Source organism: Mesoplodon densirostris, chromosome 6, assembly GCF_025265405.1.
Source record: "Mesoplodon densirostris isolate mMesDen1 chromosome 6, mMesDen1 primary haplotype, whole genome shotgun sequence".
Lineage (NCBI taxonomy): Eukaryota > Metazoa > Chordata > Mammalia > Artiodactyla > Ziphiidae > Mesoplodon > Mesoplodon densirostris.
In genome coordinates this window covers 51,921,318-51,993,406 of record NC_082666.1, presented here as the reverse complement: position 1 = coordinate 51,993,406, position 72,089 = coordinate 51,921,318, and the positions used below count along the sequence as shown (strand labels likewise).

Here is a 72,089-nt window from a genome sequence, read left to right as displayed (position 1 = left end):
GATCCCGTCAGAATACTGCAAATCACTGCAAAGAACAAGCAATTATAGCATCACAAAGTTTTAGGTAAATGAATAACCAAATATAGACTTAATTATTGCATTTAAATATTTTAATGTGCAACTATTATAGAAGACAATGAGCTTCTATCGCAGGTCTAGAAACAGGATTGTTATACTATCAAATATTTTTCCTATAAGCTGATAAAAAGAAACTGTCTCTTAGCCTGATGGCAATAAAAGACAGAAGATGAATCATTGCTTGTGCAAACCAATTTATTTAGTCACTTCGGACTGCTGTTATTTATTACTTTTCAGCACATGCTATTAGTTCAATTAAATACAAAAATTTTAAGTTCTCCTTTTTTCCCCACTTCCATCTTTAAAAAAAAATAAGACACAAATATAAAACATTAAAAGAACATTGTAAATTTATTGCATTTCAGGGGGGCACCTTCAAGATGGTGGAGGAATAAGACATGGAGATCACTTTCTTCCCCACAAATACATCAAAACTACATCTACATGTGGAACAACTCCTAAAGAACACCTACTGAATGCTGGCAGAAGACCTCAGACTTCCCAAAAGCTGACAGAGTCTTGGTGCTCTGGCCGGCTGCCAAGCCTGAGCCTCTAAGATGGGAGAGCTGAGTTCAGGACGTTGGTCCACCAGAGGCCTCCTGGCCCCACGTAATATCAAACGGCGAAAGTCCTCCCAGAGATCTCCATCTCAACACTAAAACCCGCCTCCACTCAACGACCAGCAAGCTACAGTGCTGGACACCCTATGCCAAACAAATAGCAAGACAGGAACACAACCCCACCCATTAGCAGAGAGGTTGCTGAAAATCATAATAAGGTCACAGACACCCCAAAACACACCATCGGATGTGGTCCTGCCTACCAGAAAGACAAGATCTAGCCTCATACACCAAAACACAGGCACCAGTCCCCTACACCAGGAAGCCTACATAACCCACTGAACCAACATTAGCCACTGGGAGCAGACACCAAAAACAACTGGAACTACGAACCCACAGACTGCTAAATGGAGACCCCAAACACAGTAAGTTAAGCAAAAAGAGAAGACAGAGAAATGCACAGCAGATGAAGGAGCAAGGTAAAAACCCACCAGACCAAACAAAGGAAGAGGAAATAGGCAGTTTACCTGTAAAAGAATTCAGAATAATGATAGTAAACATGATCCAAATTCTTGGAAATAGAAAAGAGAAAATACAAGACATGTTTAACAAGGACCTAGAAGAACTAAAGAGCAAACAAACAATGATGAACAACACAATAAATGAAATTGGAATCAATAGCAGAATAACTGAGGCAGAAGAATGGATAAGTGACCTGGAAGATAAAATAGAGGAAAAAACTACTGCAGAGCAGAATAAAGAAAAAAGAATGAAAAGAATTGAGGACAGTCTCAGAGACCTCTGGGACAACGTTAAACACACCAACATTCGAATCATAGGGGTCCCAGAAGAAGAAGAGAAAAAGAAAGGGACTGAGAAAATATTTGAAAAGATTATAGTTGAAAACTTCCCTAATATGGGAAAGGAAATACTACTCAAGTCCAGGAAGCACAGAGAGTCCCATACAGGATAAATCCAAGGAAAAACACACCAAGACACATATTAATCAAACTATCAAAAATTAAATACAAAGAAAAAATATTGAAAGCAGCAAGGGAAAAAGAATAATATACAAGGGAATCCCCATAAGGTTAACAGCTGATCTTTCAGCAGAAACTCTGCAAGCCAGAAGGGACTGGCAGGACATATTTAAAGTGATGAAAGGGAAAAACCTACAACCAAGATTACTCTACCCAGCAAGGATCTCATTCAGATTCAACAGAGAAATTAAAACCTTTACAGACAAGCAAAAGCTAAGAGAATTCAGCACCACAAAACCAGCTTGAAAGCAAATGCTAAAGGAATTTCTCTAGGCAGGAAACACAAAAGAAGGAAAAGACCTACAGTAACAAACCCAAAATAATTAAGAAAATGGTAATAGGAACATACATATTGATAACTACCTTAAATGTAAATGGATTAAATGCTCCAACCAAAAGACACAGAGTGGCTGAATGGATACAAAAAGAAGACCAGTACATATGCTGCCTACAGGAGACTCACTTCAGACCTAGGGACACATACCGACTGAAAGTGAGGGGATGGAAAAAGATGTTCCACACAAAAGGAAATCAAAAGAAAGCTGGAGTAGCAATTCTCATATCAGACAAAACAGACTTTAAACTAAAGACTATTACAAGAGACAAAGAAGGACACTACACAATGATCAAGGGATCAATCCAAGAAGAAGATATAACAATTGTAAATATTTGTGCACCCAACATAGGAGCACCTCAATACATAAGGCAAACGCTAACAGCCATAAAAGGGGAAATCAACAGTAACACAATAATAGTAGGGGACTTTAACATCCCATTTTCACCAATGAACAGATCATCCAAAATGAAAATAAATAAGGAAACACAAGTTTTAAATGATACACTAAATGAGATGGATTTAATTGGTATTTATAGGACATTCCATCCAAAAGCAGCAGATTACACTTTCTTCACAAGTGCTCATGGAACATTCTGCAGGATAGGTTGTATCTTGGGTCACAAATCAAACCTTGGTAAACTTAAGAAAATTGAAATTGTATCAAGTATCTTTTCCAACCACAACACAATGAGACCAGATATCAATTACAGGAAAAGATCTGTAAAAAATACAAACACATGGAGGCTAAACAATACACAACTAAATAACCAAGAGATCACTGAAGAAATCAAAGAGGAAATCAAAACATACCTAGAGGGCTTCCCTGGTGGCGCAGTGGTTAAGAGTCCACCTGCTGATGCAGGGGACACGGGTTCGTGCCCCGGTCCGGGAAGATCGCACATGCCACGGAGCGGCTGAGCCCGTGAGCCATGGCCGCTGAGCCTGTGTGTCCAGAGCCTCTTCTCCACAATGAGAGAGGCCACAACAGTGAGAGGCCCGTGTACCGCAAAAAAAAAAAAAAAAAATACCTAGAAACAAATGAGAATGAAAACACGATGACCCAAAGCGTATGGGATGCAGCAAAAGCAGTTCTAAGAGGGAAGTTTATAGCAATACAATCCTACCTCAAGAGACACAAAAAATCTCAAATAAATAACCTAACCCTATACCTAAAGCAACTAGAGAAAGAAGAACAAAAAACCCCACAGTTAGCAGAAGGAAAGAAATCATAAAGATCAGATCAGAAATAAATGAAAAAGAAATGACGGAAAAAATAGCAAAGATCAATAAAACTAAAAGTTGCTTCTTTGAGAAAATAAACAAAATTGATAAACCATTAGACAGACCCATCATGAAAAAAAGGGACAGAACTCAAATCAATAGCCTTAGAAATGAAAAAGGAGAAGTAACAACTGACACTGCAGAAATACAAAGGATCATGAGAGATTACACGCAACTATATGCCAATAAAATGGACAACCTGGCAGAAATGGAAAAATTCTTAGAAAAGCACAACCTTCAGAGGTTGAACCAGGAAGAAATAGAAAATATAAACAGACTAACCACAAGCACTGAAATTGAAACTGTGATTAAAAATCTTCCAACAAACAAAAGCCCAGGACCAGATGGCTTCAAAGGCGAATTCTATCAAACATTTAGAGAAGACCTAACACCTATCCTTCTCAAACTCTTCCAAAATATAGCAGAGGGAGGAACACTACCAAACACATTTTATGAGGCACCATCACCCTGATACCAAAACCAGACAAGGAAGCCACAGAAAAAGAAAACTACAGGCCAATATCACTGATGAACATAGATGCAAAAATCCTCAACAGAATACTAGCAAACAGAATCCAACAGCACATTAAAAGGCCATACACCATGATCAAGTGGGGTTTATCCCAGGAATGCAAGGATATGTCAGTATACGCAAATCAATCAATGTGATACACCATATTAACAAATGGAAGGAGAAAAACCATATGATCAGCTCAATAGATGCAGAGAAAGCTTCTGACAAAATTCAACACCCATTTATCATAAAAACCCTGCAGAAAGTAGGCATAGAGGGAACTTTCCTCAACATAATAAAGGCCATATATGACAAACTCACAGCCAACATCGTCCAGAATGGTGAAAAATGGAAACTATTTCCACTAAGACAAGGAACAAGACAAGGTTGCCCACTCTCAGCACTCTTATTCAACATGGTTTTGCAAGTTCTAGCCACAGCAATCAGAGAAGAAAAAGAAATAAAAGGAATCCAGTTCGGAAAAGAAGAAGTAAAGCTATTACTGTTTGCAGATGACATGACAGTATACATAGAGAATCCTAAAGATGCTACCAGAAAACTACTAGAGCTAATCAATGAATTTGGTAAAGTAGCAGGATATAAAATTAATGCACAGAAATCTCTGGCATTCTTATACACTAATGAAGAAAAATCTGAAAGTGAAATTAAGAAAACACTCCCATTTACCATTGCAACAAAAATAATAAATTATCTAGGAATAAACCTACCAAAGAAGACAAAAGACCTGTATGCAACAAATTATAAGGCACTGATGAAAGAAATTAAAGATGATACAAATAGATGGAGATATACCATGTTCTTGGATTGGAAGAATCAACATTGTGAAAATGACTCAACTACCCAAAGCAATCTACACATTCAATGCAATCCCTATCAAACTACCAATGGCATTTTTCACAGAACTAGAACAAAAAATTTCACAATTTGTATGGAAACACAAAAGACCCCGAATAGCCAAAGCAATCTTGAGAACAAAAAACAGATCTGGAGGAATCAGGCTCCCAGACTTCAGACTATACTACAAAGCTACAGTAATCAAGACAGGATGGTACTGGCACAAAAACAGAAATACAGATCAATGGAATAGGATAGAAAGCCCAGAGATAAACCCATGCACATATGGTCACCTTATCTTTGATAAAGGAGGCAAGAATATACAGTGGAGAAAAGACAGCCTCTTCAATAAGTGGCACTGGGAAAACTGGACAGGTACATGTAAAAGTATGAAATTAGAACACTCCCTAACACCATACACAAAAATAAACTCAAAATGGATTAAAGACCTAAATGTAAGGCCAGACACTATCAAACTCTTAGAGGAAAACATAGGCAGAACACTCTATGACATAAATCACAGCAAGATCCTTTTGGACCCACCTCCTAGAGAAATGGAAATTAAAACAAAAATAAACAAATGGGACCTAATGAAACTTCAAAGCTTTTGCACATCAAAGGAAACCATAAACAAGACCAAAGGACAACCCTCAGAATGGGAGAAAATATTTGCAAATGAAGCAACTGACAAAGGATTAATCTCCAAAATTTACAAGCAGCTCATGCAGCTCAATATCAAAAAGACAAACAACCCAATCCAAAAATGGGCAGAAGACCTAAATAGACATTTCTCCAAAGAAGATATACAGATTGCCAACAAACACATGAAAGGATGCTCAACATCACTAATCATTACAGTAATGCAAATCAAAACTAAAATATGGCAGCACCTCACACCGGTCAGAATAGCCATCATCAAAAAATCTACAAAGAATATGCTGGAGAGGGTGTGGAGAAAAGGGAACCCTCTTGCACTGTTGGTGGGAATGTAAATTGATACAGCCACTATGGAGAACAGTATGGAGGTTTCTTAAAAAACTAAAAATAGAACTACCATATGACCCAGCAATCCCACTACTGGGCATATACTGTGAGAAAACCATAATTCAAAAAGAGTCGTGTACCAAAATGTTCATTGCTGCTCTATTTACAATAGCCAAGACATGGAAGCAACCTAAGTGTCCACTGACAGATGGATAAAGAAGATGTGGCACATATATACAATGGAATATTACTCAGCCATAAAAAGAAACAAAATTGAGTTATTTGTAGTGAGGTGGATGGACCTTGAGACTGTCATAGAGTGAAGTTAGTCAGAAAGAGAAAAACAAATACTGTATGCTAACACATATATATGGACTCTAAATTTAAAAAAAAATGGTTCTGAAGAACCTAGGGGCAGGACAGGAATAAAGACGCAGATGTATAGAATGGACTTGAGGACAAGGGGGGGGAAGGGTAAGCTGGGACGAAGTGAGAGAGTGGCATGGACACATATACACTACCATATCTAAAATAGATAGCTAGTGGGAAGCAGCTGCATAGCACAGGGAGATCAACTTGGTGCTTTGTGTCCACCTAGAGGGGTGGGATACGGAGGGGGGGAGGGAGCCGTAAGAGGGGGTAGATATGGGGATGTATGTATATGTATAGCTGATTCACTATGTTATACATCAGAAACTAACACACCATTGTAAAGCAATTATACAACAATAAAGATGTTTAAAAAATAAAAATAAAAAAATAAATTTATTGTGTTTCTATTATTTTACTTAGGCATTGTTTATTAAACATTCTGCAACAAAGCAAAGACTTTGTCATTGCTTTGACTAGTTAAATTAAATGTTTACAGGGACTGGATATGGAAACATAATTTGGAAGCTCTCCTTTCAGGATAATACAAACACAAAAATTTAAAACAAAGCATCAGAGAGTGTTCACTGCAATACTACACTGAATTGCAAGAAAGCTAGAGACAGCAAACTCATAGCTATTGAAAAGTTGGAATTCTTGGGCTTCCCTGGTGGTGCAGTGGTTGAGAATCTGCCTGCCAATGCAGGGGACACGGATTCGAGCCCTGGTCTGGGAAGATCCCACATGCCGTGGAGCAAATAGGCCCATGAGCCACACTACTGAGTCTGCATGTCTGGAGCCTGTGCTCCACAACAAGAGAGGCCACGACAGTGAGAGGCCCACGCACCACGATGAAGAGTGGCCCCCACTCACCACAAGTAGAGAAAGCCCTCACATAGAAATGAAGACCTAGCGCAGCCAAAAATAAATAAATAAATAAATAAAAATGCAATTTTCTAAAAAAAAAAAGTAGAGGAATTAAAAAAAAAGTTGGATTTCTTGACTTGATTTCTTAACTTTCAGGTAAGTTATAATATTCATACTTGTTACATACAAAGTATATGATACTTCACTTTGACCATACCACAGGGTTCTCATCATTTAACTGCAATCAACCATTTGTTAAAAATCTTGTTCATATCAAGTATCAGACACATGGGGGAACATGTTGCTATGGAAAAAAATGATATTTGGAGAATCTGTCAAGAGAGTAATATTAAGCACTGTATGTTAAGTAAATGTGCCACCTACTCCTGCCATGCATTAAAGCCTGTTATCCCTAATTATGTTCCTCACTGAGTTTATACCTTTAAAGTGTCAAACACAGCCCACTAGCTCTGGGGCTAATTTCAGTTTTCAGTGATAAACATGTTTTTTTTTTTTTTTTTTTTCTTTTTGCGGTATGCGGGCCTCTCACTGTTGTGGCCCCTCCCGCTGCGGAGCACAGGCTCCGGACGCGCAGGCTCAGCGGCCATGGCTCACGGGCCCAGCCGCTCCGCGGCATATGGGATCCTCCCAGACCGGGGCACGAACCCGTATCCCCTGCATCGGCAGGCGGACTCCCAACCACTGCGCCACCAGGGAGGCCCGATAAACATGTTTTATGCTTCAAACGACATTATGTGGCCATCTACCAAGGAATACTCAAGTCCATTTTCTCTATTCTATTGTTTCAGTGAACAGAAATTACATATATTCTAACTGCAGCTAGGACTCAAAGCAGAGATAAGAGAATATAACAGGATATTTTCAAATAATTACCTAAAGATGATGTCTCATTTATCCAGTAAATCAAGAAAAGAAGCTGCCCATATATACAGTCTTCTTATACCCAAACATCTGCTTTTTACACTTTACAACAAAACTTAAATTTGCAAGCAACTCCACACGAACTCCATTTCTTACAGACTCGGATTCATCATTAGACACATCAGTTATCACACTGTAGTGTGATACTTAGAGCAAACAAAACCTCCTGAGTGTGAAACTATTTGCCCCTGCACTAAATGGTCTCCAAGGACCACAGAACCAGAGCTCTTTCACTTCTTTCATTGTGAGCTGTCATTTCTCCTACTGGATGTGCTTACTCCACACATCTCCCAGTGCTGTCTCCTACCCCTCCAATATTCTCTGAGCTTGAAGAATCAGCCACCACAGTAAACACACAATTCTACAGTATTAACACTTTGTAATTTCTCAATTATATGTATTAAATCTTAATATCTTAATAATATCAACCCTATGGCTTTCATTTGTACACATGCTCTTTTTCCTCCAGATTGTTTGCCTTTTATGTTTTTACTCCTTATACAGATGGTCCCCAACTTATGATGGTTCGACTTAGGATTTTTCCACTTTATGATGGTGTGAAAGCAATATACATGTTCACTAGAGATCGTACTTTGAATTTTGATCTTTTCCCAGGCTAGCGACATGCAGTATGATACTCATGATGCTGGGCAGTGGTGGGGAGCTGTAGCTCTCATCAGTTACATGATCACGAGGGTAAACAACTGATACCTTTACAACCATTCTGTACCCAGACAGCCATTCTGTTTTTTACTTTCAGTACAGTATTCAGTAAATCACATAAGATATTCAACACTTGGTTATAAAATAGGCTTTGTGTGAGATGATTTTGTCCAACTGTAGGCTAATATAAGTGTTCTGAGCATGTTTAAGGTGGGCTAGGCTAACCTCTGGTGTTCAGGAGGTTAGGTGTATTAAATGCACTTTCAGCTTACAGTATTTTCAGCTTATAATGGGTTTATCAGGCCATAACACCATTGTAAGTCAAGGAAGCTCTGTATTCTTGACAACACTGAGTATCTTGACAACACACTGTGTGTGTGTGTGTGTGTGTGTGTTGTACTGCTAATTTGATCAACAGACAATGATTTTAAACATTGGAGAACAAGGCAAAATACCCAACAGATTACGTCTAGACATTGAGGTTCCTCTCTATATTTTTCTCTTTTGTCCAAGTTATCTGCAATAAAGCTCTAATGCTGCAAATGAGAAATTAGGAAACAGAGCTTTAAAAAAAAAGAAAGAAAACTTTGAACTCAAAATCACCTAATGTTCATGTACTTTTGATAATTTAAACTGAAGCTGTGGAGAAAACAGGAGGAAGAGAATTAATATTGGGGTGACATATGCACTGAAATGATTGTGGGGAATGGGGGAAGGAAGTGGCATGACCAAAAGCTTTAATCTTTTCTTGTAATGGTAAAACACTAATTCAAAAATGAAGTTTTTTGAAGATCATATACAAAAATAGACATTCAATTTGTTGGTATTTTGAACTAGATCTTTAATATCTCATCCAATCAAAAATTCTGTTTCTCTGATTCTCTATGATTATAAAATTCTCAATTATATACTTTAAAGAAAAATAGGTTTCTAAACATAAAGTTTTTGACATTTTTTAAATATATAGGCTGAGAACACAACAAAGAATTTAAAAAATTTTCTCAAATAATGATCAGTTAAGGAAGAAAATGCAGAGCAGGAAAATGAAAAAAGAGCAAAGGAAAGAGTTAATATTTATAGTGAGGTGGAAGAAAAAAGGGAAGAAAAGCAAACAAAGAAGATTTACTAAAAATTTTGGTCAGTAGGGCTGTTTCAACACAGACACACCAACCAAGCTAATGTGGGTAGCTGCACCCCATGGTCTCCTATGCATTTGTTAGATCCATAAGCTCTAAATATAAAGTTCCTTCTCTTACCAATCAAAACTCTATTTTCTGATAATATCTAGCTAATAAAGACAAATAATTTCAAACTAGTTCACAGTAAAGTGTGCTTAAGATTGACAACTCACAATGTTTAAATACTTTGAGCTACAATTTAAAAGTTTCTGAATTCCAAATCAATGCACTAATAAAGGTTCATTTTGGAGATTCAGGAAAAAAATAAAACTGCCAATAAAATGTCTCTCCTCCACTAAAGACTAGCAGGCTTTTCTAAAAAAAAAAAAAAAAAATCAATTAACATTTAATTAACATATAAGTGGAAATATAAAAACCAAGTTCTTATAGTTGTCACATGTCGATATAAACATGTTCCATAACTGGGAGGGATTGATTTCATTTACTCAACACAGAAAACAATAAGCATTTATATAAGACTGCTTTTTACCATAGGTTAAAATTCACATTAAGTTCTGACAAAAGAGTCTAAAGATTAAGTGGAAAAAGATGATATTCATATTAAGTTTTGACAAAAGTGTCTAAAGAGTAAATGGAAAAAGATGATATCTGAAGGTATATTGAAAATAGAATAGTCAATTGTATGAACATATATATATATATTTATTTATTATTATTATTTTTTTCCGGTATGCGGGCCTCTCCCCGCTGTGGCCTCTCCCATTGCGGAGCACAGGCTCTGGACGTGCAGGCTCACCGGCCATGGCTCACGGGCCCAGCCGCTCCATGGCATGTGGGATCCTCCCGGACCAGGGCACGAACCCGTGTCCCCTGCATCGGCAGGCAGACTCTCAACCACTGGGCCACCAGGGAAGCCCTGAACATATATTTTTTTAAAAAAGAGGGATGATTACTTGTCCTCCACAGTTTCATAAACATACAGTATTTACAGTTATCGTCTTTGGTTCTTTCTCATGTGACTACAGCAGCAGTGTGATCAACTAGTGTGCGGCAAAAATCTTTTTGCAGACCTCAGGATGCATAAGAATTCCATTTATGCATTTAAATGTTAATAGCAAGGACTATAAAACATGAAACCTGATTGAAAAATGCAGTATTTTAACCTTCAAATATGGCTGTAAATAAAATATACATAATAAACGTTTTTTCTCTTTTTACATATCGCATATTTGACACAGATGTAAACAAAGAAAATTTATATAATCGTGAATAAGCCAAAGGCATAATCAGAGTTTAATCTGATATCTTAAGTGTTCCTAATATAGTCTCCATGTTTACTAATAGAAAAATTCCACAAATAAGCTATTCCACAGATATTTAATACCAAAACAATTGTGTTACAGTAATCAACCACACCAAGCTATCTTTTAAACTAAAAGACAGAGAAAAACTTTATGTAATAATGGTACTGACACTTTCTGAATCTCTTTTCAGGCAGAGTTTTTTTGGTTTTTGTGACCATGTTATAATAGATTGATAAACATGGCATACGATAATACCAATTTTTCATTAATATGGTGATTTTAAATATCACACTAAAGATAGAATCTTATTTAAAATCCTACACCAAATGTATTTAGAGGGAAAAAAATCAGTTACTAAAACTCGTAGCTCTCTTTTGGCCTCAGGAAATACGTTCCAGGCAGAGAAGATATACTAAAACAGAAGACTAATGAATAAATATAAGTTATTCAAAGAATAAGAAACAATTTATCTTTTAAAAGTGACACAGTAAATTCTATTCTCTTCCCCCCAAATTTTAAAACATTAAGATATTGGTTCCCTGAATCTATAATGTCATATCTTTTTATTTTTGTACAAATGACTTTTAATCTTAAGAGAATAAAAAAGATCTTACAACTGACAATAACTATTATAAGAATACCTAATAAAGCTAATTCCCTTGCTATTAAGGAGCAGTACTAGCATGTTTTACATTCAGGGTAACAACTGCTTCTACCAGATAACAATCAAGCTTTGGTTTTAAAATTAAAAAATAACTTTGTTAAAATTAACATAATAATTTTAAGAATTATTTGAAATAATTCAGTAAGATATCTCATATATATGTCAGCTCTCCTTTATATAAAGTACATTCTTATTTGTATACAATGAAGACTGACTACGTATCTTTTTTTTTTTTTTTTTTTTTGTGGTATGCGGGCCTCTCGCTGTTGTGGCCTCTCCAGTTGGGGAGCACAGGCTCTGGACGCACAGGCTCAGCAGCCATGGCTCACGGGCCCAGCCGCTCCACGGCATGTGGGATCTTCCCGGACCGGGGCACGAACCCGTGTCCCCTGCAGCGGCAGGCGGACTCTCAACCACTGCACCACCAGGGAAGCCCTGACTACGTATCTTAAAATGAAAACACAGGAGTACCCTGGGAAGATAATGGTAGCAAAAGCAAGAGTTTTTGAATCTCTCCATAAACCCAGGGAGAGCAATGGAAAGAAAACCCGAAAACCATGGACAACATTTAAAACAAGACTAAGTACAGGTATGCAACAACCTCAAAATATAAGTAGGTAGAACAAACCACTAACAAGTCCTATGACCTTCATAATATCAGCACTTCTTAGGAGAAAACAAAGGGAAGCCAACTGGGCATCTAACAGACCTGATAATAGGAGACGCTCAAAATAAGTAGAAATCAGGTGAGGTAATTTGAGACAGCAACTGAAGGCGGGATGCGTTTTGCCTCTCATAATAGCAGGTGAATGTGAGGAAAATAATGTCTCAAAGGAGCAGGAGCACTCTAGACCCTAAGCACTTCTGAAACAGACCAGCCAGGGCTCCCTTCTAGGAGAGAGTCCTACTAAGAAGAATCACTTGGTGGTAGAATCAAAACTCATCAGGATAGAGGAAATCAACAGATGGAAAGAGAAGTTCAAGGAAAGGTGGGAAAGGGGAACAGAGCTCTGAAAGCAAGGCAGCATAATTTTGAACACCAGAGAACAAAAAACACAGGAGGGGCTTCCCTGGTGGTGCAGTGGTTAAGAATCCACCTGCCAATGCAGGGGACACGGGTTCAATCTCTGGTCCAGGAAGATCCTACATGCCGTGGAGCAACTAACCCCATGTGCCACAACTACTGAGCCTGCGCTCTAGAGCCCGCAAGTCACAACTACTGAGCCTGCATGCCACAACTACTGCATGCCACAACTACTGAAGCCCACGTGCCTAGAGCCCATGCTCTGCAACAAGAGAAGCCACCACGATGAGAAGCCCATGCACTGCAACAAAGAGGAGCCCTCACTCACCGCAACTAGAGAAAGCCCAAATGCAGCAATGAAGACCCAATGCAGCCAAAAATAAATAAATATTTTAAAAAACAAAGAAAACCAAAAGGAGTATGAAGATAGAAAACCTTATCTGAACCAGGTTCCTTTTAAAAGTTCAGAAAAATGAGCTTCACTAAAAATGAGAAACAAAAATATCAAGATCAAATCCTATGCTATATTGTTATAAATATAACAGAATAAGGAACAGAATAACATCCCTCCAGACAATAAAAGTACACCAGAAAGACCCACAGAACATATCAAAACTATTACCTTGTATTTTAAAATGAGATTAAAGTCATTAAGAAAATGATACAAGCCATAAAAAAATGAAATATCAGAATTAGAAATGAGGGGACAGAATTTAGGGAGAAATTGGAAATGAAAGAAAAATATCACTCCAGAAATGAAAACAAAACTAGAAGAAACATAGGAGTGAATAAACATAACAGATAGTGCCTTAAGAGAAATAGGTGAAAAGGGAAAAAAAAATTTAACTCAAAGTGAGTATAAAAAAGGTTCACAAGAAAGTGACATACATTGAAGATAAGCAAAGACACATGGCAAATAACAGGAAATCCAGAAGAAAACCAAAGCAAGGGCAAAAGAACAAATACTACAATAAGAATTCAAGTAAATATTTGTAAAATTAAAAAGAATGTGTAATTACATAATGAAAGAGCACATGGCATATTTGAAAATATCAGCACAATAACTAACGCCAACACATATTCTCCTAAAAATTACCAGAGCAAAAGAAGAAAAACACATGGTGACCTATATAAGCCAGCCTCAGGTATCACAGATTCTAGTCTACCATCATCCTTGTCTACTCTCTTTCACACCTTTCCACTTGAAACCAATTAATCTAAGCTTGGATGTAAGAAAAACAAAAACTCAGAATTGACCAAAGCAAAAACAAGTTAAAAGTTCAAGTAACATCTGCTTAAACGTATACTAAACACCACATTTGCCACTGCTCTCTCATGAAAATCCACCGAAATGATAAGAAAAATTTGGAAGCTGAAGCACAAATGAGTGAAATTGACTTAGCAGGTGAAGAAGTTTGCAACCTGAAGGGCTGTAGGAAACTAAGAAGCAACTTGCTTCTAAACACATACCCAAGTAATGAAGATCCTAGGTTCCTCCAAAGACAGTGCAGAGGGGAAACCACGAAAGTTGGTTTCACAAACAGGCAACCCTTCATTCACCAACTCCACAGAAAACTCTGGCAAAGTTGAAGCATGAGATTCTAAACTCAGGCATACCAAGCAGAGCTAAGGGCATTCAGGAAAAAGCCTTCAGAGCAAACCGTGGATATCCTCAGGCAGCCCCAAAGAAAAGCGAATTGTACCAATTAACGAGCCTCATCCACAAACAGGGCTTCCAATCAGCTTTTTAGGGTCTTACTAATGAAAGCAGCTAAACATCACCACAGATTTAAGGAAATTTGAGAAAACCTTAGATAGAGAGGAAAACAAACAAGAAAAAAATTAAATTGAAGGAACTAGAAGGCAAAAAAGCAGAAGAAAACTTGAAAACAAGCACTAAAATTAACATCCTCAGACAGGTAAAAATGTTTCATCTATGAAACTATCAAGCACAAGTCCAAGGCAAGGGTCAAGCAAGACCCAACAGACTTAGCCATTAACGAAAAACAACAAGCTCTTTTTAGATGCAGGCAGCTTATTACTTACAGTGAAAAAACAGTAGTCAAATGTGCCAAGTCCCCATGGCCTCTGGGTAGGGTGACACCAAAGTAAAAGGAACCAGATGCAACAGGATTAACGGGACACTGCTGCTGAGGCGCTAACGCCAGGCTGCAGCTAAGAAATTTTATAGCCTACAGCTGTGCCCTAAGTGGGGCAAGATAGAAAGTCTCAAGTCTCCAAGGAACCAGGGAGGCAGATGGGAAAATTGCCTCAAGACATCCTTCTGCAAAATAGGGAGCTTCCCTCAAGAAGAAAAGGCCGATGAGAAAATGGTCTTGTGACGGCTCCTCACAAGACTTGACTGTCTGAACACGTTCCTAGGAAGATAACAGGGCATTGCACCAAGACTTAGGCCAGGAGGTTCAAGCTCTGACTGCATGGCCTACGGGGATATGTGCAAGGTCACCAGAACACCATGGAGTGGAGCCATGGCCCTACAGCACAACATACTGCTACTTTTTTTTTTCATTTTATTTTATTTTATTATTATTTTTTTTACAACTTTATTGGAGTATAATTGCTTCCCAATGGTGTATTAGTTTCTGCTTTATAACAAAGTGAATCAGTTATACATACACACCTGTTCCCATATCCCTTCCCTCTTGCGTCTCCCTCCCTCCCACCCTCCCTATCCCACCCCTCCAGGCGGTCACAAAGCACCGAGCTGATCTCCCTGTGCTATGCTGCTGCTTCCCACTAGCTATCCATACTGCTACTTTTAAAAGGGAATCTTCAGAGAATTAAAAAATCTTTTGGATATTAAAAATATGACAGGAGAAAAGAATCATTGGAAGAACTGGAAGAGAATATTAATATATAAGAAAGCAAGAAGAAAAAGATGGAAAAGAGACAGTGAGAAATAAGAAATTTAAAAATTAGGCCTGGATATCCACATCTTAATAAAAGGAGTTTTAGAAATAGAGATTAGAAAAAATTAGAGGGAAGGAACTTATCCAAGAAGTAATTTTAAAAATCTTCCCAGAACTCAATGATGTGAATTTCTCTTTTAAAGAGTCCATCAATGATTAACTCAAGGATGAAAAAAAAGATCCATCCTTTAACACATCATCAAGAAATTTCAGAATATTAGGAATAAAGATAAGACACTAACAGCTTCCAAAGAGAAACAAACAGGACACACATAAGTATCAAGAATCAAAATGACAAATGACTTCTCAATAGCTTCAGTGGAAAAGACACTGGTGCAAGGCTGTAAAATTGAAAAGGACAATGATTTCCAGCCTAATGTCAACACTCATGTTTCAATTGAACATATGGATAGAATTGAGCCATGTTGAGTCACACCAATGAATCAAAACTATTTATTCTTTATGCAGTTTTTCACAGGAAGCTGTTGGAAGAGGTACACCACCAAAATGAGGGAATAAATGAAAAGAGGAAGATAGGATTCAGGAAATGGGATATCCAGCATGAAAGAGGTGAAGAGCAGCCAACCCAGATTAGCATAGGACAGAGAGCCCCAGGAGAAATGTCTTTAAAGAAAGAAAAAAAAAAGCTAGATTACATGATGTGTTTGAACCTACTAAGAGACTGAAACTCCTGGAAGGTAGTTAGGGTACAATTTAACTGCTACTACAGAGAACACTGAGTAAATGAAAGAATAAGGTCATTATAAATTAATTCCAAACAGCTTAAAACAAAAATTGGAACAAAAAAGGAAATCTAATTACAGATACCACACAACCCAGTTGTGAATAACATTTACACAGTCAAAATAGTATAAATATTGAATGCTAATTGAACCAAAACTGTGATGTAACTGCACTAAATTGGGAGGATGAGAGAGGAAGCTACATTTTTAGGGAACAGGGAGAAGGAATAGAGCTTAATTTTCATATTCCAAAATAGATCAATAAATAAAATCTAAGACTGAAATATCAAGGAATAGCAAAAAATCATGTTACTTAGAAATACAAAGGTAAAGTTTTAAGAAGGCAAAAATATTTGAAAGTGGTTACCTCTCAGTAGCAAGAGCTGGTGTAAAAAGAGGGAAGGGAGTACTGTTTTTCATTATAATAAGCCTTGGAGAAAAATCTTTTGACTTAAAACTATCTACATATTTTGAAATAAATAAATAAAGCAATAAGTTAAAGATTGCAACCTACGTTTATAGGCCAAAGTGAATAATTCTAGACAATACTTACCAAGTGACCCTGACAATAAAGACTAATAGGTAGGACTTCCCTGGTGGCACAGTGGTTAAGAATCCGCCTGCCAATGCAGGGGACATGGGTTCGATCCCTGGTCCAGGAAGATCCCACATGCCATGGAGCAACTAAGCCTGTGTGCTACAACTACTGAGCCCATGCACCACAACTACTGAAGCCCCAACACCTAGAGAGAGCCCATGCTCCACAACAAGAGGAGCCACCGCAATAAGAAGCCCACGCACCACAATGAAAAGTAGCCCCCGCTCGCCACAACTAGAGAAAGCCTGCGGGCAGCAACGATAAATAAATAAATAAATAAATAAATAAATAAATAGTGAAAAAAATAGGTAAAAGAAAAAAAACTGGATTATTGTTCATATCTAGCAGCCCTATGGGACAAAGAAAGATTAGACTGTTTCATTTTGAATAGGGGGAAGAGGAGGGGAAGCCATAAGAAATACTTGAACTCAAAAGAGTTCCCTAAGTTTTGCAAATTTTATGGTATTTTCTACTGGAATCACAGGATGTTACAGCAGAAAGAAACCTTATATATTGGCTAATGATTCATCTCTCCCATTTTATAGTTACTTGTCCAAAGTTACACAGCTGGTTTGGGCTGAATCAGAACCCTCTGCTCTTAACTCTCACACTCTTGTCATTCTATCACAATGCATTTTAAAATAATAATTAAATATCAAGGAAATTGAGTTCCTACTGATATATTCATTAGCACTTTTCTTTTTATTTAAAAAGGGAGACTACTTGAAAATAAAAAATGTAAAAATATCTATTAGTTTTAAGTTAAAGCATATTGGTCTTTTACTTTTAAATAATTAGATATTATACAATAAAGGAAAAGTATCTATAACCAAACTCTCTTTTCCTACTTTTTATGATGAAATGGAACTGAGAATTTTTAAAACTTTCAGGCTGCCATCTATATTTTGCTTAAATTGTGGGTTCACTCCTGCTTTATCTACCTTGAAAATGGCATTGAAAATATGTATTTTATTGCAATTTGTATTACTATTCAAATGACTCAGAACACCTTTATTCAGATAGCTAATCATGCCCTAGGATCTAACGATTTGCTGAAAGTAGGTTTTGGCAACAAGATTTACAAGGAAAAGATATACTGCCCTATAGTTTTAAGGAACTGATGGTGTTCAACAAAAGGACTTGAGAGCGTTAGGTGATTTTCATAATTATTATGCTACACACAAGTAACCTAGTGATAGGTTTTTAGGATATACCTTGAGTCTCTGGCTTAATAGGAACATCAAAAAGTGGGCCAAGGCCTAATGCAGAGGACCCATTATTACCAGTCACCACCTATCATTCAAGTCTTAGGTCAAGTTCCTAGTCTAATATCAGAATTACCTGACTTTGGATGGAAAGCTAGGCTGCCATTTTTTTTTCCTCTTAATCACTAATTAAACATTGCCTAAAATTTTTCTTTACCTTGGCAAAAGGGAAGAATTTGGCATAAAACGAAGCAGCACTCACATGTTTATTAATCAGTCTATTCCATGCTAAAATCTACACCACAACATTCCTACACCATAACAGTTTAAGATTCTGAACAAGACTAAACACCTTTGAGGTAGTCAATAAATACCTGTGAGCTGATGATTTAAATGACAGCATCAGATCAATATATGATATTTTCCCATATATTGATCTAGGCATTTCTAAGATAACCTTATTCCTGTTCTCTAAAGCCATTCATTTGCAAAAACCTCTTGTCTTTCAACATTACAAAAAAAAAAAAAGTGAGAAAGTTGATTTTCCAAGGTAAGAATCCAAGCAGCCCCTGATTTGTTCAGTTCATTCTACCTCAAACACACCCACTCTAGTCAAATGTCCTCTAAACAATTCTGCAGTGAATACAGCAGACACAGGATGCTTCATGAAGGTGGTGACTTTAATCAGCTACAAAGCACTCAGACCTTTTTCTACTCCTGTTTGATCACACAAAAGTCATCTACTGCATCTTATAATTAATAAGCAGCAATAAAGTTTATTCTGCACTACTTTATTTTAACTTTTAATTTAAGTTGAAATAGAAACTGATTTTTTCATTTTGAAGCAGTAACTATGAGAACTATTTAAATCATATCCATGTTTATCAGTCTAAGAGAAGCATTTCAAATGATATAGGCCTCTGTCCTTCATTAGAAAGATTCCACAAGAAAAAAAAATGACAGGATTATTTAAAGGCATGTTCAGGAACAACAAAAATGAATTTGTTAACTGCAACTCCAGTGTTTCATAAATACTATTTTCATAAGAAACCCTCTAAAATTTACATATAATTAAGCCAGCTAATAAGACACAATCCCTGTAAGTTTTGTGTATAAGGAAAATCCTCATACAACATTAGCAGAACATGGCTTATAAATGAAATATACTGTTTTTGTTAGCAAATATAAAAACAACAGTTCCAGATTTATCTTTTAGAAAAAAAATTAATTTATTTTAAGAGTCTCCGCCTAAATTTATTTTGGTATCAAACAACTACAATTAGTGATGGGGCAAGCATCCATAATTGTGGCAGGATATTAATTTATTTACAAAAACTATACAAAATTAGATTAATTATTACATCAACTTATCAAAGCTTCCTGAAATTAATTTCATTTTTGGAAATGTATCAAAAGTCCTCAGATCCAGAATGATAGTCTTTATTATTTTTAATTCATTAATTTAAAATTAATTATTTTAATTATAGCATATCAGATCTTCAAGCAAAAGCATCAGATGAAAGCCTGTACAATAAAATAGTCTCCTTTTCCTAACAGCTTGGAATGTAAATTAAAATGTGTTCCCTTTTTATTGAAGGAAAAAAATTGAACTAAGCGTCCAGTAATATCAAATACCTGTTAGAATAACGTGTCTGCTGGAATTAAAGTTGGGCAATTACTTCTACATTGTTAAAAAATGCTTTAAATTAAGTCCTTTTTTTCTTTTATAAAGAAAGCTTTCCTCAGCCATTTTGGATCTCTAAGTCTTGTAACAAAAATGTCACTCAGTTTTTACTAACAAGTCCACACCCATAGAAGGCATCTTCAATGCAGTACATATTTTAAAAGTGCATATAAGCATAACTAAATTTCTTAAATTGTTAACAAACCTAGGAGCAATAATTTAATATTCTATCACAAAATACAGGTAGCCTAAAGGCAACATGCTTGGTCAATCTTTCATAAACTTTTTGGTTTGATGCCAAAACATTTCAAAATAAAAAAAATACCATTATTCTTTTTGCTAATGGCTTTTCAGATATTAATTTGCAGATATAGCTAAATACTCATCTAACAAAGTATCCAGGTTACCCAATGATATTTGCCATGAATTCAGAAAACAATAACATATATAATACAAAAGTAACAACAACAAAAACATGTATTTTAGGCCTAAAATGAGTTTATCTAATAAGAGTTACATGAGAAATATCATGTAAGACCCCAAATAAACTTTAGATACAAAATTATATGATGTGGCTTTGTTCAAATACATCTAATATTCAGATACAATTTAAATAAACTAGGCTGGCTTTTTTACATCACCAGCTTTCATTAGGGCTTTAATAGCTCTTGCCCTCATCTCAAGTTCTAGCAGCTCCAGCTGCTGTGCAGAAGGCTGAACATCTTCTGGTGGAGGAACAGTCAGGGTGGCGGCTTTCGGTTCCTTTGGGCTAGACTCTGCCAGTCCCAGAATCTCATTCACACTTTTCTCAATGTCTTTCTCCAGGTCATCTATCTGACCAGCTTCACTTTGGACTGTATTTTCTGAGACCTCAGGAGCAGCTGCTTCTTCATTGCATGGGCCTTCTATGTCGCTGTCATAAGCATCTGCATTTATACTGAGTACATCACTATCTTCCCCTTTGCCTGTAACAAACAAAAAAAGGCGAAGAACCATGTAACCTAAATGCCCTGATCAAAATTTCCTTTCTGTTTATGATGAAAGGGCTGCTGTGACCCCCACCTCCCACCATGGAGTCCCAAATACATTCCATAAACCCCATCCCAACCCTTTTTCCCTGACTCAACTTCCTTCCTCCCTTCTTCCCTTCCTCCCTCTCTCCCTTCCTCCCGCTCTTTCTTTCCTTCTTTGCTTGCTTGCTTCCTTCCTCCCTCTCTTCCTCCCTTTCTTTTTTTTCCCACCCCCGCATAGATTGTGGGACCTCAGTTCCCTGACCAGGGATTGAACACGGGCCCCAGCAGTGAAGGCACCGAGTCCTAACCACTGGACCGCCAGGGTTCCCCCCTTCAACTTTGAAAACAGATCTAATTTAATGTAAATTTTAATGTATTTTTCATTCTAATTTAGAAGAATATGGAAGCACTGGGAAATGTATACCATCATATGGATGTCCCTGATCAATTTTCCTAATTAAAATATCGTAACACTTTAGATCACAGTGAAGCCTCTACATTACAAAATTTTGACACCCTTTGGATAGAGTACTGCTTATTACTGAAGAAGCAAAATTCCATTAGAGAAGGAATTTAAAATACTTTGCCTTATAAACTACAAAAAAGGAAAAATATCACTGACAAGCTGGACACCATGTGCATTGCAATTATTTCAAAGCTTTTCATATACTTTTTCAAACACTTTGTTCTAAATCAATAAATTAAAGGAGAATGCCTAAGGCCACTTTCTAAGGTAAAATAACTTTTCACCAAGAGGATTTTAATTAATAAAGTTAGTATGCCATAAATTTTTAAAATACATTTGTTATAAAACTTCTATAACTGATGCTAAGAACTTGCATATAAACACAGATTGGCCTGGACCATTACTGAAGTCCATGAGTTATTTACAACTTTGAGTGCTCCCTTATACCTCCAATTTATTTATCTTTTAAATTCCTAATATGTCTTTTAAAAAGAAAGTAATGATCCCCCAATTGTTAGCTTTGTTAGTTTTCTTGTAGTTGGAAGAACTTATTTACAAAACATAGATTGACAGATAGAAAATTCTGATAATAGAATGTATAAACAATTCTACTCCATGGATTTTAAAATAAATGATTTACTGACCTTGATTCTGCTACACACCCTCTCAATGTTTCAAAGGAGAAAACTCTTTATGAAAAAACTTTTTTTGATTATATTTTCTACGGGTTCGTTTCAAACATTTTTAGAGGGCAGACGTGGGGTTTGCTTTATTTTTTAAATCAGAAACAGCTATACATGTTATTCACTGAAGAAATGGGGCTCTATAAATTTGGTGTTCTCTGTTTTTAAAAATTATCCAAATCCAAGTGATTGAGTTCTCTGTAGCACAGTATTAGTAAAAGCATTCACAAGTTCCATCTGCCCATTATACCTGCACCATGGATGCCAAAGCTTTGTAGAATCTGTACCTGAAATAATTTAGCATAAGCACTTCACGTCACAAATATGAAAGTTAGGTAAGTAATTTGTACAATGTAATCTGACAAAATATGTAAAGATCTAGGATCATACTTCAAGTCTTTTCACTATTTCTTAATTTTCTTCATTCTACTGACTCACTTTTAAAGTATAGCTTGCAAATATATGAATACATTTTCAAAGATAATTTACTCTTATCCTAAGTATTAGAAATAGCAGGGTTTTTTGTTGTCAATTATGATCCTCAAATCAGAAGGGGTATAACTTGTACACTCTTTCTAAAAAAGTAACTTTAACCTAAAATGCCTCATTCTAAGCCCTCAAAATATCAGTGTGGTCACATTCTGTCCTTCCATACCCCCATTCTACATATGTGAAAATGTGTGTGTGTTTGTGTGTGTGCACATGTGTGTTCAGGGGGAAGTGAGTACACATTTAAATTATAAGAGAATTCTACAAAAGAGCATCTTCAAGTTTTTACATGGACTTAGGAGTCTGAGAGTAACAAATCAATCTCAGGGAAATTATTTGTGATCCTCTAAAATAAATAAAAACAGTTTTACTGCATGCATGATGTTAAAGTAAGGCTATTGAAATCCAAGAAAAATAAAAGGTGGGTCTGAGGTAAAATAATACAAATGTAATTGAAAATATTAAGAATAAGAATTCAGACTGTTAACTGTTAAAGACATTACAATAAAAAATGGCTCAGGGAAGACAGCAAGCATAAAATTAGACCCAAATTACCGATGTCATGAAGCAGCAAAATAATTAAAGTAATTTAGATGTGGTACATATATACAAAGGAATATTGCTCAGCCATAAAAAAGAATGAAGTAATGTCATTTGCACCAACATGGATGAACCTAGAGTGAAGTAAGTCAGAGAGAGAAAGACAAATATATAATACCACTCATATGTGGAATCTAATTTTTTTTAAAAGATAAAATGAACTGATTTACAAGACAGAAATAGACTTACAGATATTGAAAACAAACTTATGGTTACCAAAGGAGAAAGGTGGGGGGAGGAATAAATCAGGTGCTTGGGATGAACATACACATACTACTATATATAAGATAAATAACTAAACAAGGACCTACTGTATAGCACAGGAAACTACTCAATATTCTGTGATAACCTATATGAGAAAAGAATCTATAAGAGAATGAATACATGTATATGTTTATGTATAACTGAATCACTCTGCTGTATACCTGAAAGTAACACAACATTGTTATGTATACCTGAAAGTAACACAACATTGTTAATCAACTATACTCCAATAAAATTAAAATTAAAATAAACAAATTAAATTTAAAAATAAAATAAAGTAACTTTAAAATATACACAAAGAAACAAGAGGGTATGATATATTCCTTACTAGATTATATAAAAGAGCAGAATTAATGTAACATGGGTGGCCCTTAAAATACTACATACTATTTAGAGAACTTCAGAGAAAAAGCAGTATAACTAAAGAAATGAATCAAATAACTTAAGGGAAAGGACTAAAGGAGTTGAAGAATTTGTTTAAGCAGTAGTTACAGGAACACAGAGTAAGAGTTAAAATATTTTTTCAGGGAAAAAGCAATACAAGGTTTTATTGAGCATTCATCTCTTATGGTTGATGTCCTAGCCAACTACTCACAAATATACATTCTATTCCATTTTCCTCTCATCTGTATACATTCATCATTTCTCTTTTCTTTTGTTTTCCTGCTATCTTCTGTGCTACGAACTTGATTCATACCCTAGTCAAACTCTACCCAAGTACCAAAGCTTTTTAAATAACAAATCAATCCATCTAGGTTCAGTATCTAGACAGCAAAATGAATCAATCACTATCTAAATTCATCACTAACACAGATGAATAAATGGAACAATTTATCAGAGAAAATATTTGTTTATATTATTTAATGAGGCATAGTTATAAACATGGGATAAAACCATAACGGGAAAATATTTCACAACTAAATAGAACACCCAACACTCTTTAAATATTTTACTGACAAGGAGAAAATTTACAACTACAAAAGACTCAATCACTTTAAAATTAATATAGTTTCGGTATTTAAAAATAGGAGTGTACTACATAATAGAAAAGCTAAAATGCAATACCTGTATTTTTATTATCATCTATAACAAACCTCAATGCTTGAAAGCTACAGAGACTCCCCTAAGCTAGATAAAGGAAAACATTTTACATTTTATGTTTGCTTTTTGTTAAAATAAGTTTTAATTATCCAAAGTAAACAAACATAGAAGAATTATTAGATATTTTGAGTAATAAAAATTAAAAAGGACTTTTAAGTTATGCTACATTTAAACCTTGACAGGGCCTATAATATTCCACTTGCAAATAATTCAACATATCAGAATACTTTTTTTTTTTTTTTTTTTTTTTTTGCGGTATGCGGGCCTCTCACTGTTGTGGCCTCTCCCATTGCGGAGCACAGGCTCTGGACGCACAGGCTCAGCGGCCATGGCTCACAGGCCTAGCCACTCCGCGGTATGTGGGATCTTCCCGGACCCGTGTTCCCTGCATCGGCAGGCGGACTCTCAACCACTGCGCCACCAGGGAAGCCCCAGAATACTTTTAAGGCACAAAATGAAAGCATATCTAATGTTATGAGTGACTACATGCTTGTGAAATTTCTTGATAGTGAGTTATTAAATTAAGCCAAGAGACAAACCCTAGTACATGGAATAATTAAGTATCTGTCTGAATTCCTGATAAAGATGGCAAATTGAGCACACATATCTAATTCCTTTCCCTATCAAGAATCCACTGAAGTGACAGAAGAGAGATACTTAAAAATAATAGCATAAAAACTGTAAATTAGGACTTCCCTTGTGCCACAGTGGTTAAGAATCCACCTGTCAATGCAGGGGACAAGGGTTTGAGCCCTGGTCTGGCGAGATGCCACATGCCGCGGAGCAACTAAGCCCGTGCACCACCATCACTGAGCCTGAGTGCTACACCTCGTAAGCCACAACTACTGAGCCCAAGTGCCACAACTACCGAAGCCCATGTGCCTAGAGCCCGTGCTCTGCAACAAGAGAAGCCACCCAATGAGAAGCCCGCGCACTGCAACAAAGAGTAGCCCATGCTTGCCGCAAACTAGAGAAAGCCTGCACACAGCAATGAAGACCAAATGCAGCCATAAACAAACAAACAAACAAATAAATAAATTTATAAAAAAAAGAAAAAAACCCTGTAAATTAACTGAGGATGAAAATAACAAACATCAGTCCTTCCTAAGTAAAATACAAAATGGAGAATCCACAAAGGAAAAATATCAACAAAGCTGAAAAAATGTAAGACTTCTGAGAAAGAAAATAGACTACAAATAAAATTATAAGATGGGGCAAACCTATAAGAAAATATTAGCAAAATACATTTTTTAACAGGACAAATGTAAGCATATATACAACGTCTGGGTATTGTTAGAAATAACTAAAAACATGGGCAAAGGATAGAAACAGGTTAAGCATTTCGCAAAATATGAAATACAAAGGATCAATAAATATATAAAAATGATCAACATAATTTTTCACCAGGGAAATACAAATTAAAACATTAAGATATTACTTTTTACTCATTAGTAAAAAAAAAAAATAAGAATTTCAGCCATCTGGAGAAAAAAATAATAAACTGGCAAGATGCAAAAATGATCAAGACACATTGTTAAGTCAAAAAAGTAAGCTAAAGAGTAATAATCATACTATGTTAAAGATAACATAAGTAAGTTATTAATAGTGGTTTACTTCTGGGGAGAGGAGTAAAAGTAGAAGGGGAAGAGAAGAAATTGAGTTTTCCAATTTTGCTCTATGAACATATGTACTTCTTCAACCATTTCTAAGAATATAACCTTGTAGAAAGTTTAAAAAAGAAATTATAATATTAGATAAGAAAGGGTATCATCTAAAAAGAAATTTTGCTGGATTTTTACAAAATGTAAGTAGGAAGGATAAAATTGACAGAAAAATAAAAGCAAAGCAAAATCACTGCCAAAGACACCACAGATAAGTGTAATTCTTTCTTAGAGAGTCTTGGAAGCAAGGAAGAGTTGGCTTTGGAACATACAGCAAGATAATTAAACTCATTCAGAATAGATGAGTCAACTGAACCCTTCCTTCCTTCCCTCCCCTTCCCTGACACATGCCCAAGCACTCTATTGGGAGGCCTACCCCATTCACTTACACTAAAGAGATCTGGTAGAGAAATATAACTAAACATCTATTGAAGAAACCCAAACCAGCTACCAGAAAAACTACAATAACTGAAGGACCAAGATGAACAAAGGAGGACATAAAGAAAATTTAGGGATCAGAAGATATTCTACTGGAGGAGAATGAGGGGTTGGGGTGTCTACTTAGTATCCTTATGGAGTTTGAAGTAGACACTGTAGCCATAAAACAAGTACAGGGTGCAATGAAAAAGGACCAGAGAAAAAGAAATATTATAATTTACAATTACAGTTATCAAGAGCAAACATTCAATGGTTGTTGAAAGACAATGTTTTTTTTAAAAAAAACTTTCAAAATGTAGAAAAGAAATAAAAGTGTATTTAAAATATGCAATAAAAGTTAAGAGATGAGGATGAATGACTCACAAGTCCAACAACCTAATATAATTAATTCAACAAATATTGTTGAGTACCTACTATGTACAAGACATTGTTTTAAACACTGAGGAAACAGCAGTGAATCTTAAAAAGTCCTTGCCTTACCATTAAGTCATAGGAGAGACACTATAAATAAATCAACATCAGGTGCTATGAAAAAAATAAAGCAGGATAGAAGATAGTAGCAGAATGCTTTCATAGAGAGTGATCACTGTGATTTGATACAGTAACAGTTGAGCAGAGACTTAAAGCAACAGAACAAGTCAGAAAGCAAGAAGAGAGGGAGTGGAGAGGGAAAATACTATGTATAAAATAGGTAACTAATGAAAACCTACTGTATAGCAAAGGGAACTCTACTCAGTGCTCTGTGGTGACCTAAATGGGAAGGAAATCCAAAAAAGAGGGATACATGTATACATATAGCTGATTCACTTCACTGTACAGCAGAAACTAACACAACATTGTAAAGCAACTATACCCCCAAAAAATAAAAATAAAGAAATAAGAGAAGAAAACTGATATGAAACAAAGAAGGCTTTCACACCGAAAGGGTCTGCCAAGAGCATCACACCCAAGACACATCCTGTGAAATATCAGAACTCAACGATAAAAAAAAAAAAGTTCTTAAAATTTCCGAGGAGGGAAAAAATAGATGTCCAAGAAAAGATAGCCTCAAGAAATCAAGAGCATTCTTATCAGCCACTGTGGACAATACATTCCAATGGCTACGGACATGCTCACAAAAAAGAGGAGTAATGACATACTTTGTGTCTCTAGAACACAACACTGCTTCTAAATATTCTTGTTAAAAGATTGAACATGAATCTGATCAAGTCTCTATATCTAATTATCAATTTACAGAAAAATGTTAAATAAAACACTGAGATGCAATCAGTAAATTTAAACTGAGAAACTCCGACAACCCAGCTTCTTCAAGAAATAAATTGCAAAGAGACGAAGAAAGGGAGAGAAAGGGGAGTAGATTAAAAAGAGACTCAGTATCATCCAATTGCAATGTAGGGACCTTATTTGGATCCTGATTCCTACAAATATAGTTTAAAAAATACTATAAGACAATCAGAGAAGTTTGAACACTGAATATCTCAGGATTAAAAATACATTATCACTGTTCTGTAACCCCTAATGAAATAATGGAACTAGACAATACTAAATAGCTATTAAAACCATTAGGCTGACAACATCTGACCCAATAGATCAATCTTAATATCACAATACCCACCAATGAACAACTAGGTTTAAATTTGAACACTTTCTGAATATTATCTGATGATTTAAGAAACGCTACTTTTTAAGGTATTATGATTATGTTTAAAAACCCACCTCTTATCTTTAAGAGATATATTGATACTAAAATATTTACAAATGAACTGAAAAGATGTAGGATTTGCTTTAAAATAACATAACGGGTAGGAAGCAGGTAGGAATATAGATGAAAAAAGATTAGACATAGGTGGATAATTGTTGAAGATGTAGCTGAGTACATGGGAATTAATATTCCTATTTTCTTTCCTATTTTTGCTTGAAAATTTCCCAAATAAAAAGGTTTTTTAAAGTTGATTTTTATTTAGAAACCTGTAACAACAGTTAATACACACACACACACACACACACACACACACACACAATGGAGAAGAAAATGAGAAAATCGAAATCCAATTTTCCTATCAAGCAAACATAGAGTTGGTTATTAGAAGGGTTAAACTATTTTACTTTTTCTATTTTAATTAGTTTTTCTCATCTGATTTTAAGTTATTCACGTTCAGTGGTTATGCCATTTAGAACAACACATTTCACCATCCTTCCCTCTAGAATCTTAACTCTCCAAGGCCTCCGGCGTTATCAATCTGCTGGAATCTCATTAGTAACAAAGCGTATGATATATTGGACAGCAATGCTATGCCTCCATGGATTTCTTTTCTTAGACTACAGATAATTTTGGTTTTGAAAATTTTTAAGTTATGAAGAACACACTTTTAATGTATTCTAACTGTAGAAAGTCAGCTTGATAACTTCTAACATTTTTAGTGAGTTCCAGCCTTTTCAAGAAGCCAAAACTTTATTTTCTTTAAAAGAAACAAAACTGTTCTTTTAATATATAAGAATAATTTTTTCTGGATAAGCCTTCAATCTTCCTCGCAGCAAAACTAACAGATCTTGGCTATTTTTTTTCATGCAGTGTTTTAAACTATTGATTTAACTTTAAGTGCATCATGTTAACCATCATATTCAAAACTTAATCATGACATTAACAAACTATTACTCATAAAAAAGAAAATGCAAACAATTTAATACAGAAAAACTGTCTAGTATTCTACCAAACCCCTTGAACTATCCATTAAACTTCTGGATAAGTGATTGTCTGCTAGCCTGTAAACCTAACTTTTAAGAACCACGAATCCAGAGATTAGTCCAAGAATCAATAAATATTCACTCAGTATCTATTTACATATGTGCTGTAAAGGCCACAGAAGTAGGCCTTACAAAATGCCACAGGTAGTGTAGACTAAATATGTGTGGCAGGATTTAAGACACAGGTTTTGCCTTCATGGTGCTTGAGGATGCTTAAAATATGAACATCACACTTTAAAATGCTAAATTGTACAATATAAAGTATAATAGAATATCACAGTATATAAAGCAATAGTGAAAAGTCAAGGAGATCTTTACAGACATGTATTATTAAGTAGGTCTTAGAATCTAACAGGTGATATTGACAGGGGAGGAAACTCCAAGTGTGGGGGACAGAATGGACAAAGGCAAAGTATTAGATCTAAACTCAGTACAATATGTGAGCCTAACAGAATAAAACGCAGACGTGAGAATATAGAAAAGGGTAGTACCCAAAATTACTGCCTCTGAAGACATCACCATTCCAGGATAAAAAGCATAATAGAAACCTCCTGCCAGCCTTTCACAATGGATCAGGTAAGTAAATATTTTGGGGTCACACTGGGGTACAATAACAGGCTAACACATGAGAGATTCCTGACTACCCTTCCTCTAGTAATCTGAAAGTAAACAGGAAGAACATATTTTTAAATGTCATTCATCATTTCTCCTATTATTTGATTAAACAGGCTCCTAATATGAAAACATACAAAGGGGTTAAAAATGAAGACAGAGTGGCGTATTTACAAGCACTGCTGTTTAAAATCAGGCAACTGTTCTCCAAAGATTTGTTGGAACTTATGAATTTAAAAGGGCATCACACTCAAATATTCTCTGCTAGTAACATCTCAGTGCTCGACAATCTGCCCATCCAAGGAAGGTGTTCTTAAACTCATCATCTACTTCACAATATGCCATGTTTCATGTGACATTGCTTTGGTTTAAATATAAATATAAGCTTACAAAGAGATACTAAAGACTTGATTCTAATTTTAGATAATGTAAAAGTATCTTTTATATACTCATGCAGAAAGCAGCCAGTCATTATCAGTATGGCAAAAAAGTGGTAGTGCATTTCATAAAACATAGAAATCCTACCCTAAAACTAAAAACACTTTCATTAAAGAAGTAGGAAAAATAATGAAAACTGTCAGTTTCACCCTAATTCTTTCCATAAAAGAAAATATGTGGAAGTAGTGAGAGTCTTTGGAAAAAATAACTACGTCACCTTAGAGTATATGGTACTGAAGGTGGAAAATGCAGTAAAAAGTGTCCTGTATGTTTTCAGAATGGTTGGAAAAAAGATAATCTCATGGAGAAGGACAGTTCAAGAGTGTAGGAAGATGCTCAAAAATAAAACTCTACCCAAACATTAATTACCCAAATGAGGAAATATCCAGAGAAATATAAGCTACAGAAGAAGCTCTATGATGACCACATATTTTATAAAGGGCACATGATCAATGCTTAATATAAAAGACTGGTATGAATCTATACAAGCAATATAAACAAAGCTAAAGGCTAAGGGAAACAAACCAAAACATGGCTCAGTTTTGTTAAGACCAGAAAGAAAAACAAGCTTATAAGCAACTCACTCTTTGGGGTAGGTGGTAGAATATTAATAGGTAAATATAACTAATATTCTATTTCATTTCTATCTTCTTTTTAAGAACCTGGTACATACTGGACAGGACAGAAGAGAAAGAAGGAATTCTTTTAGTCATCTATCCATCCACTTACTCATTCAAAAGAATATGAGTACCCAATATAGACAAGCAGTAAAGACTTAAAGAATCCTAAGACACAATCCTTTACCTTAAGTACCTAAATTTAGGTACTCATAAATGCTTCTTGAACTGAAAACAATTATTTATTGGGCAGTGTTACAACAGAAGTAAATAAACAGGCAACTATGGACTTTAGTTAGTAATAATGTGTTAATATGCCTCATCAATTTTAACAAATTTACCACACTAATGCAAGATGATAATATGGGAAACTGGGAGAAGTGGTGGTAAGTGGGTATACAGGAGCTCTGTACTTTGCACTCAATTTTTTGTAAACCTAATTTAAAGCTGTTCAAAAAAATTACAAGTATTAGGTTTTAAAAATAAAAATAAAGCTTGTTAACTACAAGCTCCATATGTATCAACTATATGATGTGGCAACCAAAATGGCTGATTAAATCATAGGCTAGGTGTGAGGTGTATAAAAAGTTCAGGAACTGTTAACAAAATTGATTTCAAGCCTAGTATTTACTATCTTTCTTTTGGTAGCAGCGCTTCTATATAAGGAGGTACTTTTCCCAATGAACTGGATGAGAACATAGGGGCCGAAAAACACAGAGGATCCAAACATCTGAGGAAGGGTTGGAGTATGCAACCTCCAAAGTAGCTCCCGTAAGGGTGTGTCTAGGATCCTATGAAATGCATCACAAGATAGAATGTTTAAAATGAGTACAATTTAAAGAAACATGGAAATAAACATTTCTCTCAGAATACTGAAGCAAATTCATAATTTCATTCTTGATAAAAAACACACAGAGCATTATGCATCCAAAAACCTTATCAGTTTACTTTTTTTTTTTAATCCAGAAAAGTCTCACATTCAAATGCAACAGAGGGGCCTTCAAAAGGTACAGGAACAGTATGGGCTAATTTGCCATATAAAATGTAATTTTTACCCTTTCATTCAACTAACACTCATAGAAAGAGACAAATTAAAAAGCAGGGAGGATCATGTTGGTGTCATTGCTGGTAATAACTTGTGAAAAAGCTCAAAGGAATGAGAAAAGAAATATAAATTCTTATGCCACACCGATGGTTACACCACAATCTCTTTTTACTTCACCAATTGCTGAATTGGATAACATTTCCCCAGAACAAGTTTTTAAAAATCTTTTAAAGAAGTTAACTCGTGTTGAAAAGCTGCATTCTGTGAATACTTATTTGTTAGAGCCAGTCAAGGAGATAATCAAGGGCAAGGAGGAAAGGAATTAGACTCAAACTTTGAAAACAAATCAGTAGTACACATGCTTCTCTGCTTCCAACTCCAGAACAGACCTCTAACACTTTCTTTTCAGTTTCCCCTCAGCTCTCTAACACGCCTACCTGCAATTTTGGTTTTCAAAGGAAGAGGCAGCACAGAGCTCATCTGCCAATCCAAACTTCTTCACGTAAAACTTTTGGCCTACAAATGCTACTTAATTAACTGATGATCTTCATTCTCTCTTCCTTTACAGTGCAATAAAAGTCTCTGATGACATTTTTCTCATTATCTTTTCAATTTTTTATAACTTGTACTTATTCCTTCATGGTTGTAAAGTTCTTTTCAGCAATACTCAACCCCTTTGTAACTGCAAACTGATTTCTTCATTCTTTTTTATTCTAGTCCCTCTCCATACCTACCTTCCCTTCTCCTAGTGCAGTACTACCTCAGAACAACAGAAGCAATAAGAACAAAAATTGAGTTTTTCCATTTCTCTCTCACCTTAAGGACTCAAATAGTCTCACACAATTTTACATTTAATCTTTGCTAAATGATGGAAAATATCCCATATAAAATTGAATTTTTTTGAAGTAATAAATGAATACATTATGGCCACCATCAATCCTTTATAATAGTCTAAAAGAGTGGTCTCGCAACTTCATTATTTTCATAAACCTATCAGTGAAAACATTTTTAAGTACCTGTCCAACTACATATTTTTTTATTTACTTATAAATTAATACATAATTAATATGAACAATTACATACATGTAACTGAAAATTTTAAAAGGGAGAGGTTTAAATATATAAGTTTATATATGTATTTATTTACTTTAGAAGCTCTAGTATTTTCATCTTTCATTCCCAGGGAGTGTGTATAATTACACTGTGCTAACCAGTGGTCTGAAAGGCTGAAAGAAGCCCAAAGAAAATACCTATCTAAACTTTCATCACATGGTTTAACCACTGAAAACAATTTTCCCCTATTAAAGTCTACGTTTCAAATTCTTGAAGCTCTCAACAAGGTAATTCTTAAAGCTGTCTATCATTCATTAACTGTTTTTTTAAAATTATTTATTTATTTATTTATTTTTGGCTGCGTTGGGTCTTCATTGCGCTACGCAGGCTTTCTCTAGTTGCTGTAAGCAGGGGCTACTCTTTTTGCGGCATGCAGGCTTCTCGTTGCAGTGGCTTCTCCTGTTGCAAAGCACTGGCTCTAGGCACGTGGGCTTCAGTAGTTGTGGCACACAGGCTCCAGTAGCTGTGGCTTGCAGGCTCTAGAGCACAGGCTCAGTAGTTGTGGCAGACAGGCTTAGTTGCTCTGCGGCATGTGGGATCTTCCGAGACCAGGGATCAAACCTGTGTGCCCTGCACTCTACGCCAGGATTCTTAACCACTGAGCCATCAGGGAAGTCCTATCATTCATTAACTCTTGAACTAGAAGGCCGAAACATAACTGCATGAGGCAACTACATTACTTAAAAAAAAAATAAAGTGACAAGATTTGAGTCTAACCACAGCAAAAGTCTGTGCATTTTGTGTGTGTGTTTGCACATCTTTCTCTAATAGAAAAGAGGAATAATTTTCACATGAGAAAGTTAATGTAAAAGATTCAGAGTAAAATGTAGTCAATGTCTTATTAATTTTAATCATTTTATACACCATGTGGTTACATTACTTACTTTTATAACTGTATTCAAATGAATGCATCTTAAGGAACCATCATACAGCTTAAAGACTAAAAAATCAAGCATCTTTTTCTCTAATAGAAAAATGTAGAGATAGAAAAAATTGTATATCTCATTCTTCTTCCATTAAAAAATTTAATAAAACAGTTACTAAGAAGCACTCTTCACAAGTGCAGACACTGCTCTAGGCCCTGTTCCTTAGAAAATCTGATAGAAAGGAACTTCAAGATCCAGGCCAAACATCCAAATATTTAAACATTGCGAGAATCTGCTCTACAACAGCACCACCAAGTGGCCATTTGTGCAACCTGTGTTCAAACACCTTCAGCAATAGGGATGGATGTATCTCAGAAGGCAGCCCAATGCATTTTCTGATATATCTGATTATTTGAAATAAATAAATCGATCCAAACATGTTTAATGATAACCTTATCTACTGGCCCTGCTTTTATTCTCAAATTCTCAATACAGAACAAGCCTAATCAGTCTTCTATTTAACAGCCCTTCAAATATTTTAAAGGGACTACTATAAACCTCAACTCTTCTCGTCAACCTAAATACACAATTTTAACTTAGCTATTTAATCATGCATAGTAAAAAAAAGTTTCTCATAACAATTTCCAAGAAGGAATGCAAACATAAGAGTTTAATTCTTGAAGTTACAAAGGAGAATAATTTGCAAAATTACAGTTTACCCCAGTTGTAAACTTTAAAGCAAAAATTTAAATTGTTTTAATATTACTAAATGTCTTAAATTTATTTATTTATAGATAAATATATAGAAGAGAATTCATTAAGATTAGCAAAGATTTGTTTGATATTTTAAAAGTATTTTCTATGCATTAAATACCTTTGACAAACAGCGGTTTCATTTTTTCTTAACTGTAGCACAAATGACTAATTTAGAAAATTTATATAAACCATTCTTATACAACTACCCTCCTGCTAAAAATGAATGACTTAGGACACTAATCCTAATCCTATTTTACTACAGGACCAATCAATCAACTAGTAGATTATATTTATATTTAAATAATGTTTGCAGAGTGAAGGTGAAAGTTCGTGTACAATCTGATACTCACCTTCAGCACAGCCAGTTTCATAAATAAATTTCCTATCGATAAGATAAATAATACCAGTACTAGACAAAGAAATGCCAATTTCAATTTACCTAATTCATAGTCACTGTTTCTCAATATTGAGTATTTTAGAAACTGAAAAAACTGAAAATATAATTTAAATAACTTTTCAATATCATATACCATTAATAGGGCATATAAGATTTATTTTATCCTGAAAGAACAAAGAGAAAATTCAATGCTGCTTTATATTTTGGTCTACTGAGCAAAGGGTTACTTTAGTACTAAGTGAGCTTCAATGAATTTTCTTAAATGGTCAAGCCATTCAATAAAATGACAACGCATTCACAAGGAGAATTATGCTCTGTTTTTATTGAGCTAATAACTGTGAGCAAAAATAGAAAGTTACAGATAATATTAAATCAATTTTGAAAGTTCTGCATATTAAAAACAGACAATATTAGTTCATTTAAAATAAAGGGGGCTTCCCTGGTGGCGCAGTGGTTGAGAGTCCGCCTGCCGATGCAGGGGACACGGGTTCGTGCCCCGATCCCGGAAGATCCCACATGCCGCGGAGCGGCTGGGCCCGCGAGCCATGGCCGCGGAGCCTGTGTGTCCGGAGCCTGTGCTCCGCAACGGGAGAGGCCACAGCAGTGAGAGGCCCGCGTACAGCAAAAATAAAAATAAAAAAATAAAGGCAATAATCTTTACTGAGCCTGTCAGGATTTGTTTTCTGGGGTACTTCACCTTCTTGGTTAACTCTAAGCAAGTTAGTTACTATCTGGTTCAGATTTCAGCTATACTAATATTTGTCTGTAAAAAGTTCTATATAATTGAATCTTCTAAATAACTTACGTTTATCCCATTATGCAACAAAATTTAAAATTTTAACCATTTCATAGGCATTTTTCTAAAAGACTTCACTTATTTCCCTGCTTTCTAAAAAGAGTTGAAATTTAATTTAACCATTTTCTACAAATTTAGTTACAGTATGAACATGAACTGCACTGCACAATGGTAACTGCTGTGCTTGGATCTCCTGTTTCCTCTCCTCTGCTTGCTGTCACTTACTGTTAACAGTGTGTTCTTGATGTTTCTGATGCTGAGGTGAGAACCCAAGAGTGTCTATAAAGGCTCCTGAGCATAAAAAACTAGGCTTTGTGATATCTGGTTACTGAGTTATTTTTCTCTCCTTCTTCACCTCCATCGCTAATTTTCCAATGACTGAAGTTACCATAAAAAAAAAAAAAAATCACAGCAAAATAGGCTGTTAGCACCAGGAAGGGGATTCTGAAGAGAGCTCCAGGTGCCTGAACACAGGAGCAGAAAAACCCCTTCCCTGCAGCACTGGCTAATTTGCACAATGAGGTCTCCATTCCTTTTTCCCTGGGAACTGGAATCAACCTGCCCATTCTAGACTTCTCTATCCTTTATATGGCATTCTTTTTTTAAATTTATTTTTCAGGATTTTTTTTAACACCTTTATTGGAGTATAATTGCTTTACAATGTTGTGTTAGTTTCTGCTGCAAAACAAAGTGAATCAGCTGTACGTATACATATAGGGCATTCTTCTCTCCACAGATAATTTAATAGCACAGTCTCCACACCTCCTGCTCATTAAATGCAAAGAACAGAACAAAGGCATAAACAATAGCAGTGCTGTCAAATTACACATGGGGCATAAGAGTTAAATGACCATGACTACATCATATGGAAACGATGTGTGCTTGGCATGTATTGATACACGACAAACAAATGTAAATAAAACTATGAATCTGAGTTTCTGTCTGTGGGGGTGCTAAGAAGGAGTAAGGGCACAAAGATGCAATTTTGTCTGGCACTGGAATTCTCAAAATCATCAGAAATATTTATAAACACCAGAGTATGTAAGTTAGAATTATAGAAAATCTAGATTTTGTTCTCACTACATATAAACTGAAGGAATCACAAAATTAATTAATCAATGTTTTTCCTTTTTCTTTTTTTTAAATACACATTTTTTTTTGTTTTTAATTTATTTATTTTGTTTATTTATTTTTGAATGCATTGGGTCTTCGTTGCTGCATGCGGGCTTTCTCTTGTTGCAGCGAGCGGGGGCTACTCTTCATTGCGGTGTGCAGGCTTCTCATTATGGTGGCTTCTCTTGTTGCAGAGCAAAGGCTCTAGGCACGTGGGCTTCAGTAGTTGTGGCACAAGAGCTCAGTAGTTGTGGCCTGCGGGCTCTAGAGAGCAGGTTCAGTAGTTGCGGTGCACGGGCTTAGTTGCTCTGCAGCATGTGGGATCTTCCGGGACCAGGGATCGAACCTGTGTCCCCTGCACTGGCAGGTGGATTCTTACCTACTGTGCCACCAGGGAAGTCCCTCCCTTTCTTAATTAAACATGAGTAGTACAGGCCATGGCTTAAAAAAAGAAATTCTGCCTAAGTAAACTGATGACCTGTTTCTCTCTACCAAATAAGTTCTTATGATTCAAGTTTTAGAGAAACTATTCTTAGCCATCAAAGACTAGTTGCCTACAAAATAAAAAACATAACCCTCTTGGCTGCAACAGATTCTCACTGCTCTGAAGTAATTTTTATCAGGAAAATGGAAAAATGTGAGGTAATCTTTGACTAACTAATAAAAATTTATTTTTACATTCAGTTTTCCCTACTAGGCATGAGAAAACAACAACAACAAAAAAAGACATCTAAAAGATTAGCTCTATTCATCTGCCTAGCTTGAATAAATAACAACTGCCATTTTACTTCTGTTAGCTGGTAATGTCAAAAATTACTGATTTATAGAAAATAATATATGAGGAAGAAAGTAAACAAGGATAAAGTATCTAGCAAAAAAAAAGACAGAAAAAAGTTACTCTATAAAACTTTTTTCCCCATATACAACCCAAAGCTATCCAGTTAACATAGCTACAGTATCTTGGAGGTGAGAATATATAATAGATTACTGAATTAAAACTATTCAAAAATGACACCTTTCTGTTGGCATCTGTAACCATACAGCACTAAGACAGAACCACTCCAATGGCTAAAGGAGTCATGAAATAAAGGATGTATATCTTACTCTTGATCTTAGACTAAATAAACTATTTTGTTTCCCTATCTATAAAATGGACGCAAACTGGAAGACTGTGAAAATTTATTATTGGTAAAATGCTTCTAATTTTCAGGTAAAATGTTACAGAAAAAGTTAAGTACGTGATCCATACCTTGTTTTAATTCCAAACCTTCAGGTTGCTTGTTCTCTCTCAGGGATGAAGTAGAATCTATACAGATGTCTTGTCTGAGGAATGAAAATAAATAAAAACAATTTTTTAAACATTATTCAATGAAATAATATTTACTGCTGAGGTTCCTAGAATTAAGTTATACACTTGAGAAGAGACACTGAATTCTTCTCAGCCCCCAGGGTACCAATCAGTACATTCTGGAAACTCAGAAACATGTATACAAGTGTCAGAAGCAGCGGCTATAAACTACTACCAATTTAAGTAGTATACTTTGTAAAATCAAGCGACAAACCTGGAATGAATACCGAGGTTAATTTTCTCTCCCTTCCAATACTCTGCAGGGTAGCTGATGGGAGAAATCATAACTCACAGAAGAATCTAGTAATTTTTCAAGTTCAACTGTTAAATTTAATGGGCACTCTGGCATTCAAATTATTTTATATTCATCTAATTTCATACCTCAAATGCTTTGGTGTCTACAGGATGTGGAAAATACATATCTTATTTGTAATATACATATGTAATCAAAGTAAACGGATTATGTATAAGATCATGCCATAAAAAAAGTTCTTGATTCACTATTTCTGCAAAAGAGCTGTAAACTAAACTAATACTCTTTCTTAGAGAGCATTATACCATCATAATATTGATGTTACAAATACTTTACAGCAAAAGTCAAGACATTAATTATTGTAAATATTCAAAATAACTATTTTCTTTAAAATACATATCTATTACCTTCTGAGAATTTTTATACACACCCTAAGACTAACATACTAGAAATATCTAGGAAATTTTCGTATTCACAGAACTTTTTATATCCACTTAATAACAAATCCCTCAAATAACTAAAGGATAAAGACTTGTGATCATTTCTTTGAGAAGTTTACAATTTTCTTTACAGTCAACACATTTGGCACTTATAAGTTTGTTCTGTATTAAAACTTTACTAATGCAAGTACAAACTCAAATAGAAACTATGAAAATATTTTACTTGGTATTATGACATCTTAGAGATTTATAATTGAGATAGTTCCATTTTTTATCTTTCTTTCTGTCTAATGTCGCCTACTCAGATTTTATTCTTTCACCAGAATGACTAGCAGATCCCAAGGAAGATATCAACAACACACCCTGGTAATCTAGGGGCAGATTAAATGCCAATATACCACATTAAAAGCTTTGCAAAGGGGACTTCCCTGGTGGCACAGTGGTTAAGAATCTGCTTATCAATTCAGAGGACAAGGGTTCGATCCCTGGTCCAGGAAGATCCCACATGTCACGAAGCAACTAAGCCAGTGCCCCACAACTACTGAGCCTGCGCTCTAGAGTCCACGAGCCACAACTACTGAAGCCTGCGTGCCTAGTGCCCATGGCAAGAGAAGCCACTGCAACGAAGAGTAGCCCCCCCTCTCCGCCACTAAAGAAAGCCCAAGCACAGCAACGACGACCCAACGCAGCCAAAAAAAAGAGAGAAAAAAAAAAAAAGCTTTGCAAAGAATAAAGTTAAAATATGCCACCTCAAGCCTTACGTCAAATTAGATTTTACCTACTGGGAACATTCATCTATTTTTAAGTATATTCCTTTACAGAAAATGTTTGTTTGCTCTTATACCTGAATGGCACTTATTTCTCTTCTAAACACATAGACCTAACTTTAAAAAAAAATGACCTGAACAAAAACATAATGTAACATCACCATTAAAAGAACCATGGGCATATGCAATACCTAATAAAGACACAAAATCACTCACGCAATAGTATAGCTGAGAATGTATAACCTATATCATGAGGAATCATCAGACAAACCACAAGTGGAAAAAGAGGGAGGGGAGTTAAAGTCAATATTATAAAAGACAAAGAAAGGCTGTGGAAATATTCCAGGTTAAAGGAGGCTAAAGAGTCATGACAATTAAATGTTATAAGTGACTTGAGACTGCTCAACTGGAGGGGGAAAATATTATAAAGGATATTACTGAATCAAGTGACAAACAAAAATACTGATGGCAGATTGGATAAAAGTATCAATGTTAAATTTACTAAAGCTGAATTTACTGAAGTTAACAATATATTGTGGTTATATGAAAAAAAAATCACTATTTTAGGAAAAGTACAATGTAGTATTTAGAGGTAAAGTGTCATGATGTATGTAACTTAGCCTCAAATGTTTCAGAAGAAAATATACAAGTATATAAAGAGAAGGTGTGCAAATGGGACTAAGTGTTAATAATAGGTAAATCCACGTAAAGGATATATGTATGTTTCTTGTACTATTCTTATTCCTGCAACATTTTAATAATTCTGAAATTATTTCCAAATAAAAAATTTAAATTAATAATAATGTAGGGAAATACATTATTTTATGCATTATTTGATTTTCTGTGAAAGCTCCTTGAATCCCCTTCAAATAAAACTGGACCCCTCTATAAAGACTATCTGCCGTCATAAACAAATTTTTTTACTGCCCAAAGTGAATGTTTATAATGTTCTGTTTTCTTTTAAGTTGGATTTGATCAGGCTGTTGAAGAAAGTCACCAAAAAAAACTTCAGACAGTAGAGGCAGTACACCACCTTGTGGCTGAAAAGTGAAAAGCTAGATGCTTTTACATCAGTATCATCTGAAGCTGAAAAAATGTTCCAGAAAATAGATTGGAATTTAATTTTTCCAAGACATAGATTTGCAACTAAAATTATCATACACATTCAGAGTTCTGTAATGCAATTTAAAGATTTTCACTAAAGAGCATAAAAGGCAAGATGGAAACAAAAAAGGAAATGTCTTAAAGTGTAAGAAAATTATGTCTCCCCCAACATAATAAAACATACTAAGTGTCAGAGTTAGGAAAACTAAAGGAATTCCAATTTATATTTAAATGACATTTAAATATTTCTATCAAACGCTTTAAAACCATATAAGAATTTTATAACAACTGGACAGAGAAGAGGTGAAGAGAAAAAAGGGGGGAGGGAAGGAACACACTAAAAAATCTGGCTTGGGTTAAGAATCTTGCGATGCTTTTTGTAGTCTTTTCCATTAAGAAAAATAAAAGCCAGTTTTTATTTCCCCAATTCTCTTCTCCCATTTGCAATGCTCCTTAAAGCACCTTAATTTACAATCTTGGCCTTGAATTATAAAAGAGCCCTATATCTATCCTTGGGATTTAAGTTCTCAAACCAACATCAGTCCAACTTTCTTTCTTTTACTCCAAATATGGTTCTACACTTGATGTTTTCTTATAACTCCAATGAATTTGTTTTTTAAAATCAGAGTAATACACTGGGGAGATCTGTAAGACTTAATCAAGAACAACCACACATGTGAATTACTAAGGTTTAAAATATATTGCTAAACAGAAAAAAAAAATCAATTTCTTGTCCAAAAGAAAAATACTGGGAAGAGACCTCAACAGAAGGATAAAGAGAGAACCAAACCAGAAGGATTCCTCCCATTTTGGAAAAAGTCAGCTAACAAAGAATCAGGCAAACTGGCCTAACGACAGAGATAACCCTTGGTTCTCTCCACTATCCTGGGAGTAAAACTAGAGGCTGAATGATGCCAGCTTATCATGTTATGAGCTTTCTACTATTAAAAATAAGAGACAGGCAAAGAAACTAGAGGAGCCAAAACAATTTTGAAAAAGAATAACCAAGTTTAAGGATGCACACTATCACATTTCAAAAGTAAAAAGCTACAGTAACCAAGATAGTAATAGTATTAGAGAAAGGATAAACATCTGGATTAATAAAACAGAATAGAGTACAGAAACAGATCTAACACATATATGGTCAATAGTTTAAAACAACAACATAAATGTGTATCACAGTTCTGTAGGTCAGAAGTCTGGGAGGGGTCTCACTGGACTAAAACCAAGGTGTCCACAGGCTGCACTCTTTTCTGGAGACTCTAGGGGAGAATTCATTTCCTGCTCATTTGGATTGTTGGCATAAATTTGTTCCCTGAGATGGTAGGGCCAAAATCCCTGTTGCTTTGCTGCTTACCCAGCTTCCAGTCAAGGTCTTCTCATGTCACATCTCTCTGACCTACTCTTCTGTCTTCCTCTTCCACTTTTAATAACTCAGTGTGATGAGACTGGGATAAACTGGATAATCCAGGATAATCTCCCCATCTCAAAGTCCTTAACCTTAACCAAATCTGCAAAGTCCCTCTTCTCAATATATAAAGTAACTCATTCTTAAGTTCTGGAGATTAGAGTCATTCTTCTGCCTACTGTATTATCTGAACTGAAGAATGGATAAACAAACTGTGGTTCACCCACGCAATGGAATACCAACTACTCGGCAAGGAAAAGGAAGGAACTACTTACCTACACAGCAACATAAGTGAATCTCAAATGCATTATGCTAAGTGAAAGAAGCCTATATACTGTATTTATCTATATGACATTCTGGAAAAAGAAAAAGTGTGAGGACATAAATCAGGTTGTCAAGGGTTGGACATAGGAGAAGGACTGGACTACAAAGAGCCATGGGGGAAATTCTGGGTATGATGGAACAGGTTTATATTGTGGCTGTGATGGTAGATAAATTTGTCCAAACCCGCATAACTATATAGTAAAACAAACAACAAAAAAAACCTAAATTACACTTTTATCTAAATTACATTTTTAATATTTTTGTATCTAAATTACACTTTTAATATTTTTTAAGTTGGGGTACCACGAAGTCTTAGAACAAGGTCAGAAAAATGAAATCACCGAGTGCTCAAATGTAACCCTCAAACACTATGGAATGGAGCAAAACAATCTTTCTCAAAGGGCCTTTCCAAACAGCAAATAAATTCACATCTCTAGTGTTTCCCTAAGCAAGCTCATTCCTCACGATAGCAAAATTTAACCCTTGTTTCCATTTCCTTTCCCCAAATAACATAATTCCAAAAATCAGTTACCATACTCCAGTTTCTCTGATCCATGATTCTCTAAGAATTCATTCTATAAACTGCCCCCCACAACTCCAAGTTTTTGTAAATAAGTGAATTCTCTAAATGGGGGCTCTAATCTATATAAAAGTGACTAAAGGGAATCACAGAGGTTCTCTTCTTTGTTCTATCCCTATATTCCTGCTTTCAAGCCTTTTCCAGTTTTAAAAATTGTATGAGATCACTTTATAAGTGCTTTATTTAAAGGTGCACAAGTAGGATGTGCAAATATCCTACTACTTTGAATGTGGAGTCCTATCTAAGCATGAAGTCGCAATACTGTCAATGATTAGTAGTACTTTCTATGAAGGTTTTCTGAAAAACGTACTCTGTTATTTCTGATAAACTTATTATACAGAATAGTCTAAGTATTACAGCTAATTTAGAAGGACACAAGAACATAAGTGGGGTATAGATAACCAATTTATTACCCTTTACCAGCCAAAAAGCACACAGTCAAGTCCTTTATAATACATATACTATGTCTAAAAGAATTTAGCATACAGAGTAATGGCAGTTTAATAAATTGATCTCATCTGTGAAAAAAAAATCCTTTTATGCTTTAAAATATGTATACAATAGTTTTCTCTTAATTTAAACTATGTTTGTAATAAATGAAAAAGACACTTGTATGCAATAAATTGTTTTTAAAAAGCAATAACAGTAAAGAATAATACTTTAAAAATCAAATGAATTCTTTTGCTTTCTTTAGGCTTTCATAAAAGGAATTTGGGGAAGGTAATCCCCAATACTCATCAATGTAAAGTGGAATTTTAAGAACAGTGATTGTGTGACTCAAAGTAAAAATTCAGTGATTCAAAGTAAAAATTCTAAAGCAAATACAGCAACATTTTTTTTCAATGCATTTCAACAAGTACTATTCTAAGCACTTTACAATCTTTTCCCATTTAATCCTCATCACAATCCTATGAGTGGGTACTGATATTACCCCTATTCTCCAAACAAGGAAATTCAGGCCCAGAGAGGTAAACTAACTTGCCAAAGGTCAGAGAGATAGTAAGCTGTGGAGTTCTGCTGCTAAAAATGCAGGCAGTTTAACTCTAGAACCTTCATTCTTTACATTTATGCAGACTTTCTCCTACTTAAAGAAGTAGTTCTCCAAGTGGTAGTATTAGAAATTATACGTAGCCATCATCTACATCTCAAAGTATCAGGTCAGTTTTCATTCAAAATTTGACCCCAAGATCTCATAAGAAAATACTTCTTTCTATTGGAAAAACTAAGATATGCTATTAAATCGTCAAGACAGAATTATTATTTTACATTGGAAAATTTCAATGAACAGACAGACATGAGCAAATACAACTGGTAACCAAAATAAATTCCAAATGAATCAAAGATTTAAACATTTAAAAAAACCGTAAAGTATTAAGAGAAAGTATGAAAAATACTTTTTATAATTTCAGAATAGAGAACTTTTGTAAATATAAAACCCAGAAACCATAAGATTGATAAAATCAGACTACATAAACATGAAATATTTATGCATGTGCAAAAAAACAATAAAAGCCATAAACAAAGTAAAAAAAAAAAAAAAGAAAAAAGAAAAAAATTGCAACCCACATCACAAACAATGGATTAAAAAGACCAGAGGGGACTTCCCTGGTGGCGCAGTGGTTAAGAATCCTCCTGCCAATGCAGGGGACATGGGTTCAATCCCTGGTCCAGGAAGATCCCACATGCGGTGGAGCAACTAAGTCCATGTGCCACAACTACCGAGCCTGCACTCTAGAGCCCACAAGCCACAACTACTGAGGCCGCATACCGCAACTACTGAGACTGCATGCTGCAACTACTGAAACCTGTGTGCCTAGAGCCCATGCTCTGCAACAAGAGAAGCCACAGCAAAGAGAAGCCTGTGCACTGCAGTGAAGGGTAGACCCCGCTCGCCGCAACTAGAGAAAGCCCGTGCACCCCAACAAAGACCCAGTGCGCCCAAAACAAATAATAATAATAATAAAACAAATTAATTTAAAAAAAAAAGACCAAAGCCCTCTACCTACATACACACACAAGGTAAACAAAAACGACAAAGCTCACAGAAAAAGGAAATTCAAATAGCTTTGTAATATATGGAAAGACAGTCAATGTCACTCAGAGAATATAAATTAAAATTCCAATGAGATATCCTTTTATACCTATCAGATGAACAAAGATCAAAATGTTAGATAACATTATATTATCTAAAGTATATGAAAACATGTATTCCACATTTTGGGGGAGCGGTATATATTGGTTTAAACTCTGAAAGTCAATTAGGCAGTATCTATTAAAATTTCAAATGCCCAAACATCTGATCCAACAATTAACTTATAGGGCTTTATATAATCACAGAAGAACAAGATTACTTACATATAGAGGTACTCATATCATATGCAGTAACAGAAGACAGTAAACACTTAAATGTCCAGAAGAACAAGATTACTTACATACAGAGATACTCATCATATGCAGTAACAGAAGACAGTAAACACTTAAATGTCCAGACTTTTGCTATATTCAACAATGGAATAGTATACAGGTGTGTGTGTGTGTGTGTGTGTGTGTGTGTGTATGAAGCCTTATATGCACTAGGTAAAACAAAATCCAAAAAAGTCATACTATTAAATGGAAACAAACAAAAAAAGGTATGGAACAGTTTGCACAGTATGCTACCATTTGTGTGACAAGAAAAACTATACATACACTTATACATTTGTAAATGTATACAATTTCTCTGGGAGGATACACAAGAAACTGGTTTACTGTGGTTGCCTACAGGAAGGGATTCAGAATGGGGAACAGAAAAAATAGTGAGACTTATTTTCACTATATACTTTTTTTTTTTTTTTTTTGCGGTACGCGGGCCTCTCACTGTTGTGGCCTCTCCCGTTGCAGAGCACAGGCTCCGGACGCACAGGCTCAGCGGCCATGGCTCACGGGCCTAGCTGCTCCACGGCATGTGGGATCTTCCCGGACCGGGGCACGAACCCGTGTCCCCTGCATCGGCAGGTGGACTCTCAACCACTGAGCCACCAGGGAAGCCCCACTATATACTTTTTAAAATGTTATACTATGTGCATACATTTACCATTCAAATAAATAAGCTGTTAAATAACACACACAAGATATATGGCTATGTGGGAAAATGTCCTTATTTACTGAAAATTCAAACATAAATATGTAGAATCAACTTACAGTACTTCAAGAAAATAGATAAAATAAATATGGAAAACTGTAATAATTGTTAGACCTAGGCAATAGTTATCTGGGGGTTTCATTATACTGTTCTCTCTACTTTTCTATACACTTGACACTTCGTAATAAAAAAAAATAAACACAAGAACAACCTAATACAGTGAACTCCCTTTTGTCTAATTCGGACAAGATGGTATCACTTAACTGAAAATAAGAAATATTTTATTAACACAGGGAAACACTTTTAAAATTTACATATAGAAGGAGCTTCAAGATGGCGGAAGAGTAAGACGCGGAGATCACCTTCCTCCCCACAAATACATCAGAAATGAATCTACACGTGGAACAACTCCTACAGAACACCTACTGAACGCTGGCACAAAACCTCAGACATCCCAAAAGGCAAGAAACTCCCCCACGTACCTGGGTAGGGCAAAAGAAAAAAGAAAAAACAGAGACAAAAGAATCGGGATGGGACCTGCACCAGTGGGAGGGAGCTGTGAAGGAGAAAAGGTTTCCACACACTAGGAAGGCCCTTCAATGGCGGAGACTGCAGGTGGCGGAGGGGGGAAGCTTCCGAGCCACGGAGGAGAGCGCAGCAACAGGGGTGCGGAGGGGAAAGCGGAGAGATTCCCGCACAGAGGATCGGTGCCGACCAGCACTCACCAGCCCGAGAGGCTTGTCTGCTCACCCCTTGGGGCGGGCGGGGGCGGAAGCTGAGGCTTGGGCTTCAGAGGTCGGATCCCTGGGAGAGGACTGGGGTTGGGCGCGTGAACACAGCCTGAAGGGGGCCAATGCGCCACAGCTAGCTGGGAGGGAGTCCGGGAAAAGTCCAGAGCTGCAGAAGAGGCAAGAGACTTTTTCTGGCCTCTTTGTTTCCTGGTGCGCAAGGAGAGGGGATTAAGAGCGCTGCTTAAAGGAGCTCCAGAGACGGGTGTGAGCCGCGGCTATCAGTGCGGACCCCAGAGACAGGCATGGGACACTAAGACTGCTGCTGCTGCCATGAAGAAGCCTATGTGCAAGCACAGGTCACTCTCCACACCTCCCTTCTGGGGAGCCTGTGCAGCCCACCACTGTCAGGGTCCCGTGATCCAGGGACAACTTCCCCGGGAGAACACACGGTGCGCCTCAGGCTGGTGCAACGTCACGCCGGCCTCTGCCGCTGTAGGCTCGCCCCGCATCAGTGCCCCTCCCTCCCCCCGGTCTGAGTGAGCCAGAGCTGCCGAATCAGCTGCTCCTTTAACCCCGTCCTGTGTAAGCAAAGAATAGACGCCCACAGGCGACCTACACGCAGAAGCAGGTCCAAATCCAAAGCTGAACCCCAGGAGCTGTGCAAACAAAGAAGGGAAAGGGAAATTTCTTCCAGCAGCCTCAGAAGCAGAGGATTAAATCTCCAAAATCAATTTGATGCACCCTGCCTCTGTGGAATACCTGAATAGACAACAAATCATCCCAAATTGAGGAGGTGGACTTTGGGAGCAAAGATATAACATTTCCCCCCCCCCTTTTTCTACTTTTGTGAGTGTGTATGCTTCTGTGTGTGATTCTATCTGTATAGCTTTGCTTTTACCATTTGTCCTAGGGTTCTGTCTGTTTTTTGAGTGTGTTTGCTTTTTTTAACTTTTTACAGCTTTTTTCTTAATAATTATTTTTTATTTTAATAACTTTATTTTACTTTATCTTCTTTCTACTTTTTCTCCCTTTCATTCTGAGCCGTGTGGATGAAAGGCTCTTGGTGCTCCAGCCAGGCGTCAGGGCTGTGCCTCTGAGGAGGGAGACCCAAGTTCAGGACACTTGTCCACAAGAGACCTCCCAGCCACATGTAATATCAAACGGTGAAAATCTCCCAGAGATCTCCATCTCCACGCCAAGACCCAGCTTCACTCAACGACCAGCAAGCTACAGTGTTGGACACACTATGCCAAACAACTAGCAAGACAGGAACACAACCCCATCCATTAGCAGACAGGTTGCCTAAAATCATAAGGTCACAGACACCCCAAAACACACCACCAGACGTGGACCTGCCCACCAGAAAGACAAGATCCAGCCTCATCAACCAGGACACAGGCACTAGTCTCCTCCACCAGGAAGCCTACACAACCCAGTGAACCAACCTTAGCCACCGGGGACAGACACCAAAAGCAATGGGAACTACAAACCTGCAGCCTGCAAAAAGGAGACCCCAAACACAGTAACTTAAGCAAAATGAAAAGACAGAAAAACACAGAGCAGATGAAGGAGCAAGGTAAAAACCCACCAGACCTAACAAATGAAGAGGAAATAGGCAGTATACCTGAAAAAGAACTGAGAATAATGATAGTAAAGATGATCCAAAATTTTGGATATAGAATAGAGAAAATACAAGAAAAGTTTAACAAGGACCTAGAAGAACTAAAGAGCAAACAAACAATGATGACCAACACAATAAATGAAATTAAAAATTCTCTAGAAGGGATCTATAGCAGAATAACTGAGGCAGAAGAACGGATACGTGACCTGGAAGATAAAATAGTGGAAATAACTAGTGCAGAGCAGAATAAAGAAAAAAGAATAAAAAGAATTGAGCACAGTCTCAGAGACCTCTGGGACAATATTAAATGCACCAACATGCGACTTATACGGGTCCCAGTAGAAGAAGAGAAAAAGAAAGGGACTGAGAAAATACGTGAAGAAATTATAGTTGAAAACTTCCCTAATATGGGAAAGGAAATAATTAATCAACTCCAGGAAGCATAGAGAGTCCCATACAGGATAAATCTAAGGAGAAACACGGCAAGACACATATTAATCAAACTAGCAAAAATTAAATACAAAGAAAAATATTAAAAGCAGCAAGGGAAAAGCAACAAATAACACACAAGGGATTCCCCATAAGGTTAACAGCTGATCTTTCAGCAGAAACTCTGCAAGCCAGAAGGGAGTGGCAGGACATATTTAAAGTGATGAAAGGGAAAAACCTACAACCAAGATTACTCTACCCAGCAAGGATCTCATTCAGATTTGATGGAGAAATTAAAATCTTTACAGACAAGCAACAGCTAAGAGAATTCAGCACCACCAAACCACCTTGAAAACAAATGCTAAAGGACCTTCTCTACGCAGGAAACACAAGAGAAGGAAAAGGCCTACAATACCAAACCCAAAACAATTAAGAAAATGGTAATAGGAACATACATATCGATAATTACCTTAAATGTAAATGGATTAAATGCTCCAACCAAAAGACACAGACTGACTGAATGGATACAAAAATAAGACCAGTATATATGCTGTCTACAAGAGACCCACTTCAGACCTAGGGACACATACCGACTGAAAGTGAGGGGATGGAAAAAGATATTCCATGCAAATGGAAATCAAAAGAAAGCTGGAGTAGCAATTCTCACATCAGACAAAATAGACTTTAAAATAAAGACTACTAAAAGAGACAAAGAAGGACACTACAAAATGATCAAGGGATCGATCCAAGAAGAAGATATAACAATTATAAATATTTATGCACCAAACATAGGAGCACCTCAATACATAAGGCAAATACTAACAGCCATAAAAGGGGAAATTGACGGTAACACAATCATAGTAGGGGACTTTAACACCCCACTTTCACCAATGGACAGATCATCCAAAATGAAAATAAATAAGGAATCACAAGCTTTAAATGATACATTAAACAAGATGGACTTAATTGATATTTATAGGACATTCCATCCAAAAACAACAGAATACACATTCTTCTCAAGTGCTCATGGAACATTCTCCAGGATAGACCATATCTTGGGTCACAAATCAAGGCTTTGTAAAATTAAGAAAATTGAAATCATATCAAGTATCTTTTCCAACCACAATGCTATGAGACTAGATATCAATTACAGGAAAAGAGCTGTAAAAAATACAAACACATAAGGGCTAAACAGTACACTACTTAATAACCAAGAGATCACTGATGAAATCAAAGAGGAAATCAAAAAATATCTAGAAACAAATGACAATGAAAACACGACGACACAAAACGTATGGGATGCAGCAAAAGCAGTTTTAAGAGGGAAGTTTACAGCAATACAATACTACCTTAAGAAACAAGAAACATCTCAAATAAACAACCTAACCTTACACCTAAAGCAATTAGAGAAAGAAGAACAAAAAAACCCCAAAGTTAGCAGAAGGAAAGAAATCATAAAGATCAGATCAGAAATAAACAAAAAAGAAATGAAGGAAATGATAGCAAATATCAATAAAACTAAAAGCTGGTTTTTTGAGGAGATAAACAAAATTGACAAACCATTAGGCAGACTCATCAAGAAAAAAAGGGAGAAGACTCAAATCAATAGAATTAGAAATGAAAAAGTAGAAGTAACAACTTACACTGCAGAAATACAAAAGATCATGAGAGATTACTACAAGCAACTCTATGCCAATAAAATGGACAACCTGGAAGAAATGGACAAATTCTTAGAAAGCTGTAACCTTCTGAGACTGAACCAGGAAGAAACAGAAAATATGAACAGACCAATCACAAGCACTGAAATTCAAAGTGTGATTAAAAATCTACCAACAAACAAAGGCCCAGGACCAGATGGCTTCACAGGCGAATTCTATCAAACATTTAGAGAAGAGCTAACACCTATCCTTCTCAAACTCCTCCAATATATAGCAGGGGGAGGAACACTCCCAAACTCATTCTACGAGGCTACCATCACTCTGATAACAAAACCAGAGAAAGATGTCACAAAGAAAGAAAACTACAGGCCAATATCACTGATGAACATAGATGCAAAAATCCTCAACAAAATACTAGCAAACAGAATCCAACAGCACATTAAAAGGATCATACACCATGGTCAACTGGGATTTATCCCATGAATGCAAGGATTCTTCAATATATGCACATCAATCAATGTGATACACAATATTAACAAATTGAAGGAGAAAAACCATATGATCATCTCAATAGATGCAGAGAAAGCTTTTGACAAAATTCAACATCCATTTATGATAAAAACCTTCCAGAAAGTAGGCATGGAGGGAACTTTCCTCAACATAATAAAGGCCATATATGACAAACCCACAGCCAACATTGTCCTGAATGGTGAAAAACTGAAACCATTTCCACTAAGATCAGGAACAAGACAAGGTTCCCTCTCTATTTTTTTTTTTTTTTTCTTTTTTGCGGTACGCGGGCCTCTCACTGCTGTGGCCTCCCTCGTTGCAGAGCGCAGGCTCCGGACACGTACACTCAGCGGCCATGGCTCACGGGCCTAGCCACTCTGCGGCATGTGGGATCTTCCCGGACAGGGGCACGAACCCATGTCCCCTGCATCGGCAGGTGGACTCTCGACCACTGTGCCACCAGGGAAGCCCTCACCACTATTATTCAACATAGTTTTGGACGTTTCAGCCACAGCAATCAGAGAAGAAAAAGAAATAAAAGGAACCCAAATCGTAAAAGAAGAAGTAAAACTGTCACTGTTTGCAGATGACATGATACTATATAGAGAGAATCCTAAAGATGTGCCCAGAAAACTATTAGAGCTAATCAATGAATTTGGCAAAGTTGCAGGATACAAAATTAATGCACAGAAATCTCTAGCATTCCTATACACTAATGATGAAAAATCTGAAAGTGAAATTAAGAAAAAACTCCCATTTACCACTACAACAAAAAGAATAAAATATCTAGGAATAAACCTACCTAAGGAGTCAAAAGACCTGTATGCAGAAGATTATAAGACACTGATGAAAGAAATTAAAGATGATACAAATAGATGGAGTGATATACCATGTTGTTGGATTGGAAGAATCAACATTGTGATAATGACTCTACTACCCAAAGCAATCTACAGATTCAATGCAATCCCTATCCAACTACCAATGGCATTTTTCACAGAACTAGAATAAAAAATTTCACAATTCGTATGGAAACACAATAGACCCCGAATAGCCAAAGCAATCTTGAGAAAGAAAAACGGAGCTGGAGGAATCAGGCTCCCTGACTTCAGACTATTCTACAAAGCTACAGTAATCAAGACAGGATGGTACTGGCACAAAAACAGAAATATAGATCAATGGAACAGGATAGAAAGCCCAGAGATAAACCCATGCACATATGGTCACCTTATCTTTGATAAAGGAGGCAAGAATATACAGTGGAGAAAAGAAAGCCTCTTCAATAAGTGGCACTGGGAAAACTGGACAGGTACATGTAAAAGTATGAAATTAGAACACTCCCTAACACAAAAATAAACTCAAAATGGATTAAAGACCTAAATGTAAGGCCAGACACTATCAAAGTCCTAGAGGAAAACATAGACAGAACACTCTATGACATAAATCACAGCAAGATCCTTTTTGACCCACCTCCTAGAGAAATGGATATTAAAACAAAAATAAATAAATGGGACCTAATGAAACTTCAAAGCTTTTGCACAGCAAAGGAAACCATAAACAAGATGAAAACACAACCCTCAGAATGGGAGAAAATATTTGCAAATGAAGTACCTGACAAGGTTTAATCTCCAAAATTTACAAGCAGCTCATGCAGCTCAATAACAAAAAGACAAACAACCCAATCCAAAAATGGGCAGAAGACCTAAATAGACATTTCTCCAAAGAAGATATACAGATTGCCAACAAACACATGAAAGGATGCTCAACATCACTAATCATTACAGTAATGCAAATCAAAACTAAAATATGGCAGCACCTCACACCGGTCAGAATAGCCATCATCAAAAAATCTACAAAGAATATGCTGGAGAGGGTGTGGAGAAAAGGGAACCCTCTTGCACTGTTGGTGGGAATGTAAATTGATACAGCCACTATGGAGAACAGTATGGAGGTTCCGTAAAAAACTACAAATAGAACTTCTATACGACCCAGTAATCCCACTACTGGGCATATACCCTGAGAAAACCATAATTCAAGAAGAGTCATGTACCAAAATGTTCATTGCAGCTCTATTTACAATAGCCAGGGCATGGAAGCAACCTAAGTGTCATCAACAGATGAATGGATAAAGAAGATGTGGCACATATATACATTGGAATATTACTCAGCCATAAAAAGAAACGAAATTGAGTTATTTGTAATGAGGTGGATGGACCTAGAGTCTGTCATGCAAAGTGAAGTAAGTTAGAGAAAAACAAATACCATATGCTAACACATATATAAGGAATCTTATGGGAAAAAAATGGTCATGAAGAACCTAGGGGCAAGACGGGAATAAAGACACAGACCTACTACATAATGGACTTGAGGATATGGGGAGGGGGAATGGTAAGCTGTGACAGTGAGAGAGTGGCATGGACATATATACACTGCCAAATGTAAAATAGATAGCTAGTGGGAAGCAGCCGCATAGCACAGGGAGATTAGCTCAGGGAGATTAGCTTGGTGCTTTGTGACCATCTAGAAGGGTGGGATAGGGAGGGTGGGAGGGAGGGAGCCGCAAGAGGGAAGAGATATGGTGATATATGTATATGTATAACTGATTCAGTTTGTTATAAAGCAGAAACTAACACACCATTGTAAAGCAATTATACTCCAATAAAGATGTTAAAAAAGAAAATAGTTACATATATAATTTAAGCTTTTTAGGTTAACATAAAACAGAAATGTATCTTCATTCATCAGTCTTTGGATATGAAGCCTTATCTTTGATATGAATCCATGGGAAAGAGTTCAGGCTCATCCTACTCATATAAGCCATTGACTGCATCTCTACTTTTGGCTTACTTAAAGCACAAAAATGTGAGTGCAGAAAAAAATAACCCTTTTTATTTATACAGTGCTGCCCAAACTTTTACCATTGTTATCCCACAGCTAAAAACAACTGCAGTTTGAGTTTTTCCAAAGCATTCAGCGTGATCAAATAATCTTTTTATACTGATATTTCACCTGTTTTGCATATAACTATATTGTAATACTACAGTAACTGCACTGGAAACAAATACAAGTGACTCTTGGTAAGCAAAAACTTCAAATGGTGGGAGAAGTGCACCAGCGAATTAAAGAATAATCATTAACAACCAGTTTAGTGCACTTAACATCAGTGAATTTATTTTTCAAGTGAAATGGAAAAGACAGTTAATACAAAGAATCAGATAAGTGATTAAGAAAATCTTAAATTTTTAAAAAAAAGTGATATGGGAAGAGCAGAGAAAAGGAAAACTACCTGCTTACATCTAATCTAGTGCTTGAGCAGCAAGATGAGGCATTAAAACGACTGATGGGAAAACAACAACAGGTACAGTTTAAAAATCAGCTTTCTGTAACACAAAGAAAGATTTTGTGTGTGTGTAGACAGTTACAAACCCAGAAAATCCTTCCCAAGACCCTCAAAATTCCCCAATGGAAAACACAGTTGCAATTCAAATGAAGAGCCTATCTAAGACCTCTGAGAAGCTCAGGCCCTCCCATTCCAAGGAATGTTCTAAAGACTCTAGAGAGGAGCCTATCTGCTAAATATTTAAAAAGAACTGGGTCAAGATCTGCTTCAAAGTTATCAAGTTGAAAGGAGGTGTTAAAATAATATGGGAGGAAACATAGTGGGTGATAGGTATTCAAGGGTTCATCGTACACTGAAATTTTTCATAATAGAGTTAAAACAAACAAATAACTGTTACAAAACCACCTCATACATTCCAGAGTGGGTTATGTGAGTTAGATGAATCACAGGTCAATTTGTGAAGGTATTATTCCTAATAAGCCCGGGTCTAGGGTCTACCTGAGGCCTATTTTTGTATCTATTGATAAAAATGCTTACTTAATTATGTACTATAGATTTATGCTGCCCATTAATTCAATGCTCTGGAGCACTCTAAATTTTACTCAAATGCTTTATTCCTTTGAAGCTTAATAATAGCAGTTTATGATGGATTCTTTTATTCCCAACAAGTTTAGTTTTACTGACACTTACTGAGAGTTCAGCATTTGGCTGAGTACTATTGCCCCTTTGAAAGTTACTTATACATACATGATCCAAGGAGTGTGTTGCTTGAATTGGAACAAATCAGACTCAGTACTCTAATGCCAACTGAGCTGAACCCACAAGATAGCTATAACTCATCATAAAGGACATGAATGCTTCTCCCTTACTAAAAGCAAAAGAAAAACTAACGCTTTTTATTCAACTAACAAACGGCATCAGAGTTCTACCACATATCACTATTAGGGTTGTTGTTCAAATTATATGTATTACCTAAGAGCTCTAAGGCCTGTTCAGGAGTATCTTACTTTTTCAGAAAGTTAATCACCCAAAACTAGAATTTGATAATAACTAATTTGAACATGCCCATCCTCTAAGGAGCAGTGACTAGGATCAATAGTTCCAGAACACTCCTATAGAACCTACTTTGCAGTATATCTTAGTTTGAGAATCTCGATGTTTAAATTCCTTTGCCTTCTAGAACTGGGATATTATCTCATCACTGCTTATTATCCATAGAGAAATACAACTTCATTTCCACTGACATCTCCCTCAATATCATTCACTAAAAGCATATTAATTTAAAATTCATAAAGGTATTTATTAAATCAATTCTAAAACATTGTTAAGATTTCCCTAAAGTGTTTGTATTTTTATTCTTTTTATTTAAAACCTCAATCCTGATTACTTTATTGCACTATTCAAGACTTAAATTTCATTACAAACATATTCTTAGGGTGCAATCATCTCACATTATAGGCCAAGCTAATACCTGTTCTCATTTTTAGTGCTACTTTAGCTATAATAAAGCTTCTTTTCCAAATGAAGAGAGCACTCTGATTCCAGGCATATTACCTTATTTACTTAAAATTGTTGTTCTTGTTAAGCAACTTGTAATCTGTAACATGTGCAAATCTTGTCACAATATCTAAGTTTTAAAACACTGCAAAATTATAAATGCTAAAATTTTTAGACTATCTCAGTACAATACAAAGTTGCTCATTTACTTACCTAAGGTGAACTAAAGTGACAATCCCATCCCTCACCTTTTTAAAAATGAAGGTATTTAGAAACTACGAATGTTCTATCTTCATAGTTCCTGCATCTCATTCCTATTAAAATTGTTATAAATTAACAGTCACTAATTTCAAGTTTCAAAGTAGTACACTGTCAAAAATTTCTTATAACTACTACTTTGTTTTTCCTTTGGGTAGTAAAAAGAACTATTGTAAAGTAAGTATGAGTAAGCAATCAAAATTTTAAAAAGCAGTAGAGATCAAGAGAGCTTGGGGGAAAAAACATGTATTTGAAAGCTGACCTTAAAAGATAAATATAACTTAAAAATATAAAGCTAACAATGTGAGGGGATCATGTAAAACTGAAAATATAAATTTAGATTTTTTTCCCTTGTGCATAAACATTTGTGTGTACTTGTGTATTTTCAAACTTTTAATGGTTTACGAGAAAATTAATTTCCATAGGGCATATTAAATACCATATACATACACATACGCATACATATACCTCATACTGAAAGTTGTCACTTTACAGCTTCTTAGATAATTCTAAGAAGCTATTAATGTTATGTCCTTTCTCATAAACACCACAATAAAAGCACACAGGTTGCCGTTAAAAGAAAATATCAAAATTTTCACGTGACTTTAATACCATAGACTGCTTTATCTAGACCTATTTAAAATTCTTTTTGTACATCAAAATTGGGATAAAAAGGTAAAGGTGTATGTCTCAGTTGATAAGACACTGACAAACTGACAGAACTGGTTCCAAGGCAAACCTTTGGCCTTTATGTATTTTCCCTTGTATCAGAGTTTCATTTTCTAGACATTCTGTACATTAAGCATATAGGCAAATGAAGTACTATGTGGCAAAGTGAAACATATATATGCCACTCAAAAAGAGAGTACCTACACTCAGCTCCAAATTTTTTTTGCCCTCTCAGGAAAGGTTGCTTGATCTGATTTTCAAGCAACTCAGATATCCAAACTTTGGTGTGTTATCACTTGATTTTTAAATGTTGGAACTATTTGAAAAATTTTTTAATATTTAAGTTGAGCAAAACATCTCTGTGGTTACAGGCAACAATCTAAAACTCTGGCTTATGTCTAGGTTTTAATCCAGTACCTTGCATAGTTTTCGACTGCCACTGTAACAAAAATCACCACAAATTTAGTGGCTTAAAACAATGTGAATTTATTAACTTGCAGTTCTGGAGGTCAGAAATCCCAAATTAGTCTTACGACACTAGAATCAAGGTGTAGGTAGTGCTACATTTCTCTGGAGAATCCATTTGCTTGTCTTTTCCAGCTTCCAGCTTTTCCAGCTTGTCTTTTCCAGTTTTGTTTTGGTTATTTTTTGGTCTAAATGCATTTGCTAGAACCTCCAAGAAACACTGAAAATGAATGTTCCTGCCTGAGTCATCATTTTAATTCACCAAGTGGGTAGTTAAGCTTGGTCAAATGGTCATTATCATATCTGAATAGTTTTCTACTATATCTTTTTTACCTACAGCTTATATTAGAAATGACTGCTGAATATTAGCAAAGGCCTTTTTAGCATCTACTTATCTGACCATGTAATTTTTCTCCTTTAATTTGTTGAAATGACTTATGCTAATAGACTTTCTAACTAAGTTTCCTGTAAATTCCGAGAGTAAATCCTACTTGGTCAGTAGCATAATTACCCACTGATATGCTGCTGGATTCGATATGCTAATGTTGTACTTACAATTTTTACATCTATATTCACAAGTGAGAAGGCCTATAATCCCCCGCACACTTTTTGGGCACTATTTATGAAATTTGGGATATTAAAGCTATGCAGAAATCATAAAATAAACTGAAGATCTTTTCATCTTTTTCTAGGGCTTGGACTAATTTAAATAACACAGGTGTAATCTGTTTGAAAATAGTAACAGATGGCATGCATTATTGAATGTTTTATTAGCTGTAAACACATTACATGTATCAACTCATGTAAATAATAATTCAGTTGTGAATTCACCTTGTCTTTTTCAACAGATCTCTATTCACCTTTCTAATTTCTTCTTTGTTAATCTCCAAGTTTTCCACTTTGGGGAGAAGTTAATTTGGTTAATTTGTATTTTGATAGAATACCATACATTTGCTCGCTTCAAGTTTGTTTATACAATGTGGAGTCTCATTATTCTTTTAAACTCATACATGCCTATGATTCTGTCTCCTCCTTTCTCACTAATCTCAATTTTAATTGCTCTCTACTTATTTCCTTAATCAGACCAAAGAAGAGTTTATCTTATTTTCTTGTCTTTACAAAAATCAAGTTAATAAATTTAATTATCCTTTTGTTTTCTGTTTCTTAGGTTTAATGTTTACCTTTGTTGTTTCATTTTTCTAACTTTCTTTTGGTTTATTTTGTTATTTTTTAAATTCCTTTAAGATGTGAACTAAGCTCCTGGGCTAGTCATTAAGCTTTTCTCTCTCATATCTAAATCTTCTCTTTAAATTTAGCTTTGAAATACTAACAATCAAACAGAACACATGAATTCCAACTGGATCCTGGATCAGAATCAATCAGTTAATTAATTAAAATAAACTATAAATTTGTTTTAGTAATTGGGGGAATTTTATATGGGCAATATATTAGATGATATTATTTGAATTACTGTTTATTTCTGAAAAGTGATGACGGCATTGTGGCTGTAAGACTCTCCTTATTTTTAGGAAGTGCATACTGAATTGTTTAAGCATGAAATGTTATGACATCTGTAACTTATTTTTTAATAGGTTATGAGATGAACTGTTTCCCCACAAAGAATTCATATGTGAAACCCTAACCCCAGTGCCTAAGAATGTTGACTGTTTTGGAGATAGGGCCTTTATAAAGCTAATTAACTTAAAATAAGGCCATTATGGTAGGTGCTAATCCAATCTGACTAGTATCCTTATAAGGGGAGATTAAGACACAGCGAGAGACACCAGGGGGACACACACAGAGAAAGACAACCAAGTGAAAAGGCAGCAAGAGGGTGGCCATCTGCAAGCCAAGGAGAGAGGCCTCAGAGAAAACAACCCTGCCAGTACACTGATCTGCACTTTTAGCCTCCAGAACTGTGAGAAAATAAATTTCTGTTGTTTAAGCCAGGCAGTCTGTGGTATTCTGCTACGGCAGCTCTAGCAACCTAATACAAATGGCTCTTGGGGAAAAAGGATAAATATAAGGAGAGAGCAAAAGCAAAAATGGCAAGTTGTTAATGTTACTGAATCTAGGTAGAGGGTATATGGATGTTCATTACATCATTCTTTCAACTTTTATATAAGTTTGAAGTTTTCCAAAATAAAAAGTTTGGGGAAAAATTTTTCACTGGGAAATTCATACACACACACATACATGTAAGTTTGTATTTGTTTGTTAAAGCTGCCATAACAAAATACCAAAGGCTGGCTGGCTTAAATGACAAAAATGTGTTTCTCACAGTTCCGCAAGGTAGAGGTCAAAGATCAAGGTGTCTGCAGGTTTGGTTTCTTCTGAGGCTTGCAGATGGCTGCCTTCTGGCTGTGTCCTCACATGGCTCTTCTCTGTGTGTGCCCAGCCCTGGAGTCTTTCAGTGTACTCAAATTTTCTTTTCTTATAAGGACACCAATCAGATTGGATTAACTTAATCACCGTATTTTAAAAAGAGATTTATTTATTATTTATTTGTTTATTTATTATTATTTAATATATAAAATATATAATAAATTTGTTATTTATTTATTATATATTAAATATTATTTATTATTTATTTGTTTTGCTTATTTATTTTATTTTAATTTTTGGCTGCTTCAGGTCTTAGTTGCGGCACTCGGGCTCTTCGTTGCAGTGCGCGGGCTTCTCTCTAGTTGTGGTGTGCGGGTTTTCTCTTCTCTAGCTGTGGTGCACAGGCTCCAGGGCACATGGGCTCTGTAGTCTGAGGCACACGGGCTCTAGTTGAGGCGTGCGAGCTCAGTAGTTGTGGTGCATGGGCTTAGCTGCCCCACGGCATGTGGGATCCCAGTTCCCTGACTAGGGATCGAACCCACATCCCCTGCATTGTAAGGTGGATTCTTTACCACTAAACCACCAGGGAAGTCCCATTTACCTCTTTAAAGACCTTATCTCCAAATGAGATTACATTCAGAGGTGGTAGGGATTAGGGATTTCCACATATGAATTTTGAAGGGACATAATTCAGCCCATAACCAGGTGTTTTCTCATTATCCTTGCCCTTACACTCTTAAGTCTTTAAATCAAAAATTTTAATTCTATCATTTCTTCAATACTTTTCTAGCTATTTGTTTCCCTTTCTATAATTTCTAGTATGTTCAGGATAGGTCTAAAATTGTCTTCCAGGTAGCCATGAGTTAAACATAAGGATTTATACTTTTTGTGTGTGGTTTTTATTATTCTGTATTTATTTATTCAACTTGATTTCTTAGGACAATGATGTAGCCCCCGATCATAGCTAACCTCTTTATCAGTTTGTCTCCTAAGTTTAGGAATTCAGAATTTATTTTTAGTTCCTAAAACTACATTTGTGGGGACTTCCCTGGTGGTACAGTGGTTAAGAGTCCGCCTGACAATGCAGGGGACACAGGTTCAAGCCCTGGTCCGGGAAGATCCCACATGCCGCGGAACAACTAAGCCTGCATGCCACAACTACTGAGCCTGAGCCTGTGCTCTAGAGCCCATGAGCCACAACTACTGAGCCCACGTGGCACATCTACTGAAGCCCACATGCCCAGAGCCCGTGCTCCACAACAACATAAGCCACTGCAAAGAGAAGCCCACGCACTGCAACGAAGAGTAGCCCCTGCTCATTGCAACTAGAGAAAGCTTCTGCACAGCAACAAAGACCCAATGCAGCCCAAAATAAATGAATAAATAAATAAATAAATAAAAGAAACTAAAAAGTACTAAAAAGTGACAAGCCTTGTAAATGGTTAAACTATCTGAACTAGATTAGCATATTACATAGACAATTTAAAGCTAAATATTTTGAAGGCAAATCAATAGCAAGACTTTTTAGAAATGTGTACATTTTCTACTCTGTGGGTAAGTATAAATCATCCTGTGACACTCCTAGGCAAGATGTATGTGATGACCAAAAATCTACTGATTATGAGGCAACCAAGATACAATGATTTCTTCAATGCTTCAGTATAAGTAGATTATTTGATGCCCTCTACAGTTATAACATGAAATTAAATTATCTTTTTTCAGTGATACTTACCCAACAGCATTGTATTAGAAATGAAAATATACTCAAGGTTTCAGGTTAAATATGCGCTACTTATTTATGCTACTGCCTCTGGTTATCTGTTTTTATTTGTGCTACTGCCTATAGCCCAACTCTGCAAACAAAGATACAAGTCAGTCTTTGGCAACTACCAAAAAAAAAATTATTTTAGTCAAAAATCATCAATAGATGATAAAATCAGTGGGTGAAAGTTTGATAAGCCCATGGCAGAGCAGAATAATCTAGAAAAAGAAATTAGCATGTTGCTTCTTGATTAGTCAGCATCCCAAAACATCAGGTATTTTTCATCATCACAATAATCAAATTATATGTACCTATATAAAGTGAACCACCTTACTATCTCAGCTGTGAAAAGAAGCTATTATCACCAAACATTAATAGGTATGTAGAAGATATTCAGCGAGATAAAGTCTTCTAAACTACTAACATAATGTTTGGTAGAGTAAGTATAATACTTAATAAATAGTGGGTATCACTAGTGATACGTATATTCAAATTCCAAATGAGAAATGTGATTCTGCTTGAGGTTGGCATTGTTGCAGTCCTATATCTGAGCAGTAGTTTAAGAAAATCATCTTAATCCTGAAAGCAATTAACTTCATTCTCATATATACCAAAAGGACTAATCATTACAAGTAAAACAATCAATCCAACATTGTTGAATCACTTTATATAAACATAACACAGAAAAACAATCACATTCTTGAGGTAAGAAATCACCAAAGGGATAACAAAGAAATTCTGAAATGAAAGTGAAAGTTTTTAACTTACTGACTAACTAAATCAGATCCCATCTTAGAGCCATCATCTGCCTCTTCTTCCATATCAGAGTCCATACCATTGTCACCTTATGAATGACATAAAAAAAATTGAAAGCATGCTCATAAAATGTCAGAGTGATTTAATCATTATACAGAAAGTGTCATGTATAAAGTGACGATTAAAAAACTTGAGAGTTGCTGAAAGATGACAGTTTTAATTGCTTATATTTAAAATGCCTTATTAGGTATTTGTCATTGCCTTCCCTTTATCTATTTTATAAATGTACAAAATGTATATAAGCAAGAAGGTGTATACATATAATACTTACAAACTATACACACATGTGTACATCTATCACCATTTTACATTTTAAAAAGATGTTATCTCTGGAAATTGAAATTCTCCATTTTTTTGTTCCTTCTCTTATAATGCTAATGCTAATATCCTTGTAGAGTCCAAAAAGAAAAGCTTTAAAATCCAAAATTCTACAGGTAACATATACAAAGAAGAGTCTTACTTCAGGCAGACAGAAATGTTGGCAATTCTTCTAACTCTGCATTTGGGTCTTACTAGAGCAGAAATGGTATTCAACAGATAATTAAAAGCAGAAAGAACAGAAAGCAGAAAATTTTTAAATATTTTAAGAGAAGGCTTTGCCTTCTCAATAAGTAATTTTTTATAGTATTTTGGGTAAACATTTTTTATTTCATTTTTTTATTGTGCACAAACTTAATGTTCTTACCTACACAACTGATTTGGAGAAACCATACATACATCAAAAAGTCCATTCCTGAGATGCTATTCTGATATGTAAACTATATTTCTGTACAAACAGAGGTAAAAATACTCAGTGATTACCCAATAATAAAATTAAAGTAACAGTCAAGTTAAAAAAAAAAAAAAAAAAAGAATACCCTCAGGATTTATGCTAAGTATAGTATTAACCACTAAGTTACCAGAAGGTAGAAATACGCATTCTTACCCTCAAGAATCTTCAAGATTTTTTTTTCAGACAGGAGCTCTAACTGTTCCTGGCACAGTTTTTTAATTTCTTCTATTGAACAGTTCTAAAGAAAATGACATTTTAAAAAATGCATTTACATAACACAGCACCAATGTAAACTAGAAAACAGCAACCGTTTAAAAAAAAAAAAAGTCTGCTTAAGCAAAATCCTACAGTAAAACAAATTAAAAGCCACATAAATTTTTTTCTGGGATGAAATGTAAAGACCTGCCAGATAACATGTAAACATTATAATTTATAGAGTTTTGATTTGGATATATAAAGTCATGTTTATTATGACAGAACAAACTGAAAAGTAAGTAGGTGCCCATATATTCTTAACAGCAGCCTACTTATGTTAGGTAATACCTCTAAAGGCTTAAATATTCAAGTCCTAGCTCCATACAACTTAGATATATATGACGTTGGGCTTAACTTGTCCACGGCTTTTTTTCCACATCTGTAAAATTAGAATACCATGTATTTCCCTGAATAATTTTCAGAGATAAATACATGAAAACATTTATGAATTTCATGAAATATAGGCTATTACCAACTATCACTGCATACTGTTACACAGCAGTACACTACTTCTTAAAGCACCAGAAAGAATCAGTATACCTCTAACTTAGTTACTTAAACTGCCTGTATTTAATAGAATAATTTCCAGAAGGTCAAAAAATTCCTTACCTAAATATAGTAAAGTACCCTATTTCTTCCTGGCAAATTTTTAAATATACAAAGCCATTTATGGTTCTACAAAATCCCTTCTTTATATCTTTTTGAAGTAGCTCATATTAGTTGAAAACATCCGATTATAATTTCCATTAAGTAAAATGATTGCTATAAAAAAAGTGTTTGTATATTTCTGTATATGTGGATAGCCTGATAATGTATGTAATGAAGTACCTTTAACACATCAGGAAGCATCTTCTGTAACTTCTTCTCTCCTATGATACAGAAACACTGCTGAAGCATTTCTTTTTTGTCTGATATATAGAAACTAACTGGTTTTAATGCCACAGTCAGATCTAATCCACCTTCTTCAAGGTCACTGTGCTCTGCCAAGAATAACTCTTTTTCCAGAGTTGGCAAAAGATATTTTGCTTCCTAAAATTAAGAGACAAAGAACCATTAAACAATAGAAATATGTCTATAATGTCATACATTTTCATTTAATAAAATCTTCATTAAACATTTCCAAATTCTTTTTTTGCACAAATTATTTATTTAAAACCATAGGAAAGATTGTTTAATTGCTCAGTATTCTTTGAAGTTACTCTCCACTCTGTAATTATCAATAAATTGAGAAAAAGTGAAGAGATAATATCCTAGGACACAAAAATGAAAATATACTCAATACTGAATGATTTCCTACAATTTTAGACTTGTGGAATACGATATTCCTCCAGTAGACAATTCACCCAAGAATTTTATGTATGCGTTGTCATTCTTCTTAATTCATAAAAAGAAATGGGATAGCAGCAAAAATGTTATAAACCACAAATATTATATAATAAAGTATCATTGCTTACCAGAAGCTATTGTCATTTTTTAAATAAAGATTTCTTTTTAAAAAATATTTATTTATTTATTATTATTTTTTTTTGGTGGCATTGGGTCTTAGTTGCAGCACACGGGCTCTGTAGTTTGCAGCACACAGGCTCTCTAGTTGAGGCGCATGGGCTCAGTAGCTGCAGCGCACAGGCTTAGTTGCCCCGCGGCGTGTGGGATCTTGGTTCCCCAACCAGGGATCGAACCTGCATCCCCTGCATTGGAAGATGGATTCTCAGCCACTGGGCCACCAGGGAAGTCTCTATCATTTTAAAAACTGTTCTATACCTAATGATATTCAAAGCAGGCAATTAATTTAAGGCATTTCAATCAATTTTACCTCCTTTCTCCCAAATCTATCCAGTCTCTCCAAATCTACTGCCATAATCCTGATCCAAGGTACCATACTCTTTTTGCCTAGATTACCTCAGTAGCACTTAACTGGACTCCCTACATCTAATCTGAGGTCTTGCCAATCTGTTTTGTATATTGTCACCAAAATGGATTTTATAAAATGCAAATATACTCATCCTCCCTATTTACTGATACAAGCTGTCAATGACTTCCCACTGTTCTTAGGGTAATATAGCCTATTAGGTCCTTCGTGCTCATTGTGTTCCAAACACAACGACCTTGTCTGAACTACTCAAACATAAGGTGTTCTCCCTTCATTTCATACAGGCAGGGCTTTTGTACACACTGTTCTTCTGTCTAGGAGAGTCTTTCTTCCCCACTTCCCCATTACTCTATACTCCCAAGATCAACAAACTCAAGTATCAATTTAAAAGTCTTTTCCTCAGGAAAGTCCCTAACTATATTATTCAAGTAGGTTTCCTTTTTATACTTTCTAACGCAACTGTTTAAAATGCAGTTTAAAAACTAATTTTAAAGAACACTATGATAATTACACTGAAAAAGCAAAGGTTAGCTCTTGTTCTAATGGCTCACAAAGCAATTCAGGTGTTGGCAAGGATGTAAAGGAACTGAACTCCCATAAGGTGCTAGTAGGAATATAAAATAGTGCAGCTAGGGCTTCCCTGGTGGCGCAGTGGTTGAGAATCTGCCTGCCGATGCAGGGGACACGGGTTCGTGCCCCGGTCCGGGAAGATCCCACATGCCGTGGAGCGGCTGGGCCCGTGAGCCATGGCCGCTGAGCCTGCGCGTCCGGAGCCTGTGCTCCACAACCGGAGAGGCCACAGCAGTGAGAGGCCCGCGTACCGCAAAAAAAAAAAAAAAAAAAAGTTTGTCGGGGCTTCCCTGGTGGCGCAGTGGTTGAGAGTCCGCCTGCCGATGCAGGGGACACGGATTCGTGCCCCGGTCTAGGAGGATCTCACATACCGCGGAGCGGCTGGGCCCATGAGCCATGGCCGCTGAGCCTGCACGTCCGGAGCCTGTGCTCCACAATGGGAGAGGCCACAACAGTGAGAAGCCCACGTACAGCAAAAAAAAAAAAAAATAGTGCAGCTGGTTTGGAAAACGGTTTGTAGTTCCTTATAAAGTTGCCATATGATGCAGATTCCTGGATATATATCCAAAAGAAATGTAACCATAATGTCTGCACAGAAACTTGTACACAAATGCTCATAGCAGCATTATGCATAATAGCCAAAAGTTGGAAACAATCCAAATGTCTATATCAATTGACAAATGAAATAATTAAATGTGGTATTAGCCACACAATGAAATATTATTCAGCTACAAAAAGAAATGAAGTACTGATATGTGTTAAAACATAGGCAGACTCGGAAAAACAAATATGCTAGGTGAGAGAGGCCAGACACAAAAGATCACATATGATTCTATTCATATAAAATGCCCAGAACAGGGAAATTTATAAGTCTATAGAGGGGACTTCCCTGGTGGCTCAGTGGTTAAGAATCCGCCTGCCAATGCAGGGGACACGGGTTCGAGCCCTGGTCTGGGAAGATCCCACATGTCGCAGAGCAACTAAGCCCGTGTACCACAACTACTGAGCCTGCGCTCTAGAACCGCGTGCCACAACTACTGAAGCTGGCACGCCCTAGAGCCCGTGCTCCGCAACAAGAGAAGCCACCACGAGATGCCCACACATCGCAACAAAGAGTAGCCCCGCTCACCACAACTAGAGAAAGCCCGTGCGCAGCAACGAAGACCCAATGCAGCCAAAAAAAAAAAAAAAAATCTATAGAGATAGAAAGTAGATTAGTGATTGCCTAGGAATAGAATGGGTGTATGGGTGTAGGGCTAGTAGGGATGACAGCTAAAAATTACATATAGGGTTTCTTCTGGGGATGATGAAAATATTTTAAAATTGACTACAGTGATGGTTGCACCACTCTGTGAATATACTCAAAAACCAGTGAACTGTATACTTGAAATTAGTGAATTGTACGGTTTGGGAATTATATCTCTATAAAGCTGTTAACAACAACAATAGGGAATGCAATACACAACTAATATTATGGCACTATTGGAATTTTATGATGTTCTCTACATGCCTAATATATAATGACTTTTTTTTCTTTTACAAATACAATTACTTCTCATGAGAAGTACCGTTTAGTTCTGTATGCAAATGCTTATAGAATCCTTATTATTGGTCTCCCCATAATAATAAAGAGTACTAAAGACATGGAAACTATTTAACATAAGAATGGTGATATCCAAAACTGAATCGAAAAGGGGTGGAAAAAATGCATAGATCTATAACTATTGAAGAATTTGGGGGAAAAAAGATGGCAGTTAAGAGAAAAAAAACCAGCCCTAGAAAAATCCACCAGACCCCGACAGCTGTATGGTCCAACAGTCAAGTTCCGACATATCTTTGAGAAAAAGATATAAACTACTCTGGAACACACCAAAAAAAAATGCAAAGCTTTCCCAGCTCAATCCATAAGGCTACCATAACCCTGATACCAAAACAAGACAGGATAACTACAAAAATAAAAACAATAAGCTGATTTAACTTAAGAACATAGGCACAAAAGTAAAAATACTGAATTTCAGCCGAGTACAACAACCAAATCAACAAATCAAATAGTATTTATCCCAAGAATGCTGAGGACAATTCAATATAAGTTAACTCATCAATAAAATTACATAATCAGATTAAGAATGAAAACTACTGATCACCTCAACAGAATGCCCTAAAGGCATCTGATAGAACTCTACAACCCTCAGAAAACCACGAATTAAAGAAAATGTCCTTAACTTGATCAAAGGTATCTTTCAGAACCTATGGCAAATACACTTACTGGTGTAAAATTAGAAATGTTTCCACTATGGGAAATGTTTCCACATGGGAAAAGAATGACTACTATGAATGCTTGTGTTCAACACTATACTAAAAGCTTTAGATTAAAAAGAAAGAAAAGGACTTCCCTGGTGGCAGTGGTTAAGAATCCGCCTGCCAATGCAGGGGACATGGGTTCAAGCCCTGGTCCGGGAAGATCCCACATGCCGCAGAGCAACTAAACCCGTGCGCCACAACTACTGAGCCTGCGCTCTAGAGCCCGTGTGCCACAACTACTGAAGCCCGTGCGCCTAGAGCCCGTGCTCCACAACAGAAGCGCACCGCCATGAAGAGCAGCCCGCACTCACTGCAACTAGAGAAAGCCTGTGCGCAGCAACAAAGACCCAACGCAGCCAAAAATAAATAAATAAAAATTTGAAAAGGACAAAAAAATAAGAAATATCAGGGCTAAAAAAGAATAGATATATGTACATGTATAACTGAAGCACTTTGCTGTACACCTGAAACTAACACAACACTGTAAATCAACTATACTCCAATAAAAAATTTTTTAAAAAATTTTTAAATAAATAAAAGAATTATCAGGGCTGACGAGAGTTAATAAACAGGCTGCATATCAAACTATTAATGGGGAAGCATAGAGACTTCCATGATTTTCCCTTCATTTCTGTGTTGTATACATTTAAAGTATGTATTCATGCATTTGTTTTATAATGTAAGCAAACTTTTTTTTACAAACGTTAATATCTTGCTAGGTCGATGGAGCATAAAGAACATGGCTTTTAATAAAGATATTGCATTCAAATGTAGGCGTTATTAACAAACTGTGGCTGTGGGTAGACTTCCTTAACCTCTTTGAGCCTCAATTTTCTCATCTTGTAACGTGGAGGAAGAGAGAAATAAAGCGCGGCTCGCAAGGGCACTGAAGGGTAGTTCCTGACCCATACTTTTCAAGGAGACTGAGGAGACCACAGGAGTGGAAGAAGCCAAAAGCAGTATGAGTCAGACGATCGGTAAATTCGGAAACTTTAAGTTCAAGACGTGGAAGTGTGGGGTTCAAGGGAACTTAGGAACGTAAACTTCAAACACGGGACCCCTTAGGATCGCAGCGCTAACAGGATATACCTCCGGCTCCGCATCCCGCTGCTACATTCCGCTCCTCGCCCACCTTCTTCCAGAAACGCAGCCGCTTCGAGAAGAGGCGAGAAAAGCACGCACGCACCTGCTGCAAGGAGCCGGAGACGCTGGCAGATGAGTCAGTGCTCCTCCGCTTACGGCGCTCACCGCGCTCCACGCTGTTCCCACCCCAGCAGCTGCCGCCGCTCCCACCGCCAGTGACACTTCCACTCAAGCTGGTGTTCCCACAGCAGGTGACGCTCCCGCAGCCGCTGGCGCTCCCGCAACCGCTGGTGCTTCCACTGCCGCCGCTGGCGACGGCGGGAACCGGGTCCGGCGCCGCGGGCGCCGCCGCCGCCTCCTGACCGCTTCGTTTGCGCCGCTTCTCCCGGGAAGACTTCTTCCCCGTCATGATCCCTCTGCTGCAACCATCCGGGGAAAGCCCGCCGCTTCTGGATCGACCGAAAGCCTACCGCAGCAGTTAGCAGCGGGCACGGGGGCGTCGCAGCTTTGACGTCACTTCCGGACGCATCGATGACGTCAGGAGGCGTTTCTGGAGGCGGGGCCGGAACCAATAGCGCTGCCTCCGCCAGCCGAGGAGGTAGGCTTGAGTTTGCGACAGGTGAGCAGCGTGGGTCGTTTTTTGTTGTTTGTCTTCATACCCCTACAAAGGGCCGAAGGCGGAGCATTACAGCAACTCTTTGCCTTATTGATACTGTTTTTCTATCTTTGTCTATATACAATACACAGTAAGGTAAAGGTATATTGTTTGATTCTCCAGTGTCATTTGTCTTTCAGTTTTTGGTTGACACTAACAACAATAAAGAAAATTTAAGGGAAATCTAATTATCATCATCACGTGGATAGATTTTTTTTTTTAATGTATTTTAGGGAGTTGTACAAGAGTAGGATCTTCTGCTTCTTTGTTTTCCCCCATTAACACTACTCTCTGGGCATGATTCCTTTTCACTCTAAAGGCCCTTGACGCTTGTATTTATTCTTTCTCAAGTTATTTAATATTCAAATACTGGCGCTTAGGTTGTTGACAGCCTGGCACATTGTCAAAAAAATGCCGCTATAAATAACAAGAAAAAATTTACATTATTTTGTACTCAAAAAGAAACTGATCAAAGGATATAAGCATCTTATTTTTCTTCTATTTAATCGAGTTCCTTTGAAAAAGAAGGGCTGAACCAACTTAGAATGTCATGCATACACTGAAATCTTTGTAAGAATTTGTTCTAACACATAATAATAGTAGTTTTAACTTGGATTCTTGACTTACAGTGTTGAATACTTTTCCACTGATTGGAGCACTGTTTCCTCATCATCAAGTAGTCTGGTATTGTTTAACCATTTTTCTACTAGAATAAGTATAGCGACCTGCTAAATGTAAATTAATTCTTTATGTTGGGGAAAGGGGAGCAGGAATAAAATACTATTGGCGTATTAGTGTTGCTACCTTTTCTCTCTTCCTTCTTTCCTCATAAACTGCCGTTTCACACTAGTTCTTGGTTTTTTGAAGGAGAGGAAAACAAGAAGAGTTTAGGAGTGGAGGTCACCAATAAGGAGATCCCAGACCATTTTTTTAAAGGGATTTGAGGCAAGAAATGCAAAAGAAAAGGAGCAGTGCGTGAAGGCAGCAATGGAAAAGAATAGAAGAGAATTTAGGGAGTATTTCCGGAGATTATGTATTTCCTGCATAGAATGCATGAGGGACAAGAAAAAGACGAGTGAGTTTTTGAAAATAGATTATGGGTCATAGTTTTATAAATGTTAGCTTTTGTGGGCTGCTGTGTGGGATTTTTGGATCTAAACACAAGCCAGGTTTTAAAATCAGAGATCAAGAACACATAAAAAAAAGTGTCACCTTTTGGCTTCGGTGGTCTCAGCTGAGGCCTTTAGCCACGGAAGGAAAAAAGGTAAGGATAGGGCAACACTAGCTGGGTGGTAGTAATTTTCTAACTTTCATTGAGGTGACAGAAAGCAGTTGAAAAAAGAAACCTCCCTTTGACCACATTCCCTACCTGTCTCAGTCACTCAGCAACTATTTAGTAAGTGCCTAAAACAAACCAGATTACAGGGGCAATCCCAGGTCTGGGAAAATAGCTGTCTCCACTCCCCATTCCACCCTTATATTTGCCTTCTAAAGTCAATGCTGAGGCCAAGCCCGCTGTACCCTCAGGAGTTCCTTATTGGCCTCATTAAGTCTCATGCCTGAAAGGAATGGGAATATTACAGTATATTCACAGACAGAATAAATACATAAAATCAGTAACATGTAATTGTTGTGACCTTGTTATGAACTGAATTATGTTCCTCCAATATTTATATGTAGAAACCCTAACTAACCCAATATAACTATATTTGGGGTAGGGAGTTTAAGGAGGTAATTAAGCTTAAATGAGGTCATGAAGACAGGGAATGGGCTTTGACTCATGGTGTGAATATGACAGAGACATCCAGGTTGGCTTAGAGTCAGTGAGATGCCACTGTCTTATTTAGGTTGAACCATATGAAATTGCCTTTTTTCTAAGTCAAAACTGGTTGAATGGTGACAGTTTCATATGGTTCAACCCAATATTATAGAGCTTAAGAGGCCCAGCACTAAATATTGTTATGAGCTTAAAAGCTCTGCAAGCAGATGCAGGACTGCTTTTCTGCCCTGGAACAAATATACGGGAGGGTGGACAGAGATTGGGATTTATATGCCATTTTCATAACTACTCTTCAATGAGTTCACCCAGTGAGCATTAATCACAGTGATTGGCTAGGGACAGGATGCATTAATGCTGGGGCCAATCAGTACTTCGCTGGAATTTTA

General features: G+C 36.3%; 1 protein-coding gene across 2 annotated transcripts; it reads right to left on the bottom strand.

Annotated features, from left to right (window-relative positions):
- Positions 1-19,324: 19,324 nt before the first annotated feature.
- Positions 19,325-69,761, bottom strand: CAAP1 (caspase activity and apoptosis inhibitor 1). Of its 2 annotated transcripts, none has more exons than XM_060101149.1 (6): positions 69,372-69,761; positions 64,273-64,473; positions 63,343-63,427; positions 62,370-62,445; positions 38,244-38,317; positions 19,325-20,746 (listed from the first exon to the last, which is right to left on the bottom strand). In XM_060101149.1, the coding sequence occupies exons 1-6, from the start codon at positions 69,675-69,677 to the stop codon at positions 20,400-20,402; spliced, it is 1,089 nt and encodes a 362-aa protein (XP_059957132.1). In that variant the 5' UTR covers positions 69,678-69,761; the 3' UTR covers positions 19,325-20,399. The 2 variants fall into 2 exon arrangements, with proteins under 2 accessions (XP_059957132.1, XP_059957133.1); XM_060101150.1 differs by lacking the exon at positions 69,372-69,761 and adding an exon at positions 69,275-69,350.
- Positions 69,762-72,089: the final 2,328 nt, after the last annotated feature.

Excerpts from the sequence above, each read along its gene's own strand:
- CAAP1 (XM_060101149.1), bottom strand. The coding sequence starts at position 69,677 with ATGACGGGGAAGAAGTCTTCCCGGGAGAAGCGGCGCAAACGAAGCGGT. Across the intron at positions 62,446-63,342 it reads AATCTTGAAGATTCTTGAGG|GTGACAATGGTATGGACTCT; the intron begins GTAAGAATGCGT and ends GTCATTCATAAG. Across the intron at positions 38,318-62,369 it reads GGATCTGATTTAGTTAGTCA|ACAAGACATCTGTATAGATT; the intron begins GTAAGTTAAAAA and ends TTCATTCCTCAG.